General features: G+C 33.5%; 4 protein-coding genes across 5 annotated transcripts in view; 3 read left to right on the plus strand and 1 right to left on the minus strand.

Moving 5' to 3' along the window:
• Window positions 1-24,615: 24,615 nt before the first annotated feature.
• Window positions 24,616-32,850, plus strand: LOC104898382 (pentatricopeptide repeat-containing protein At1g77360, mitochondrial). Of its 2 annotated transcripts, XM_048647730.2 has the most exons (4): window positions 24,616-24,993; window positions 27,961-29,534; window positions 32,162-32,441; window positions 32,570-32,850. In XM_048647730.2, the coding sequence occupies exons 1-2, from the start codon at window positions 24,783-24,785 to the stop codon at window positions 29,442-29,444; spliced, it is 1,695 nt and encodes a 564-aa protein (XP_048503687.1). In that variant the 5' UTR covers window positions 24,616-24,782; the 3' UTR covers window positions 29,445-29,534; window positions 32,162-32,441; window positions 32,570-32,850. The 2 variants fall into 2 exon arrangements, with proteins under 2 accessions (XP_048503687.1, XP_048503686.1); XM_048647729.2 differs by having other exon boundaries at window positions 32,162-32,850.
• A 177-nt stretch (window positions 32,851-33,027) lies between these two features.
• Window positions 33,028-39,760, minus strand: LOC104898383 (probable purple acid phosphatase 20). The gene is made up of 5 exons (XM_010685460.4): window positions 39,494-39,760; window positions 35,620-35,911; window positions 34,536-35,113; window positions 34,164-34,252; window positions 33,028-33,424 (listed from the first exon to the last, which is right to left on the minus strand). The coding sequence occupies exons 1-5, from the start codon at window positions 39,674-39,676 to the stop codon at window positions 33,238-33,240; spliced, it is 1,329 nt and encodes a 442-aa protein (XP_010683762.2). The 5' UTR covers window positions 39,677-39,760; the 3' UTR covers window positions 33,028-33,237.
• A 9,053-nt stretch (window positions 39,761-48,813) lies between these two features.
• On the plus strand, window positions 48,814-58,199 carry LOC104898384 (purple acid phosphatase 22). Its single transcript, XM_010685461.4, has 5 exons — window positions 48,814-49,140; window positions 49,351-49,639; window positions 55,512-56,077; window positions 56,704-56,792; window positions 57,811-58,199. Exons 1-5 carry the CDS (start codon window positions 48,964-48,966, stop codon window positions 58,025-58,027), a joined length of 1,338 nt encoding a protein of 445 aa, XP_010683763.2. The 5' UTR covers window positions 48,814-48,963; the 3' UTR covers window positions 58,028-58,199.
• An 11,708-nt stretch (window positions 58,200-69,907) lies between these two features.
• Window positions 69,908-72,089, plus strand: part of LOC104898385 (purple acid phosphatase 22) — a 9,853-nt gene continuing 7,671 nt past the window's right edge. Inside the window, exon 1 of the mRNA XM_010685463.4 lies at window positions 69,908-70,086. Coding sequence (XP_010683765.2) covers window positions 69,949-70,086 — 138 coding nt within the window. The 5' untranslated portion in view covers window positions 69,908-69,948. The remainder of the gene's footprint in view (window positions 70,087-72,089) is intronic.

A 72,089-nucleotide genomic window follows, 5' to 3' on the forward strand; every position in this document is an offset into this window, starting at 1 on the left:
CATGACTTTGCCTTATTGATCCTGTGATGACCCATTCTTGGTGAGCAAATTGTTTTGTTCATTGACATCTACAGGTGTGCAGATGTTGCATCATGGGTTTTGGGAATGGAGAGATTTTGTACACTAGTGGAAAAATGAAGAAGGGCTGCGCTGAAAAAGGCCTATAGGGCTGCGCTTTTTGACAGCAGCCCTTTCAATAGCAGCCCTTCACATTTTAAGTAGGGCTGCGCTAGAAAAGCGCAGCCCTTCACAATGAAGGGCTGCGCTTTTTAGGTAAAAGCGCAACCCTTCCTACCAAAAAAAATAATAAAAATAAATTTTTTTTTTTGACATTTTTTACTCATAATCTCACATTTTCTGAAATTATACAGAAGAGAAACGAAACGAAAATAAACCCAAAACAAAAAAAAGAACGAAACGAAAATGAAAAAAAGGAACAGAAACTAATATACAGAAGTTATAGATCTGAAAATACAAATTAATCAAAACGAATATGAAAATACAAGAACATTAATCAAAACAAAGAGAAGTATACAAGAACATTAAATCAAAACAAAGAGAAGTATACAAGAACATTAAATCAAAACAAAGAGAAGTATACAAGAACATTAATCAAAACAAAGAGAAGTATACAAGACCTATAGATCTGAAAATACAAGAACTACCTCCAAACATTAACCTAATAATGTTTAAATACATAAAACAAAACCCTAATACATAATTAAGGAAAAAAAAATTTCGGAAAAACTTAAAATGGCTATTTGGAGGCTTAAACGAACTCGGATGGCTTAAAAAGCCTAAACGTCACAGCGCTGAGAGTTTGACTCGTTGGCTCGTTCCGCTTCCGAAAAGGTATCACAATAGGCAATCGGACTCCGTCGGCATGATTCGTGCAAATCATTTCAGCGTTTTTGTCGCAACGTTTCTGGGAGTTTTTGAGAGGATGAGAGAGAAGGAGGAGAGGGAGGAGGGACGTGAGAGAAGGAGGAAAAGGAATAATGAGGGACGTGAGAGAGGAGAGAGAAGAATGAGGGATATATTTGACGAATCCCGCTTAATATTTGAAGCCCGCGAACTTTTTTATTTCAAATTTTTTTAGGAAGGGCTGCGCTTTTTTTAAAAAGCGCAGCCCTACATAGCAGAAAGGCTGCGCTATTAGGAAAAGTGCAGCCCTTCTTACCTACAGAAGGGCTGCGCTTTTCCTAAAAGCGCAGCCCTACTAAGTGAAGGGCTGCGCTTTTTAAAAAAGCGCATCCCTTATGCTATGTAGGGCTGCGCTTTTTAAAAAAAGCGCAACCCTTCACTAGTAGGGCTGCGCTTTTAGGAAAAGCGCAGCCCTTCCTGCGCATCCCTTTCTGTTTTTTCCCCTAGTGGTAGAAGATTGATCTATTTATTTTTTTAGTAGATACATTTATATTTAAGTTTGGTTTGAAGTTAAAGTTAACAATGTTGTTTGGTATTAAAGTTACTTCATTATTTATTATATTTCAATTCTAAAGTTCAGTTATATATTTTCCGCTGTAAAATTATGAATAAGCTGATACGTTAACACACGGGCGATAATGTTTTGATGATTCTCTAAGTTTTATATTGAAAAGGTATTTTGGAAAAGAGAGAATTATCAGGGTGTTACAATCTGCTTAGCACATAAGTAATGTCGAGACATGTGCAGTTCATCAAAAACATCACACTCCCTATTACCTTAGCATATTGCTCTAAAGACACACTAGGACCCTTGTTCTTCATGAGCTTTACACTTGCATCATTTGGAGTCTTACATGGCTCCACATTATAGCAATTGAATTTATTCAAGATTTTCTCCACATAGTGAGATTGATTCATTGAGAAACCACCCTTGAGTTTGGTCAACAAATACCAAGGATCACATCGACTTCACCTAAGTCCTTTATTTCAAACTTGGTATAAAGAAATCTTTAGTGTAATTTACAACCTCAAGGTTAGTACCAATAATAAGTTTGTCATCAACGTAGAGACAAATAATAACACAAGAGGAATCCAACACTTTAGAATACACACAAGAGTCCGAAGAATCAGTTACAAAGCCATCGTTCCTAAGGGTATTATCAAACTTTTCATACCGTTGCTTGGGAACTTGTTTCAAACCATACAATGACTTTCTAAGCCTACACACCTTATGTTATTGATCCTTAACTACAAAACCTTTTGGTTGAGTCATGTAGATCTCTTCATCAAGATCACCATTAAGAAAAGTTGTTTTAACATGCATTTGATGGACTACTAAATCATGAATTGCCGCCAAAGCAACCAAAGTCCTAATGGTGGCAATATTAGTCACGGGTGAGTAGGTATCAAAAAATTATATTCCCTCTTTTTGGGTGAAACCTCTAATAACAAGTCCAGCATTAAACTTATCAATAGAGCCATCGAATTTCTTCTTCTTAGTAAAGATACATATACAACTTATGGGTTTAGACCTTTTAGGCAAATCACATAAGTCCCAAGTATGATTAGACATGATTGAATCTAATTCACTTAATGGCCTCTTTTTAAAAACTAACATCTATATATTTCATAGCTTCACTTTAAGTCTTTATTAGGTATTCTTCTAAACATTTTCACTCAAACAATTCACATCAAAGTTCTCAGCAAGAAAAGTGGTCAATAAATCCGGTCCAAAGGTATTCCCCACCTAACCCTCTTATTCTTCCTAGGTTGGACTTCTTCCACTATCAAAGGAAGAGGAGGAGGAACACTAGAATTCGGCAAAGAAGCATCCAAGGACACATCAACACTTGACTCATTCATATGCATAGATGATGATTATTTCAAAGAGAAACTATGCTCAAAGAAAACTGCATCTCTAGATTCACAAATAAAATAATCACTCAAAAGCATGTTACTATATGCGGAAATATTATGAGCATAACCAATAAACAGACAATCAAAAGTTTTGACCCAATAGTGGTTTTCTTAAAATTTGGAAAAGCAATCTTAGCTAAGCAACCCCACACTTTCAAAATACTCTTGTTAGGTTTATATCCTTTCCAAAGTTCATAGGGCGTTTTATCCAATTTCTTATGGGGCACTCTATTGAGCACATAACAAGCGGATAGAACCGTCTCTCCCCAAACGTTATCGGATAACCCGGAACTTAGAAGCATTACATTCATAGTTTCTTTTAAAGATCTATTTTTCCTTTCGACAATACCATTTTGTTGTGGGGTGTAAGAGAACTTAGCTCATGAATGATCCCATTAGCTTCACATAATTCTTTTAAAGATCATTTTCTTTATTCACCGCCTCTATCGGTTCTAAACCTTTTAATCTTAAGATCAAATTGATTTTGAATCTCGGGTTTATACTTTTTAAAAATGCTTTCGCCATCATCCTTAGTTTTCAAAAGATAAACTTTAGTGAATCTTGAAAAATCATCAACAAAAGTTATGAAGTAATTTTTTTCTCCTTTACTAGTAGTGCAATCTTTAAAGTCCGCTAAGTCCGAGTGAATCAAACTTATCTTTGAGGCGATTAGCCTTTTCGATTCTCATATGACCAATAAGCTCTTGAGGGTTCATGTCCTTCTTCTTGTGCTTCAAGGAATTTCGGCAGTCATTCCATGCATGAAGATCTTCAAAAGCACATTGGCTTGAAGAGTTTCACACATCTTCATCCCTTCACTAACATCATCGGCTCCGTACTTCTTTTGCAAAGTGTCTCAAATGGACTTGCTTGATCGATTAGTGATAAGGAGATCAAACAAGATTCCACTCACATGATGGAGAATATGAGCTCGAACAAGCTTGTTGTCTTTCTCCTTCTTGGTCAATGCATCGGCCGCTTTCGTGAGGTCCTCCGCCTAAAGGGAGGGATCCGGGGCTACCATCTTGCTAGCCTCAATGGCTTCAATCACATCCTCATAGAGGACATAATCTGTTTCAAGTTGCTCAAAAAATATCAACAATTTTTGTGACTATCTCTTGTTGTTCTTGCCATCAAGAGGCTCCAACTTAGAGATGTCAGGAAGAGTCTTGTTCAACATTGGGTTAGCCAAAAGCCAAAACAATCGACATAATCTTGTTTTCAAATTGTATTATTTAAAGGTTTTCAAGGCTAGAATGAAGAACAAAATATGAACTAATATTAAGAACTTGTTGTGCCGTGGTAAATAAACCACTACCTTGAAAACGAGATTCGGTGCAACCGGGGTGCACTATTGTAATCATCGGTTTGTTCCCTAAGGTTTACCCAACTCTCAAAACACAAGGACACTCTTGGGTGTGAGACGCAGATACTAGAACTTATGCCCAAAAGAGATAAAGAAAGGAAGAAGATGGAGAATAAAAGGATAATCTCAAAATCAGAAAAATGAAGTAGATCTATACTAATAGAGGAGGAGGAGTAACATCCCAAATAAATCAAAGGACTTCAAAGAACCCAATGATAAATTAAACTTATGAAGGTGAAGAATTGAAACTCCCATCATCAAGAGAAATAATGGAATAGAATAAATTACCATCATAAGGAGGTAAACAATTCATAACCACGTAATTAAAAGGGGGTTACAAAGGGCATCCAAGGAAATTAATAAAAATTCGGGAAATAATGACTTTTGGCATCCGCTTGATCAGGTCGGGCGAGCCCCGTCCAATCGAGCCCGAGACATTAAGGCCAAAACTCACAGATGTCTCCCGATCGGGTGAACCCCGCCTAAACGGGCACAAACAGCGACTACGAGACGCCCGCTCAATTGGACGCCCCTTTTTTCCCCGCTTTTTCCATCTTTAATTCCAACAATTATAGCAAATTTGGCCCAACGGCTCCAACCCATGAGCGATCTAGATAGCTCACTTCACTTGTACCACGGTTGGGTGCCTATAACCCAGAAGGCCAGAACTAACCTAATTAATTGGCCACCTCTACTTGTCCACAACCTCTGTTTATGCTGGCTTATCTGTTTGACTATTTCATATTCATTATTTTCTGTACTTTTATAACATGGTTTTCATCTTCTAACAACAAGCACTATTGGGCGTCATGAATCAACAGTAACACTTTTCTCCCTAGATCCCTAGTAAAAACTTAACCATGACTTAATTCTAGCTTCTTGCAGCAACTAATTTACTACATACATAACATACTAACCCTCTACTTAATAAATAGAATTAAGATGGAAGGTATATCATGAATCATGATGATCTTAACAGTTGGGGAAAGCGCACTTTTTCATAAATGTTACGGGCAAGATTTTTTTTTAAAAAAAAAATGGGTTTTGGGTTATGTAGAGGGGTAACATTGAGTCAACACAATTGAGTACCCCCCTCATCATCGATCATCATTCATCATCATCTTACATTATGATCTCAATTGATGATCATTATGCCTCGAACTGGTTAATGTAATGAAGATGATTCGTTCATTTATTCCTTCCTTGCAATTTTAAGAGGCACGATAAATGAGATGGAAAAGGGGTATGATTCCAATCACCCAATAGATCCAACTTGCAGACTTGCATACGAACTACTCCATCATTTTCATTAATTTGGACATACAATATCTCTAGCAAATATTAGGCTATGTTTAGTTTACCTTAAATTTTATAATCTGAACTTATCTGATTTGATCTGAACTTATTTTTTCTGATCTGATCTGATCTGATCTGAACTGATCTGATTTACAAGATCTTATCTTTTAGATTTTTCTCAATATATAAGAAAAAATATAGTCATGTGGGGTCTTGTTTGATTTATTTATTAATATTCAATTATTATAATTTTTACTAATATGTAATGAAAGATACTTAATAGTAATAATGATTTTTAAATATAAGCATGATCTGAACTGATCTGATCTGAACTTAATTTTTCTGATCTGATCTGATCTGATTAGATCTGAAATAAGCAAAAATAAGGTGAACTGAACATAGCCTTAGTGGATTACTAGTGAGTCCTATGGATAGGGTTAATATCCGTTTTTATTTTTGCATATTTAAATTTAGCTTATATCTAAATTTATCTGAACTTATAAGATTTTATTTATAAGTGTGCCAAATTCTATTTTTGATGAAATGAACTTATTAGTCATTATTAAGCCTTATATGACATTATCAGAATTTATTTTTGCTTACAAGAACTACGGTAGTGAAAAGAACAAATCTTATAGTTCTACTAATTTTGGATTTCAATTGTCCTATATTCCACGCCAATTAGTTTTTACTTGGGCAATTCCATGAATTATTTGTTGTAGGATGGGAATTACACTTTATTCATATTCTATCTCTTATATACATTGTCGTTTGGTTGAATACAAGAAGTTATTTTTCTCAAGTGATAGTATATTCTAGCAAGCTAGTGTCTCATTTTGTTAGCTTGATCAACGAAATTTCACTTAATTACTGAGGGGGACCTACTCCCTGTACTATTGGACTTAATTTCAGCAAATTTTAGTTTAGTTAATAACTTGCTAGATAGCATATTAGAAAGATCTAAAGAATTTATTGATTTTTGCCAACTTACACCCTATATGGTGCTAAAATGTTGGATTTTTCTATATTTTTAAGTTAAATATGTAAAGTCATGTCAATTTCAGGTTGAAAATCTCAACACCAATCCAATCCATTTATTAAACGGAAAAACATGTGTTAACCCGAACCCGTTTGTGTAAACGTGTCACAAAAGCTTGAAACTTACCCATTTTTTTGTATCCGGCTAGTGTTGTCGTGTCGTGTCGTACGTGTCGTGTCGTGTCAACGTTTGACAGCTCTACATATACGTCTTCTACGAACTCTTTTTCGTTAATGTGGCCAATTTGTGAATTTTCCTCCATTAAATGACTTTCACATTCATGTAAAAATTATAAAAATTAGATATTGTGAAAATATACATTGACTCGAATTTAATAAGATCACACATAGCTATATTGTGCCTTATATATAAATCTCAAGGATAGTCAAATGCAAGCATGTGAATAGTGCAAAATCTCAAAAGTTGCAAGTAAAAGAAAACGGATGAAATATATCTTTATATTTTTTGTTTCATTTTTACGATCATCATTTATACGACAATTTGTCTCATTTATGTGAGTATCATTTATACGACTATAATTTGTCTCATTTTTGTGAGTCTCATTATATAATAGTTGGTCTCATTTTTAGAATAGTCATTCTTATGAGGATTTGTCTCATTCATAGAGCGGCACGCCATAAATAAAGGGATGCACTGTAAGGAGGGGTCTCACATGAAACTACATCTATATATATTATAAATATATTTTTTTTTAAAAAAATCAAAATTCACCTTTCATAAGCAACTTTATGTGATAAACCACATGTTATAAAGTTTTGGGAACAAAACCACATTTTTTTAACTTCTTCATGTAAGCCATCACTTGCTGGATTTCAGACATTGCTCTAAAATTTTGCGTGTTTACCATCACGCACAACGCGTGTTAGGTCATTAAACGCCATTTTCTCAACCCTTCTTACCTTTTTATGTTCCCATTTCTTCCTCACTTCTTCCTCAATAGTCATTGAAATAGGAAGCGTTTCATTACCTCACATACCTTGCGCGTGATGGTTTTGTGCTCAAAAAATTTCTTACAAAACGTCGCTTATAAACAATGGTTTATGACATAAATTTCCTATAGTAAAAACTAAAATATGAATATCTACATTTAAAATAACTACGTAATGAAACATTCTCTTTCGAAAAAAAACTTAAAAACTAATCAACTAATCTACAATCTTATAATAGTCTTTTTGTGGAAAAAAAGTATTTAAAGAGAAGATAACTTACACCCTATAATTATTGAATTCAGTATCTGATAAACAAATAGAAAACTGACAATTATATTCAATTATTCCAAACTTACAATTTCATATCTTAAACACAAACCATTTGAATAAAATAAATTTATGATGAATCTTTTTCTTTTAAGTATGACGACTGCTTTAATCTCTTGCATGACAATTGTTCTTTTAATTAAACGACCATCAATAGTATATTTACTTTTCATCATCATGTTTAATAAGAATTTTGACTGTATTTGCTAGAGTAGCAACAAAAGGAATAGATATAATTTAAGCTACATGTGCTTTTTAACTACAGACAAATCTACAAATGTGTATCACACTGACTTATCGTCATTTCTTTGTTGCTGAAAGGTTTTAGTTTGGTTTAAAACAAAAATATACATATATATATATATACAACGATTTTAGCTTATGATTGTCCTATAAGATTAGGATTCAATTTTTTTTAGTAATAAAAGATAATTAATTGGTTCAAGTTACTACTTTATTACACTACTACAACTATCACAAAATGTGATGTTTTAAAATTCTTTCAATAGTACGAAATATAATGTCACATATTAGTAAATAAAATGATTCTTGTTTCTGGGTCATTGTATGATCAATAACAAATTATTATCTAAAACCTATAGCGCACACCCATGTATCGTATTTGTATATATATCCCAACTATATATTTTTCTATTCCTTGCTCAAATTTTTCTCATTTGAAGCTCTATGGTATATATAAATTGCAATTATTACTTGTATGTTTGCGGCTATATCTACTCTTATTTTGGTAGATGGCCTCACCTTTATGAAACATACAAAATGGCATGTCTCTTAAACTATGATTGGATATAGAGCAACCCATAACAAATTTTGCAATAATCTCTTTCTTTTACTTCCAAAAGCAAAAACAAAAGAAACAAAACGTGAGAAAGAGCGCGAAAATACTCTATTCTTTTTTACACACACACGAGTAAGTGGGGGAATCAATCACCTTTACTTTAGGCTTTGGTTCTTTAGTCTTTAGTATGATATCTCCTTTACAATAGAAGAATTTAAAGGAAATACTACTTACGTTATTTGAGGGTTTTTGTTTTATATCCTGAGGTCATTTTAATGATTTCCCATAATTATTTCCAATGTCTGCATGGCTAATGATGGGAAGGATTTCACATAATTGTGGTGTAGACGTAGTAGTAGTAGTGCAATTGAGACCTATACACGTGAACGTAGGCTTCCAATTCATAATAGCAATCTATTATGTTCATTTTTTAGGGCTCAACTTTACGGAGCACCGTGTTAGTGTTAGTGTTACATTACACTTGAACAAGCCATACGTCAAGCACAAGTGCCCCATTTTGTGATCTCTTGTTCCCATTTGGTTAAAATCTTGTAACCCCCTTTTAAGTACCAATTAACTAGAGAAAAATTATTTTGCTAAGTATATATGTTGAAACTTTGTTCAAATATAGATTTCCTATACAAATGATTGTTTTTCATATGTTCACTAAGTATATTTTTAATAAGTTTGTTTTGTATTTCCTCCTCTTCTGTTCTTTTTGGGTGAATTTTGTTTTTATTACTTGAATCATCTTTTTGTATTGAACACGCAATTTAAAAAAGAGATTAGAAAAATATAAGTGAAAAAAGACTTAACATAAATACTAGTTAAAGGGAATGCTTGATACTTTCAATCACTATACACTAGTGGAAAAAAGAAGGGCTGCGCTGAAAATGGCATGTAGGGCTGCGCTTTTTGACAGCAGCCCTTACCATAGCAGCCCTTCACTATTCAAGTAGGGCTGCGCTAGTAAAGCGCAACCCTTCACAAGGAAGGGCTGCGCTTTTTACAAAAAAGCGCAGCCCTTCCAGCTTAGAAGGGCTGCGCTTTTAAGTCAAAAGTGCAGCCCTTCTAAGCTTAGAAGGGTTGCGCTTGTTGAAAAGCGCAGCCCTTCTAAGTTTAGAAGGGCTGCCCTTCTAAGAAGAACATGCGCTTAAATCCACAACACCTTCTAAGAAGAACATGCGCTTAAATCCACAACACCTTCTAAGAAGAACATGCGCTTAAATCTCCTTTAATTGAGAACATGCGCTTAAATCTAGGTATTATGGGTAGATACCACAACACCTTGGCTGGTGGTCCTTCACTACCTCCAGCTCCTTCACGCTTGTACCTCGACAATCCACAACGTGGACACTCATGTAAATGCTCATACTCATTACGATAAAGCACACAATCGTTAGGACAAGCATGTATCCGCTCGTACTCTAAACCCAAAGGACACATCAGCTTCTTCGCATAATAGTACGACTTTGGCAGTTCATTTCCATCAGGGAGCATCTCAGCTAAAACTTCCAACAACGATGTGAAACTAGAGTCCGTCCAACCAGCGTTCGACTTAATGTTGAACAGTGTTACCACCGCGGAAAGTTTGGTGTACTTTGTACAACCTGGATACAACGGCTTTTCAACAGCCTGAGACATAGACTCAAAAATACGAGGTCGTCTACACGACTGATCTTCAACCTCGTGTATCATCTCGTCTACCCGATCCCTATCATCATCTCCAAATTCATCATCCAAATTCTCATCCCCTAACTCATCATCATCCTTCTTTTTTCTTCACATACATCATTCTTTACTCCAGAGCTTCCCATATACCTCCCCTGCTCACCATGCCAAATCCATACGTGGTATTGAGGCCTAAACCCACGGCGAAAGACATGCTCCCTAACCACATGTATACTACTAACCTTGCTCACATTTCTACAATCCAAACAAGGACAATAAAAGTCGACTGCTCCAGATGATGTTTGATATTCTAATGCACTTCTACAGAATTCCGAGACCCCATTCACAAACTCAATCGATTCACGACTACTATACATCCAAGTACGATCCATCTCATTCAAGAAGACCACCTCTAATAATTAAACACAACATTCATTATAATGCATCAATCATTATTACACAACAAGAATCCGCGTCTTTAGCGTCTGACCTTCGCGTCCGTCTAACAAAACAGACGATATCTGCGAAAATAGCGTCCGTATTACAGTCAGACGGTAAATAGCGTCCGCTCTAGCGTCCGATTGTTCTGCAGACGGCAAGTAGCGTCTGCCTCTGCCTATCAGCGTCTGATTTTCTGGCCAACGCAAAGTAGCGTCCGTCAAGCGGACGGTAAATTCAATTGACGGACGCTATTTGGGCGGATATACCAAGGACTCATCGACCCCTCCCCAGAAATTTTCGACCCCTCCCCAAATCTACGAAAACTGCCGCTGCTTTCTCTCTCAGTCCTCACTCTCTCATTTTCGCCGGCCACTCCTACCGCCGGACACTCCTACCCCTGCCGCTGCTTTCTCTCTCTCTTCGCGTGGCTCTCTCTTCACGTGGGTTACCATCCGTCGGAACATTCTTACGGGTTTAACCCGTTTCTCTCTTCGTCGTAACAACCACCGCACTCCACTACCATCCGTCGTTGGAAATCCTCGTCGCTTCGTCACTTACACCGGACTTCCTAACCGCTACTCTCTTCCCTGGTTCGTCCAAGGTGATTTTGGTAATTTCAAATCCTTTTTTATGCTCATTTTTGTTTACATCAACTAGTTTATGGGTTGCTGAGAAAATGGTTTGATGTTTTTCTGCATTTTTATTTGCTGTTTCTTTTACTTCTTTGAACTCTGTGTTTTCATTCTTATTTTTGTTTTTGTTTTTATTTGTTTTGGATAGTGTCAAGTGTGTTTTGTTTTCTGTAAGAATTATGTGTTGGTTTTTGCCACGATTGATTTCTTGGTCGCGGGATAGATAGATGGAAGTTTCTATGTTAATTAAGTTTACTGAAATATGTTTTTAGCTTATGTTGTTTTTGGTTAGTAAAAATTTCAAGTGGATTTTTGCGACTTGTGAGAGTTTGATCAACAGGATAGATGTGGCCTGAAGGTTTTTGTGCGTTTGATTTGTTTTCCTGAAATGCATTCTTAAAGTTTGTTGTATTAGTGATGTCTGCTTGTTAAGGTGATTTATGTAGCACGGAAACGTTTGTGGTTCTTTCCAATATGACTATATGAGGAAATAATTAGCATGGAAACGGTTGGGGTTGTTGTTGTTTAGTAAATTTGTTGTTGTTTTTAATTGTATTGTTGTTGTTGTTTAGTGAATTTGTTGTTGATAATTGAACATGTTAAGTGTTGTTGTTGTTGATAATTAAATATGTTAAGTGTTGTTGTTGATAATTGAATATGTTAAGTGTTGTTGATAAAAGAACATGTTTAGTATTGGTTGTTCATCAACTTGTTTAATTTATTCATAATAATTAGTGAAGTAATGTTATTAATGTTACATGCTTTAGATAAATTGAGTGATTAATTTATTACACTTATATTTAGTTGTATCGAATTGAATTGATTGTTTAGTATAATAAACTTAGTGTATATTTAGTATATGTGCACTATATACTTGTGAATTATTCATAAATTGTCTACTATTTGTCCACTACATATCTTACGTACTTCCATTAACAAGTAGTGAATATAGTGAATTGATACTTGCTAGTTGTATGTAGAGTTTTAAATTATGAAAAGGAAGGAACGTAGCTGGATGTATGAAAGACTTGATGGGCGTGCCCTTAGAGCTGAGTATGTGAAAGGAGTTGATAAGTTCATTGAGTTTTGTTTACAACATCCTCATTTATCGCTAGTGCAGACCTCTATGTGTAAGACATATTATTTATTTTTATTATATGTGTTTTAGTCATTTAATATGTTTTTAATTTGAAGCTTTTTCCAAATTGATTAATTATGTGATTTTCAATATTTTGTACTACGGTTTTATAATTTGTTTATGATTAATTTCATAGTTTATTGATTATAATATGTGATTACTTTCAAGCTTTTGCAGATGTCATCAGGTACCGGATCCGGAGGTGGTCCTCGTGATGGGGGTAGTGAGCCTCAGCCTGAGCGTGATGGCGAGTTGGAGAGGGACGAGGATAATCATGAGGCTGGGGTAGGTGACAAGAAAAAGGAGTTGGATCCCAATGGACTTTGGTAAGTTATATTATGAGCGTAATACTTTATCACTTTTAATAGATTTTATTGGTGTTATTCACTTGGTTTTAATTGCTTTTTATCAGGTTTGAAGACAATGGAGTCATTCGCAACATGACTAAATGCTTCAAGCAACATTTCCATCATCCATGGAGGAACTATTCGCAGGTTGATGACGATACAAAAAACCTTTGGTTCTCTATTTTCAAGGTGAAATCATATTTGTTAAGTTTATAATATGTAAAAATATTAACTTGTTGTGCTTAGTTTTTTTATATATGTAAACTAACCTTTTGTGATTGGTTTCTTATATGCATGTAGGGCTCATATAAATGGAGGAAGGAGCTTCAATCCCAAGTGAGGTCTACATACGACAGGAAAATGGCCAAAAGATTGAAAGATAATCACCACTCGATAGTAAAGAAGAAGGGTGGTGTTTGTCCGACATGGTTGTCTCTGAGCATTCACGAGCAGATGATGAAGAATGCTCAAGACAAGGATTTCAAAGCACGATCTCAGAAGGCTAGCAAGAACCGGCGAGGAGGTGACTTGACCAGCAGCGTACCTCCTTCTCATGTCCAGGGTTCTATTTCCTCAGCAGAGTGCGCCAAGAGATTGGTAAGTGTAACTTGTTTGAATACATTTAATACAAAAACTTGATTTAATTAATGTCTTTGAACGTGTAGGCCGCACAGCGTGGAGGGATGCTGCCTTCCGCTGTGGACTTGTTCATGGACACACACATGAGGGATGAGTCTGGAAAGAAGGTGCCGATCAGCGACAAAGTCCAAAAAATCAAGGTAAGTGTCTTAAACTTGCTTAGAATCATACAACTAAGTAGTAGAAAGTTTAAAGGAACATGAAACCCAAAAAAGGGCTCGAAATGGCTTAGTTTCTCTCATTTTCATTGGCTACGTGTATTAAACTTGCTTAGAATCATACAACCAAGTAGCAGAAAGTTTAAATAAGTATTCTAGGATTTGCATGAGCCATTAGAACTTGGAATAGGCATAATGTAGGATTATAGGAACATGAAACCCAAAAAAGGGCTCGAAATGGCTTAGTTTCTCTCATTTTTTGGCTAGTGTATTAAACTTGCTTAGAATCATACAACCAAGTAGTAGAAAGTTTAAATGAGTATTCTAGGACTTGCATGAGCCATTAGAACTTGAATAGGCATAGAAGTAGATTATAGGAACATGAAACCAAAAAAGGGCTCGAAATGGCTTAGTTTCTATCATTTTCATTGGCTAACGTGTATTAAACTTGCTTAGAATCATACAACCAAGTAGTAGAAAGTTTAAATGAGTATTTAGGACTTGCATGAGCCATTAGAACTTGAAATAGGCATAGAAGTAGGATTATAGGAACATGAAACCCAAAAAAAGGCTCGAAATGGCTTAGTTTTCTCATATTGATTGGCTAAGTGTCTTAAACTTGCTTAGAATCATACAACCAAGTAGTAGAAAGTTTAAATGAGTATTCTAGGACTTGCATGAGCCATTAGAACTTGAAATAGGCATAGAAGTAGGATTATAGGAACATGAAACCCAAAAAGGACTCGAAATGGCTTAGTTTTTCTCATTTTCATTGGCTAAGTGTCTTAAACTTGCTTAGAATCATACAACCAAGTAGTAGAAAGTTTAAATGAGTATTTGGACTTGCATGAGCCATTAGAACTTAGAATAGGCATAGAGGTAGGATTATAGGAACATGAAACCCAAAAAAGGCTCGAAATGGCTTAGTTTTTCTCATTTTGATTGGCTAAGTGTCTTAAACTTGCTTAGAATCATACAACCAAGTAGTAGAAAGTTTAAATGAGTATTCTAGGACTTGCATGAGCCATTAGAACTTGGAATAGCCATAGAAGTAGATTATAGGAACATGAAACCCAAAAAAGGGCTCGAAATGGCTTAGTTTCTATCATTTTCATTGGCTACGTGTATTAAACTTGCTTAGAATCATACAACCAAGTAGTAGAAAGTTTAAATGAGTATTTTAGGACTTGCATGAGCCATTAGAACTTGAAATAGGCATAGAAGTAGGATTATAGGAACATGAAACCCAAAAAAGGCTCGAAATGGCTTAGTTTTTCTCATATTGATTGGCTAAGTGTCTTAAACTTGCTTAATCCATTCTTGCAGGAAAGTTATGACAAAACTCTTGCTCAATGTGAAGAAAGAGGTGAAACCAAGGCCCCGAAGCAGATTTTCTTTGAAACTGTTGGTGGCAGAAAGAAAGGGTGGGTTCCTGGTTTGGGGACGAGTGCAGACCTCTATTTTGAGAGGTCTTCGAGGGAGGAGGTAGTTCGTCCTCCAGTTGCACTCCTTCCATGTATTCTCAATTGTCTGCGAAGTTTGAGGAAGAGAGAGCCGAGATGCAAAGAGAACGTGAGCGGATGCAGAAGGTGATAGAGGAGGAACGCATCGCCAGGCAAAAGGAGAGAGAGGAGGATCGCAGGGTGTATGATGAGTACCTGACGCAGATGAGGGCCACTATGGAGACATACAGCCAGATGATGAGCCAGTGTGGTGGTTCATTCCCCCCTCCCGGGCCTCGAGACCCCCCCACCGGCGGTGGTGATGCGTGTGCGACTTAGGATCCTACATTAGCTTGCACTATCTATCTTGTTTATATTTCGGAACGTGAAAATATAATTTAGTTAAAACCGTTAACTTATTTTTTGTATGTATGAATTTATATTAGTGTATTTATGAATTTATATTTAATGCAAACAGGTCATTAGTGCAGAATTTGGCGCATTAGCGGACAGCTTGAGTATATATTTGATTGGAAAATGAAACAGGTTAAAAACTATTCAATTACAATTATTAAAAAAAAAAAAAGAAATTAGCGTCCGCCATTGGAGATTAACGTCCGCTAAAAGTCATTGGACCCATAGAAAAGGTCGAGGCAATAGCGACCGTCTGGTACAGTTAGCGTCCGATAAGCAGACGCCAATTAGCGTCCGCCAGAACCGACGCTAACTAGCGTCCGCCACAATAAACGGACGCTAATTAGCGTCCGCCACTACAAACCGACGCTAGTTGGCGTCAGACACGATATCGGACGTTAAAAGTTTAAACGCGGTCGCTAAATTTTAGCGTCCGTCTCGCGGACGCTAAGCTAGCCATTAGCGACCAGGTGTTTTGCATCAGCTGTTTAGCGTCCGTTGTCGGACGCTAATTAGTTTAGCGTCCGACTCCGCATTTTTACCGTCCGATTTGTTCGGACGCTAAACCCTTACATTCTTGTTGTGTTAAAGTACACACACTCACATATTCAAATCACACACGTATACAACAAGCTAAGATAGTCACATGTTCAATTGTATGTATGCAGTCAAAGGTCCTTATCACTCCAACCTAACCCATCCTTGGACGTCTAATCTCACTAGTGAATATATGCCAACTTTTCAATTCTAAGGAAAATCCGGCAGCATTTCCCTACAGTTCTCCAAGTACACAATGTAGATAATTGCTTATCTACATATGTACCCAGAGAACAATGTAGCGAAACGATAAGCCAAGATTTTCCTCAGAATTGAAAAGAAGACACACATTCACCACCTAAGTGAGATCAAACGTCCAAGAACAGTCCCAAACCGGGGACTATTCAAGACTTACTCCTAATGAGTAAGTCTTGAACGGGTATCTAGGCATATATGATGATGATTCAAACAACTAGTTTATTTTCATATATATAGCTAAATCACATTGCGTTTTCATACAATCTCATATCAACAAATAATATATATACATTATAAAAAATACATATACATTCAATAAATTATCAACTTTGTCTACATGTTAAACTATCTATTAGTTACCTCTTAACACCAACGACGAGCAATGAAGAGAAAAGAGCTACTTGGGACTTTATTTGCCTTCCTTAGCCTCTTCTTCCTACAATTGACAAAACCCACATTGCACATTAATCATTTAATTCAATTAAGAAAAAAAAAGTAACTTAAAAACAAAAAATTCATACCTAATTAACCACTCAAATGGTGGAGAAGAAATGAGAAGAGAATAGAAGAGAAGGGTAGTGGTGATGGTGGAGAAGAGAAGAGAAGAGAAGGGTTGCGTTGCGCAATGTGGGTGGCGCGCAAGGTGGTGGCGGAACCACAATGTGGTGGAGAAGAAATGAGAAGAGAAGAAATGTTGTGGTGGAGAAGAAATGAGAAGAGAAGAAATGTTGTGGGAGGCAGTGGTGGAGAAGAAATGTTGTGGTGGTGGTGGTAGTGGTGGTCGCGCAAAGTGGTGGAGCAATGTGGTGGTGGTGGTGTGTCGAATTAGGGCTCGCAAGGTGGTGGTGGTGCACTCGGTTTTTCGCACGAAATTGTTGAAGGGTGAAAGAAAGAGGGAAAGTGGGAAGGACTATAGGGCGCGCATAGAAGATATCGAAAAAAAAAATCAGCTAGTTGGGCTGCGCTAGTAGTAAAAAGCGCAGCCCTACCTTGAGAAGGGCTGCGCTTTTTAAAAAGCGCAGCCCTTCACCTTGAGAAGGGCTGCGCTTTTTTAAAAAGCGCAGCCTTTCCAATTGAAGGGCTGCGCTTTTTAAAAAAGCGCAGCCTTTCCAATTGAAGGGCTGCGCTTTTTCCTTCCAATTGAAGGGCTGCGCTTTTTTGAAAAAGCGCAGCCCTTCTGTTTTGTAGGGCTGCGCCTTTTTACAAAAGCGCAACCCTTCAACAATAGGGCTGCGCTTTTATCAAAAGCGCAGCCCTTCTTGCGCAGCCCTTCTGCTTTTTTCCCCTAGTGATAATTTCTTATATGTGACCGGCCACACTTATATTTATAGGTGTGGTCGGACCATCTATATATGCCCATCCTCTTCTTCATATTTGTTTCTCGTGATTTTCTTATCTCTCTCTTCTCTCTCATAATTTTCCATTTTCTTCATCGCTCAAAGACATGACAGTGTTGTCCAAGATCCAAGGGAACCTAGATTCGTACAGAATTAAGGTAAAATTTAAAATCTTTTTTCTCCTAGCATCCTTTTATTTTTTGGAGTTTCTTGAGCCTAATTTGTACTAGTCCATGTTTAGTTTGATGAGTTAAAATTTCACACAGTTTCGAGTTGATTTGATATGGTTTTGAAGCAGAAGTTTGAAGTTGGTATGAAATCCTTATATAGTAGCCAATTGAAGTAAAACGATAACTGTGATTTACTGAAAATTAAATTTTTGCGTGAAATTTCAATTGAGTGCTTCTAACATCTGGACCTAGATTGTGTCAAAATTTCAATGGATTTTGAGTTGTTTTTGTCGAGATTTGCACAGAATTAAGGTGAAGATTGAAACCTTTACTCACCTACCATACCTTGACCTTTTCGTAGTTTCTGTAGTCTAAATTGTACTACTCCCTGCTTAATTTAACATGTTAAAATTTTGTAAAATTTCGAGTTGATTTGATAAGGTATTGAAGTAAAAGTTTGAAATTGGTATGAAATCGCTGGAAACTGTACCAGTGTGTGTAAAACAATAATTGAGATCTAGTGGGATTGAATTTTTGCGTGGAATTCTAATTGACTTCTTAAAACATCTTGATCTAGTTCTTGCCAACATTTCAGAGGATTTAGAGTTGTTGTTGTTGAGTAATAATATGGATCCTAACCTTAAAAATATTATATGAGTAAACTCGTTTAAATCATCACAACAAGAATGTCACTCTTTTCCGTTCGCCAAAATCGAACGCTTAAAACACGGGTTCGGACACTAAAAGGCTGATGCAAAACACCTGGTCGCTAATTGTCCAATTAGCGTCAGCTAAGTGGACGCTAAATTTTTAGCGTCCGAAATTTCAGATTTAGCGTCCGACTGTAAGGTCGAATGCTAATTAGCGTCCGATTAATATCGGACTCTAATTAGCGTTCGATTAAAGTCGGACGCTAATTAGCGTCCGATTAACGTCGGACGTAGCGTCCGATTAAAATCGGACGCTAAAGCCGTGAAACCAGATGCTAAAACAGACCCCATCATTATCAGCTTTCACTTGCCCAAGGTTTTACTTTATTATTTTTTTTAATTCATTTTATTAACTTTCAATTATTATTTCAAAATGAACAATGTTAGAATAACAAAAATTGAGAATTAAACAAATGAGAATTTTATTTAAATTAAATATATATAATTACAATCTGATACCAAAATTTAGTACTATAATAGTATAATTACATTGTAACTAAAATCTAATACAACAACTTCAATCTAATACTATTCGGAGTCACTGCCCATGCCATAGGTACTGCACCACCGGGCCAGCCACCGCACCACCAGAAACCTCACCAGCGCATCAGCCACATCTCCGCCGCATCAGCCACCGCTCCGTCGCGCCAGCCACCTATAAATACCAAAAAAAAAAAATCAACCAAAAAAAGAAATAAAACTAATTAATTTTAAAATTGATTAATGTTACACGGTACATCTATATCAAGCCTTCATACTGCCACATAGACTAGATTTGATATTTTTCCAAAAATAACCCAGCCCTAAATTGATTAAAAAAAAAAATTATACAGATTGATTCCTAAAAAACGAAAAACGAAAAACTGATTTCCAAAAAAAACGAAAATTCATGCCCAAATTTAACTCTTAATTCCAAAAACTCCTCAGATTTCGAACCCTAGATACCAAGAATCTCTAAATTTCGAACCCCAAAATCCAAAAAATCCCCATATTATGAAGCCCCAAAAAAAAAATAAAAAATTAAACTTATCTTGATGGCAGTCGTTGCTTTAAGCGAACCACAAAAACCCCGAATTTAAGAGGGCGAAATTGAATGAAAATTGATAGAAAAACCAGATCTGGAAACAACATTCATAAAACCAGAAACAACTCAAAATCTCAGAAAAATCAAAAGATGAAAACCGAAAAACCAAAGACAAAAAACCCAAAATCACGAAATTGAAAAATTAAATAACCAAATCGAAAATAAAAACACACAAAATCAAAATCTCATAAAATCGAAAACTCAAAAAAATAAAGAAAAATCGAAAAACAAAAAAAAATTAAAAAATCTTAGGTTATTCAGATCTAGGAAAAATCGAAAAATCAAGAACAAGAAAACGCAAAACGAAATTAAAAAAAATAAAGAAAATCGAGAAAAGAAACTCCATAATCAACAATCAAAACTAAAAAAAAAAAAAAATTTAATAGTTAAATCTGAGTAGAAAAACCTGATTTCGTGAGATCTGAAAGAAAGAGAGAGCGCCAAAATGTGAGATGAGGCGGTAGAGAGAGAAACGTGAGATGAGAGTGAGGAAGAGAGAGAGGCGTGGAAAGAGTGAGGAAGAGAGAGAGGCGTGGGTTAGGGTTAATGGTTTGGTCGACTGGAGGTGCTTTTTTTTTTATTTATACCTCTTATTTACCGTCCGTCCTTCGGATGGTATTTTAACTGGAGGCGGACGGTAAATTGCAATATTTTATTTTTTAAAAATCGGCTAAAATTTCCCTTTTTTAGCGTTTGCGAAATGGACGTTAATTTACTTAACGGACGCTAATTAGCGTTAGTTTAAAAGAACGGACGCTAAATCTCATAAAGCGGACGCTAATTTGCGTTTGTCATATATCGGACGCTAATTTTGAATTTACCGTCCGCTTATATCTTCGGACGCTAAATTCAGACGCTAAAAAGGCGGATTCTTGTTGTGTCATATGAGTAACCTCATTTAGTCATCCTGAAGTAATGTCATTTAATCTATGAGTAATTACCTCATTTAATATTATGAGTAACCTCATTTAATCTTATAAGTGTAATCCAATTTATTCATACTAGTGACCTCGTTTATTTATACGAGTAACCTCATTTATTTATATGAGTATTCCCAATTGTTCCACAATTATTCAAAAGAGTAACCTCATTCATTTATAATAGTAAATTGATTAGTTTCTCATTTAATCATACAAGTAATGTCGTTTAATCTATGAGTAACCTCATTTAATTTTATGAGTGACCTCTTTTAATCTTATGAGTAACCCTCATTTATTCATACCATTACCTTCGTTTATTATACGAGTAACCTCATTTCATCATACGAGTAACCCTAATTGGTCACAAAAGTAATATCATTTATTCAAACGAGTAAACCCATAAATTCGTAATATATAAAGAGTAAATTGATTAGTTTCTCATGTTCTCGTTTAGTCATAAAAGTTTGTCATTTAATCTATGAGTAACCTCGTTTAATCTTGTGAGTAACCTCGTTTAATCTTATGACTAACCTCATTTATTCATACTAGTAACCTCATTTATTTATACAAGTAACCTCCTTTATTTATACGAGTAACCCCTAATTACTCATAAGATAAAATAAGCTACTCATAAAATTAAACGAGGTTACTCATAGATTAAACAACATTACTTGTATGACTAAACGAGAAAATGAGAAACTAATCAATTCACTCTTAAAAAATGAAAGGGGTTGCTCGTTTGAATACATGTCATTTATTTATATGAGTGACCTCATTTAATCATATGAGTAACCCCCAAATTGTTTATAACAATAAGCCTCAATTGTTCACAAAAGTAAACATGTGCATTTATTAAAACGAGTAAACCTCTTTCATTCGTAAGTGTAAATTTATTAGTTTTCCATTTTCTCGTTTAGTCATACAAGTGATGTCATTTAATCCATGAGTAAGGTCGTTTAATCTTATGAGTAATCTCGTTTAATATTATGGGTAACCCCATTTATTCATACTAGTAACCTTATTTAATCATACAAGTATCCCTAATTGTTCACAAAAGTAACCACATTTATTCAAACAAGTAACCCCGTTCATTCGTAAGAGTAAACTGATTAGTTTCTCATTCATAAGAGTAAACTGATCATTAACCTCGTTTATTCAAACGAATTACCCCATTCATTCGCAAAAGTAACCCCGTCTATATAACCTCAATCGTTCATAAGAGTAATCTTATTTAGGGTGCATTCTTTTCACCTAAAAAACTCGAAACTAAACTGAAATTATATGAACTGAATTGAACTTATTAGACCTGGTTGGACCTAATTCAACTTATTGGACCTGATTGAACCTAATTGGATCTTACTGGACATGTTTAGAACTTATTATACCTGATTGGACTTCATTGAAACTTATTAGACCTTATTGGACCTGATTGAAACTTATTTAATTTGACCTTATTTAATTAAAAAAATTGATGAGTAATAACATAAATACTACCCCTCAAAAATTGTTATGTTTAGAACTTATTATACCTGATTGGACTTCATTGAAACTTATTAGACCTTATTGGACCTGATTGAAACTTATTTAATTTGACCTTATTTGATTAAAAAAATTGATTAGTAATAACATAAATACTACCCCTCAAAATTTGTTATGACATGATAATTATTAAACTTTACCCTTCAAAATAAAATAGTAATTATTAATCTCTTATGAATCACATTTTTTTAAAAAAGTATAATAATTATTAATTTGTACTTATTTAAAGATGAATTGCAAAAATATTATAATTATGATGATTACTATTGTTAACCTTATTTGACCATGCTTATAATATTTTTTAATAATAATATATTCAGCTAACAATAATATGAATAATAATAAAGTAATAGACATAATACGAATATAATACTATATAATCATAGCGGTACCTTAATTGAATTTATTATTTATTGACTATTCAGACCTTATTTGGACGTGATTGGAACTTACTTGAACCGACCTGTTGTGAACTGAACTCATTATACCTGAAACTTAATTTTTTAAGGTGAAAAAAACGCACCCTCAATCATACGACTACCATGTTAATTGTTAATTGTATATGGAAGATGTTAACCACATTATATAAATCGCGATAAGTACGTTTATATGGGCAAAGTTTAGGGGACTTAATTACCACTTTCGCGATAAGTTAAATTAAACAAGAGTGAGTAAAAATAAGTGAATTCATCCATTCATACTTTATCCAACATAAGTTAAGTTCAACAAAGATAAGTTTGGTGGGTATAATAATGTGTGAAAGAGGAGAGGAAGAAGGAGGGGTTGGTGAAAAACGCGTTCATTCAAGTGAAATTCAATCTACTTACGTGTGGGACACATATATGGATCATATTTCAAAACTAGATTCATTATTTCAAATTGAATTGGGCCGACTACCTGTGAAATTTTTAAATATGACGTAAAAAGATAAAAGTTGAAATTTTTAAATTAATTAATATTATTTAAATTATAATTAACTATAATAAAAGGTAAAAATGGAAATAAAAAGTTGAATCAAACGTTTATTACCTCAAATGATGTGTAATTTTGTCTTGAATTTTTAAACTGTTTCTATTTTAAGAAATATATTTAATGCTTATCCATAGCCCTAAGAGCATCTACAACGGGGTGGGTTTAGCTTGGTCTAGCAAATAGTAAAACTAGTTTTACTTGGTTTTGTTGTGGGAACTTGACTCTTTGGCTTGTTGGCTGAAATCCAGACCATATGAGCATGGATGGTGTGCACAAAAAGCATCTATTTCATATAAATCATCTATTTTATATAAAAAATGAACATTGTATATGGCGGGGTTTGGTAAAAGTAGGAGAAAGAGTATAGGGTGGGGTTTGGTAAAAATAGGAGAGAGAAATAGAAAAACCAAGTAAGACCAACCACACCATTGTGACAAAAAAAAGATGAGTTGGTGAGAGTTTTAGGCTATGTTCAGTTCACCTTATTTTTGCTTATTTCAGATCTAATCAGATCAGATCAGATCAGATCAGATTAGAAAAAATAAGTTCAGATCAGATCAGTTCAGATTTTGCTTATATTTAAAAATCATTATATCTTTCATAACATATTAGTAAAAATTATAATAATTGAATATTAATAAAGTACTCATTGAGACGAATCAAACAAGACCCCACATAACTATATTTTTTCTTATATATTGAGAAAAATCTAAAAGATAAGATCTTGTAATCAGATCAGTTCAGATCAGATCAGATCAAAAAAAATAAGTTCAGATCAGATCAGATAAGTTCAGATCAGAAAATTTCAGGTGAACTAAACATAGCCTTAGTGGGATGTGAGGTGTAAGAAGGAGGAAAGGAGAGACAAAAAAAAAAAAAAACTCCAAGACCAAGTAAGATCAACCCACTCCATTATAGATGCTCTAAGGGCTACATATAACTAGAGATGTAAATGGATCGGGTTCGGGGCGGGTGGAGCGTCACCCGCATCCATCACCCGCATCCACCCACTTCACCCGATCCATCCATCACCCGCATCCATCTCCACCCGAATCCATCCATCCATTTGTAACCGGGTTAACGGATGGATCGGGTGATTAACGGGTGAAATCAAATATTAGGAGAAGAAAGAAAAATTACTAACAAGAACCACTAATCCATTTATATAATTCTACTTATTATGTAAAATTGTCTCCAAATTAACTCTAATCCACATTATTAACATAAAAATATTTTTAAAAGCCAAAAATTAAAAAAATTATATACTTTTTACTTTAAACGGGTGACGGGTCGGGTGGTAAACGGATGATGGATCGGGTGATGGATGAAAAAATATCACCCGAACCCGACCCGCATCCATCACCCGATTATTCGTCACCCGGCTATCATCCATTTAAACCGGGTTTTTCACCCACTTAATAAACCGGGTGGAGCGGGTGGTCGGGTGATCCACTGGATATTGCCATCTCTACATATAACATTACCCTATAATAAATATGTAAAACATAACTTAAGTTGAGCAAAAATAAGTCAGGTTAACGGTTAACCTTAAACAATAAACATGTTTTGGCAAAAAAAATAAAAAAGAGGAGAGAGATGAAGTATTTCTCCCAGTAGCCGTTTCACTCCCCATCTCCTTGTCTCTCCTCTCTCTCTCTCTTACTCAAGTCTGAAACCGTGGCTTAAGAGGCGAAGTGTGGACGCTTGGTGCGGTGCAGTCGTGCAGCGGTGGTGCTGCCAGCGACCAGCCAGTCCATGCGAGTCGCATGTTCGAACCTTCTCCCCTTTGTTTTTTTGGAACTCCTCTCGCACTCCGAGTCTCCGACGCCGGTAAGCGTTGCTCGCACTCCGCCATTCCTACAGTTCGATTTCTCACTCAACTTCACAGTCGCAAACTCGCAACTCCGATTCTCACACGAAGCATTGCTCATTTCTCCTCTTCTGTCTTCTACTAGAAATTGCTTAGGTAATTGATTAATTTGTAATTTCTTTGCTTAAACTTTCATTTACCAATTTATTTAGTAATTAATAATCAAGTAATGCTTGGATAGATGGTTATTTATAAATTAAATTAATGGAATGCTTGAATGAATTGAAATTATTGTCTTATTGATTGCCTCATTGCCATGAGATTAATTGAGACTCTCAAGTTTCAACTTTGTTAGGTCAATTTGTTATTGTTATGAAGCTTAATTTGGATTTTGGGTGTTGTTATTAGTCAGTGAAGAGAACTTTGTTGAATTGAATTATTCATCATTAGAAATTAGATATTTAGAGTATAATTTAGTGATGTCAAATTCAATTTAGTGATGTTGAATTGAATTTGTGAATGAAGGATGAAAAAGTGTTTTCCTCAATGACTTATGTGAAGAACAAATTGCGTAATAGCATGGGTGATCAACTATTGAATGATAGTAGCTAGTCATCTCTCTTGAGAGAATCTTTTTGCTCGAGTTAGTGATGATAATGTATTAGAATGCTTTCAAAATATGAAAACTTCAGAATGATTTTTTAGTTTTTTGTCTTGTAATTTAAGAAATTATTCTCGTATTTATCGGTTGTAATTCCGAACTTGAATTGATGTATTTTTTTTAAGCAATTTAAATTGGTCTTTTTTTTTGTTTAATGTCTCGTTTATTCCGAACCCACGTAGGTGAAATCCTGGATATGCCACTGCTTCACCCATCTACTTTTGACTGTTAATTTATAGAATGGTGCCCTTTGCAAGATTTAGAAGATTATATTTACGCTTATAATCTATGTGTAATATTCTTTCTTCTTTTATCCACTTTTTTTTTTTTTTTTTTTTTGTGTGTAAATTGCTTCTGGGAATTTATAGATTTGTAGACTTGTGGTATTTGGTTAGTGAATTTTGGATTAACAGTTGTGACTTGTAAATGGAGTGAATTACAATATGTGAAATATTGAATAATATACAGTAATACAAATTATGATCTTGTGGATTTATGATGAGTAAGGAGATTGTTTTTGGTGTTCCAATGTTGAATGGCAATGGGAGTATGAAAGATTTGTTTTCCAGTGGTGAAACTTGATGCTAGTGTGAATCGGTTTCAATATTTAAGAACTTGTTGTGAACAATTGTAATTTTTTTTATTATTGAGGTTGTATTTGGATTTCGTAACATCTTGATTTTTGAATTTAGTTATTTTATTTGGTATTCGATTGGACCACAAAATTGCACTACCTCTGTCCTCTGACTCGAAATCCTTGTTCCGCCACTACAGAGGGAGTTAGAGCGTAACAGACCCTAATTAAGGAATGTGAAACTTATTGTGAAACATCAATAAGAGGCATGGGTGCAAATCCAGCATGAATTCAGTTGAACCCGTATATTTGGGATCAAAAATGTAGAAAGCAAGGTGTGCCTTGTAGTATCAGATAGAAGCATTGTGTTTACTGGTGGCATAGCATATCTAGAGATCCTCATATATATAGGTCGCAGGGTCATAATATCTTCCTGAGTTCCCTTTGACATTTTCAATGCCAACTTATTATAGTCTTGCACAATCCCTCTCTCTCTCACTCGCCAGTCACGACGACTCCTAACCCTAGGGTTCTTTATTCCTTTCTATGAAGTCCTAAACTTCTAAAAATCAAGCCTGTACCACAGACCGCTCCGGCTGACCTGTGCACCAGTCACCACTTGAACTTCAGGCTGAGTCTTTTAGTTAACAACGAATCCATGAATGTAAGTATATTACATATATTCAACAATGGCGTAAAATGATAGCAAAGAACATAGTCTTTTTGAGCCTTTCAAAACTAAGACAAGACATAAGCATGCAGGTTGTAATAGTGAGATTGCAGAGTACCACCAGTAATTAAAACTAGCGAAAAGCCCTTCTAAAATGATAAATCGTTGGCATGTGCATTAAACATGTGATATGATGGAAACATGCTATATAATTAGCACAATGTAGCTTCATATTATGTGTGAGGATAACAGTTTATTGCTAGTTGTAGAATAATTATTAACATAGTCTTGTACTAATTGACCAAAATTCAAAAATGCTTTCATGGTTTCAACACGTTAGTGATAAAGTGAATGAATGATTTTGTGTTAATTATAGATTTTTTTGGATGGGTATTTAGCTGTTTTTTAACTAATAGAAAAAATTTTGAATGATGAAAATTTGAATTGGAGTGTCTTATTAATATCATAGTTTAGTAATTGTTAGGCTGCAAAAGATGAAAGCTTTGGAGCATTTATGGAACTCATGCTTGTAATGTATTTGGTTATTTAATCAATTTTTTGGGAACTACTACGAAACGATGTGGGTTAATTCTTGGATCCGCCACTGATGAGAAGCAAGTTTAAAGACCTTTGAGAAATAGTGGGAGTAATAGTGTTTTTTTTTTTCCTATTCTGTCTAAGCGTTTTCCAGGTCAAAGAAGGGTTGCAGTTTGCTGATTTGGTCATATAGTCTTGTAAATTTGATAAAGTTTAGCATTAGTAGCAGCAAGAATATGAAGAGAATGTGTGATGCTATTGTAGAAAGCTTAGTGAAGCGAGTAACACTCTCTCATGGAAAATTTTATGGTTGTAAGTGGTAATTTCGAGCTTGTATGTTGTCAAAGCACTTTCAGGTCAAAGAAGGGTCACAGTTTGCTGATTTGCTCATATGGTCTTGTAATTTTGATGAAGTTTTTAGAATATTTGTGCTTTGTTTTGAATTATTTCTGTGATATTATGACTAATACTAATCATTTGTGTTTTCTGAAACTTTTCAGTTTATATGCTCTCTATAACTTCCTTTTCACGTGCTCCCCATTTTGAGCACCATGTGCCCTTGATTATGATTTGGTCCTAGTTGGCATCTGATAAATGGAATAGTATTCTGCAAAATATCAGAAACGTATTTTTTTATTTTCAATTAGCTTGTTCTTATATATATTTTTTTGAATGTTTCAGGTGAACATATTATTGTATTGTTTGGAGTGATCCGTAGTATGGTTAGGGCACACTTCTATTGCCTGAAATTGGCTTCGAAATGGGGCGTCGTTACGAGAATGTACACATCAGATGCTGCAGCTAATGAATTATCCGATGTTGCATTCAAAAGAATATGTAGAATTATGATGTCATGTCCTAAAGTAGGATTGGACGTCAGGCTTGATCATAGTGGGGTTTTGGCTTCACCTGAGATAGTTGAGGATGTTCTGAAGAGATTTGAAAATGCAGGTATGGTATCGTATTGTTTCTTCGAATGGGCAGGCAAGCAACAATATTATACTCATAGTGTTGAAGCTTATCACACAATGGTTGGGTCTTTGGCCAAAATCAGGCAGTTTGAGATTATGTGGGATCTTGTGAGCACTATGAGGAATAAGGGGATGCTAAATGTTGAGACATTCTGTATCATCATGAGAAAGTATGCTAGGATGCACAAGGTGGATGAGGCGCTCTATACATTCAATATTATGGGAAAATATGGTATTACTCCAAATCTAGCTGCATTTAATGGGCTATTAAGTGCTTTATGCAAGTCCAAAAATGTGAGAAAGGCCCAAGAGATCTTTGACAAAATGAAAGAAGATTTTGTTCCTGACTCTAAAACTTATAGTATATTGCTTGAGGGTTGGGGAAGGGAACCGAATCTCCCAAAGGCTAGGGAGATTTTCAGACAAATGGTTAATGTTGGTTGCGATCCTGATATTGTGACCTATGGTATTATGGTTGATGTTCTTTGTAAAGCAGGGAGAGTTGATGAAGCTGTTGGGATTCTTAGTAACATGAATGCTAATGGTTGTAGGCCAACAGCTTATATTTACAGTATATTAGTTCATAATTATGGTATAGAAAATCGAATTGAAGATGCCATAAATACATTTATGGACATGACTAAAAATGGTGTAGAGGTTGATGTGGTAGTATATAATGCTCTAATCAGTGCATTCTGTAAAGTAAACAAATTTAAAAATGTATTTCGGGTTCTAAAAGAGATGGATGGTAAAGGGGTTATACCTAATGCAAGGACTTGCAATATAATTTTGAATGGTTTGATTGGTCAGGAGCAAACTGATATGGCTTTTAAGGTCTTTAGAAAGATGATTACAGTTTGTGAGCCTGATGCGGACACATATACAATGATGATAAAGATGTTCTTTGAGAGAGATCAGTTAGAGATGGCTCTGAAGGTGTGGAAGTACATGATGTCCAAAAGGTTTGTTCCAAGCATGCATACCTATTCGGTTCTTATCAATGGGTTGTGTAAGAAGGGCCAGGTCAGTGAAGCATGTGAATTTATGGAAGAAATGATTGAAAAAGGTATTCAACCTTCAGTGATGACCTTTCGTAAGCTGAGACAGTTGCTTATAAAAGAACAGAGACAGGATGTCCTTGAATTTCTTCAGGAAAAGATGAATCTTCTAGTTAAGGAGCCTTTGTGTGATTGAAAGACTTTTCATGCATATTCTCAAAGAGTTATGTACACCAAGTGAAAAGCAACGAATGAATCCTTCTTCTGATGTTATTTGGAATTTCAGGTTAGTTGATTACCAGTTCTAGTTTTTGCCTAATTTCCTATGATTGGAATAGCTCAACAAGTACAAATCCTTGTGTTATTCAAACTAACTAGCTAAAGTAGTAGCTGTAAAAACTGAAGTTTCTGAATTTACTGCATTTTAATCTTAATGCACTTTGCTATGATTTGCTTTATTTGGCATTATTCTGTGGCATGGGATGACTGGAGAGCTAAGAGTGCTGGCATTCTCCTGTTCTAGTATCACCACCTACTGACTGATTTGGCAAGTTGCATAGTTTGGATATAAAATCATGTCTTTTATTGATAGAGCTGCATTATTCAAGTTGTAAACTAGTGCTTTTTCCTTAATATGATTTGCTGATTGCTCAAGCTAATTGTTTGATTTGTAATGGCTGCATAGACCATATAGCTCTAGCTCTACCTTTGTGGTTTACCAAGTGCATTAATACTTTGCAATAGACCTATCAAACATTGACCTGATTAGAATTCTACTGAGGAATGCGTAAAATGTTGTTTAAAAATGCAGATGCACTTTAAAGTTTAAACATAAAAACTGAACTTGAGCAATCCTCACTTGCGTTAAAATTAGCATTTAAATGTACATGCTGTGAAGAAACAATCGACAAGCAAAGAAAACAAAGAAGAACAACGCATAGATTTAATGTGGTTGACTAACAATGTGTTAGCTATATAAAAAAGCAAGGGAGAAACTGATTTTATAATCTTTTGAGGAGAGAGAGAGAGAGTATTCTAATAACCTAAATGGAATAGGCCCAAAATCAGGGGTCAAAACAGGGGGCGAAAACAGAAAACAGATTCAAGGCATTCCAACAACCGACAAAACCTGAATGAACATTTGAAAGCCCACTAAATAAGATGCAATAGTGCACTTCAACAACCTGTTGATACATCTACTCTGTAATGTTAGTGTTTTGGTCTAGATAATGCAGTTTTCTAAAACTGTAATCCAAGTTTAGCTGCTGATGTGTTTTGTGGGTATATTGTTTATAATTTGTGGATAAGTAGTGATTTTTTGTAGGTGGGTGTTGTTGATTTTAGCGCAATTCTAGGTTTAGGAGAATCGGGAATTTTCAAGAGGTTGGCTTCGTGAATGTTGAAGCAATTATAGCAATGTATGGTTTGTGGGATAGAGCAAACTCAATGGTAGATGTGCATGAACCCTCTGTGGGACTTTTAGCTAACATTTGATGTTGGTAAATCCATGGTGGGGCATGCTTGTGATTAGCAAGTTCTGTCAATAGAAGCCTTGAAGAGTAAAGACATAAAAGATGACTTACTGCTGAATCAAATGGAATTCCTGATAGAAAACAAATGGGATAACTTATTTTCTCCACTTCAATAGTTAGGACGGTCCAGAAACAATCTTTAGTTGGGACTGAAAATGGTGGAACGCCTATAGTTAGGATTGTTCCTGTCAGTTGTTCGTAAATTCTAATATACGTGAAAGGTGCAGTGGGTCGAGAGTGGGTCGCTAGTCGAGACAGATGTTTACATGAATAAAGCTTTCATCTTGTAAGGGAACTATTAGTAAGCACAAGGAGAAACTGGCTTTTGCTTGTTTCTGTCAGAGAAATGTGGAATCACTAGCGGTTTCATGTAGGATAGAGGTAGAACGGCTAGCCTCTTCTATCTTTGGTGCCGTTCACTCATACATTGCATTCTTGGCTTGTCCTTGGTGATATACATCACAAAATATTGGCATGCTCTTTTCCTCCAGTTTTAATTAGCGGACTTGTCTGATTGTTCTTTGGCTGTAAAATTGTCTTGCAGTTGATGAAAATTTCTGTGTATCTTGGAAGAAGAAAACATATTAATGTGATTTTTTCTGCATGTTGCATGTCTAAAAATTGCTCTCGTGGCTAGTGATCTTAGGACTTGGGCTAACTCCAAAGTATGTAAAATTGCTCCATATATAGACCATGACAAATTGATGGGACTTAAACTAACCTGACCCAAAAAGTAATGACGAATATCGTTGATGCTCTTTTTCAAAAAAATTGAATTATCAATATACGTGAATATAACATGACCGAGATTGAAACTAGATTGAGAGACTCCTTGCCCACATGTGACTGGAACTCGACTTTTGCAAACTGAACTTGATTCGACTGACTCGTTTGCCACCTCTATTATATCTTACCTTCCCCTCTTACTATATAAAACTCAATCTTTGGTTAATCCTGTTGTGCCACATTTTCCTACCTCTATATATACTAGGCCTAGTCTATATCAACCACCTTATCCCACATATCCCATCTCCCTTCTTTCACTTTCTTTCAGTTGTATTGGATAGGTAGGTAGATTTGCCTTTTAGCATGTAGGGTAGGAGAAAAGTTGAGAATGATAGTAGGGAGTACATATTTGGTCATTTGCTCGACCTTATATATTAACTAGATTGCAATTCTCTGCATCAGAAATTGTGACAAGAAAGTTGATACTCATGGTTGTATCAAAATGACCTGATCTTTTGAGCAATGCTTATGCAATGTTTACGTTCCCTACAATCCTTAAGTTCCTTTATTTTGTGCTATCTTTAGCATCAAGGTTGATGATAGCAAAAGACAATGTACAAATATGAATTCTTATTAACTTAAACTCTCAATTCAGGAATGCCAGGTTCTCTCTCCCAAGCTCCTCTTGTTGGTGCAAACAATGCTCATGATCCTGAATCGATCTTTACCTGGGCTCACAAATCCCAAGTTTGTCTATGAAGAGCGGATCGAATTGTATTTCTGTTTATGATGGATTTCTTTTGTGTAATACTAATCGATAGGGCCTCATTGATAAGTGCTACAAAATCTCGTACATTGGAACCTATCAAGCAGCTCAAGAATTATCAATAATTGCACCAGCACCCTCAGCAGCGCATGAAACTTCCTTTGATGAGGTATAGCTTCGGTGGTAAAATACTCTAGTGGTATAAGAGGGCGAACTGTCTGTGACACTATCAGATCTACATGCAGAATTGTTCGCTCGTTTTTATGGTTTAATCTGTTCACTTGTAACTTTTTACAGGTAAAACCTCTCACAGACTCCTGCATTAGTGAACTGTTGGCAAATTCCAAAATCTATTAAGTGTCTTGCGTTGTTTAGACTACTCTTGTATACACGCTATGCGTGCGAAGTCAACACATTTTGTCAGTTTGGAGTAACTGGATGTATGAGAGGTGCTCTTTTAATTGCAAATGCTGTCCTGGTTCATGTATTAACGAACAAAGGTTGCGTATTTTCCAACAACGAAAGCACGAACTATGCCACTCTTTCATATACTAGGGGATTTTCACTTGGAAAGAAAATGTTCGCAAGACCAATTTGATTGTAGATTAGCAATTACAGCAATGCACTTACCAACTTAGTATGCTTATTGTTTGAATGGATAGCCATTACCTTACCGAGCTTACAACTAAGTTGTGATCAAATTTATTCTAGCCTACTATGATCCATGCATGATATTATTCAAAAGTTTAATCAACTGAAAAAAATTCGAACATGATCCATTATTTTGAGACGACCTAAAACAGAACGCTAACTTATTGTTCGGGAACAATGGGATTATTTGTACTTTACGCGATCACTTCGCTTCAAGTTTGTAGGTATCTTTTAATCAACAAATAGTCTATAACATATTTACAGATATTAAATTATGTGTAACAATGTAATCTAAAATCTTTGGCTGAACTTAGTTATTGAGGTTTACAGTCTGGATTAGAAATAAGGCTGGTTAACCAAATTGAATCAGCTGTTACAGATACATCATCTTGATTCCTATGCCATGTCCACTGAGCATGAGTTGAGTTCACAACTTGTAATTGTCCATGCCCAAAACTTGCTTCTCTGAAGATGGAGATGTTGGGCCTTGGATCCACAAAACTGCGACAACAATTAATTTGAAATTAAATTGATTTACCCGTAAAGTAAATAAGACATCATAAACTTATTAGATGTACATATATATGCAACGCTTGGTTATAATTACAAAATTGTTTCCAAATCAAGTGTAAAACTTGTAATAGTGAGCCTAAGTTAAAATCGTACTGTCTGTGTTTTATGTGAGTTATTTTGCTAGTAAGGCTTTAGAAGAGGTACAGAAATTTTCTGGTTTTGAAAGTCAATTAGATTCATTATTTCAAAATACCTTTCATTGTGTATCCGTAAATTTTTTAATAAAAATATACCTAAAAAAGATATCTAACACAATTGCACATAATAGTACTTTGATATTTACATTAGTTTAATTTAAGGTAGGTTTCAAAACTTTATCTTCAGAAAAGTAATAAGTAAATTAAAAAAAATTGAAGTATTACTAGTACATACAAAAATTATCGATTTTTCTAACCTATGCACCTAGTGCATATATTTAGCTATTTTTTTAGCTTTATTCAAGAAATTGATAAATATAACATAGTTAATTAAAGATATTATTCTCATAATTAATAACTAATTGATATATTATTCCTATTATGTGAATAATATCTTTGATTAACTCTGTCATATCTATCAATTTTGTTGAATAAAGCTAAAAGTAAATAGCTAAACCTATGCATTAGGTTAGAAAAATCCAAGAATTATATAGGTAAAAAAATTGAAGAAAAACATTGAGAAGCATTACCTTGTAGCAAGACCTTCACGATTGCCCCCATCCCCAATAGTGATGTGCACGGGGCCACACTTGTCGGCGTTTCCATCATAAACTGGAGCCTATTGCGCAAGTGAAAATAGAAATTTAAACATCACTAAAGGTTGTAATAATATATCGAAATGTGGCCTATTTATTCCCTCCCGTTGAAATGAATATTTCACATATCCTTAGAATTGTTTCATTGTGTTTTTTATGGATATCAGCATTGAACTATTTTTCACTACAAGCTATAGTAGAAGTATTAATCGTAAAAATTGCGAACTGAAGATCGTAAAAAAGGTTGCAATTATTTGAAAACTAGGGAGTATATTAAATTGCAAACAAGAAAAGAACTTCACTTACAAATCGCTCATAAGCGTGCACATGCCCAGCAAACACCACATCAACCCTTGCATTGTATAGTAATTGCTCCATAGCCTTCTTCATACCCACCGATTCAAACTCCCCTGAGTGAGCCTTGTTAGAATTGTACCATGGTGCATGGAAAAGCACCACAACCCATGGTGTCGTCTTTCTATTGATCATCTTCAAGTCACCCTCGAGCCATTTGTATTGGCTCGAGTCAGGGCCAAAGTCAGTATATGATCCTAACATGATGACATGAACCTCGCTTGCCACATCGAAGGAATAATATAGGTTAGAAGGTGATCCACTCTCCTCAAAAGGCATGTGCCATCGAGCATTATAGGAGGTAAAAGGAGTGCGATGGACTATTGGGATCTTTTCAACTTCGTGGTTGCCTTGGGTGACCATCCAGGGTCTTTGGCTAGCCAAAGGTTCTACTAGGCGGCCGAATGAGTCCCATTTCGGCTGCCAATAGTCTGCATAGGATAAGTCTCCTGGTAGTAAGAGCATGTCGTAGTTCACTTGTGATATGTGTTGGAGTGTTGATGATGTCCATCCCGTTTGGCCCAAATCACCTGATCAACAAAAAAAAAATCATATTAAGATTGGACATCTTCCTAACTTTCGAAACAAAGTAATCCGGTTAGGTTTTATGTAGTGTAGAGACCTCATAAACCAAATTTGTACCACACTACCAACTCCCAATCTACATAACTTAACATTGACATGAATATAAATCGACTCCATTGAAACTAAATTTACACTACTTATATGGAACCAAGTAACTCATTAGTCGACTACGAGCGAATTTAAACCTAATTTGAACAACCCAATGCCCGTACTTAGTTGTCTAGCACCTAACATTGCGAATTCTTTTCAATTAGCCACACCTGATGTAACCACGTCTCGAGTGCACAACATTCGGAATCTACATTCACTTAAAAGTTTGTTCATCTTACGTGCAAAAAACTATACATTCAAATCATGAACATGCAAACATTGAGTTATATCATTCTGTTCATTATAACTTCAACTCTTCGATCATTGTCAGCATAACTAGTGCCAGTGCAAAAAAATTCACCTATAACAACAAATTTGACGGGTAATTGAGCAGGTGCAGTCTTAAAATTGAATTCGCGAGAAGCATCACCACTACAGCGGTAGTAGTAAACCATATTAGGCTTCAGAGGACCAACAACTGCCTCGTGAATTTGGCCAGATTTGTAAAGAAGATACTTATAAGTTGAAGAAGTCCCAGTTATAGAAGTATCATATACTCCAGACGACGTGCCATATTCTAGAGTAGAAAGAGTTGGTTCTTTTGTGATCCATGATATTCTCATACGGTCTTTTCCTACCATCGAGATATGCACCTATTAAATTTAAGCATTTACCAATAGTTAAGTACTGTTTCTGCTTGAAATTGATTGATTTTATAATTTATACGTAGAATATTGTAGCCAAAGATTCACAACTTTGAGTATATAAAAGAGCAAATATTAGGAAAAATCATAGTAAACCTTTGTTAGACTTGTATCGATAATGTTTATATTGAATTGTTTTGAACTTCTTAATGTTTACAATATGTATGTATAACGAATTCAGGGAGGGGGCGTACTATTTTGTCAAATGCAAGAAAGAACTGATGCGAGATGCATGATTAACATACGCTTAGCGATAAACATTAATGAAATAAACCCCGTTCAATCAAATGAAGGATAAAAAAGTACACTGGTGCTAAATATTCACTTAAAAAGGAGGGGTGGATAAAATTTGAACCCATAACCTTTATGTCACGCTGGCTTTGAAACCATGTCAAAGAACCAACTCAACTAAAAGCTCAACATGATAATTGAAGTTCAAACAATAATTTTATATTATATCATAAACCAATGAACAATCGAATCCTATAGATACTATTATAAATTCTTATACGCAACATGCCACCACATTGTTAGTCAAGGTTGCGACGTAGGTCACTACTTTGTCATGAACGGGACTATCAACAATCACATATGAGGATATATTATCAACGAGACAACGACTCCATAAATATTGTACATATTCCGCATTATCATCTATACAAATATATTAAAAGACATTACTATTAAAGGAACGGTGTCACGTGTCACTCTTTTGAAACCTTTTAATACACATATTTACAATCTCAATAAAAAATATTAACAATGTAGAGTTATTAGAATTCAATTCGAACACATGATATTTGAAATGAAATGTGAGATGTTAACCATTAATGCATTACAATTTTAATGCTGAATGTTTCAGAGTATAACATAATAAAATCTTATAATTATATACACCCATAAAAACATGTAGACATGTTTTTTGATCGTTAACCTTTTCATTGAAATTGGTACTTTTATCTAGGGCAGTGAAAAACTGACACAACCCGTTTACCGAACCCGAACCTAAAGTGAAATAAGCGAGTTTGAGTTGAGATTTTTGACCCATTTAATTAAATGGGTTAGGTTAAGGTTGGCAATTTCAACCCGAAAGTAACCTGCTTTGACCTGTTTAACTCATGTAAATATAAATTTCCTAAAAAGTTGTGTTAAAGTTGGTGAAAATTTAAAAATACCAATTATAGAACACAAATACCGAAAAGAAAATCAAATCATGCATACTTTCATGTGAATTTATTGTTGAAAACTAATAAATTTTAATAGTAATAAATATGTAAATGAGTTAAACGGGATATATGGGCAACTCGTTTAATAAACAGGTCGGGTAAAGGTTGAGTTTTTTCAACCAGTTTAATAAACGGGTTCGATTTGGGTTAGGACATTTTCAACCCGTTTATTATTAACCTGAATACGACACGACATGATATGTTAATCAACCCTACTTTTATCCCCAATTCCTTATAACCCTATTATTACAGATATCGTATATCGTTTTATTGATGATAATAATAATTTTCCTTATTCCCATTAAAAAGAATATGTTATCACTTGTAAGTTTTAACTGTACGCTTGTAGCTTTCATACCTTAAAATAATAGACAATATTACAAATATAACACTAAATTATAATCATAGTGGTACTTTAATTAAAATTTTAATTCAAACTTATTGATCATTGACTATTTGGACCTTGTCAGAACTTATTGGACCTAATTAGACCTAATTATACATGATTGGAACTTCTTATTCTAATTGGACCTGATTGAAACTTATTTAAACTAAATTAAACTTATCTGAATTGATTTGATTGAACCTGAAATTTAATTTATTAAGGTAAATAGAACGCACCTTAAATGTACATCGTCCAATAAAGAATCTAGGACAATGCTCCAAAGAAGTTTAAGAATACGAGGAGCACGTCTTCAGCTCTTAGCTATCCAATTGTAAACAACAGAGAAGTACATGTGACGTACTTGGCGAAAATTATGCATTTGCAGTTGACTTCTACTAGTATGAATTAAGAGTTCAGATTTATTTTTTGATAATTGAAATAGGAGTATGGATGAACAACCTTCGAAGAAATTCAGGAATAAAAACGCTCACGTGAGCTACAAGCTAGTTTATATAGCTACTCTCCTTCGTCCTAGGATAGATGCAATAATATAGGGGTGAACAATATTTATGGAATCAGTATAATAAGAGAAATAGAAATAGATTAAAAAAAAGTCTTGTTTTACTTGTTCAATACGTAGAGAAATAGAAAGAATCTTTTAATTAGAAACAGAAGTGTTGCATATAGTTTATAACTGTTGGACTAGAATAAATTTACACTTAATTTTAAACAAAGAAAGTAATATAAAATTAAGAATTTGATTTTTAAGATTTAAGATAGGTTTTATTCAACTTATTTTGTCTTGTTGTATTCTATCTTATCTAGTCTTATTTTATCTTATTTTATTTTTTTCTGAGATAAATAAAGATAAGTTAACCGAACATCTTCCTCAACCACATTCGATAAAAAAATTTGGTGCACAAAACAATATTCCAGCGGATGAAACAACATATAAATATATAATAACATGTCTTTGGAGTTATTATATAACTTGGTAATCCAACTAATGAACTAAGTAAAGTTACCACTTGCAATTTGGTTTGGCATAAGATGTTAAATATACTTGTCAGGCTGTCATTTACGTAATTGCAGTTCTTTAAAGAGTTGTACTTTCTCAAAATTGTTGAAGTAGAGCTTTTGTTTCGTCAAAAAATAAAATGGGGTAAACATTTTATCAAATTGCAGTTGCTAAATTTTTATTAGAACAAATTTTCATATGCTAATATAAGGGTTCCAGCTTTTGAAAACTTCGTATACAAAATCAACGAATATGATAAGCTTATAAAGTATCCATAATAATTGATTTAGAGTGGTTAACTATTCTTTTATAAGAAATAATCATTTGTAGAAGTTCCTAAAATCCTAAATTAAAAACTCATTTTACAATTTTCCGAATTTATATCCCAATATTACTGATAAGAAAAAGATTGAATTTTTTTTAAAACAAAATTTATACTAGAAAAAGCTATTTTTACAAGAATTTAATTAGGTGTGTATGATATTACTCTTAAATTATAAGGAAATACTTTTTATATATCCTGCTGAGAAAATTTCTCTATTTCAACGTTGGATTAAATATTTCGACCACCTTTTTTCATCAACAAAATTATTAAAATAGATTGTCTACTTCTTAAAATATTAGATTTATATAAATTTCAATATAAACCAAAGCATTATTACTAATTCATTTTTCTAAATTTTTGAATGTTGCTCATAAATATATCGTAAAACAACTATACTAATTACCATTTGATAATTTTTAAGCGATTGTACATTTTCGCCAATTTAGGCATCATTAAGAAGAAAACAAAAACTTATATAATTGCATCAACATATTAATCATCTAACAAACACGCACCATAGGTAAAATTTATCAAAGTGCGTGAACCAATAAAATTGTCAATAATATTTAGACTTTACCTGCTGAGGAGTAGTAGGACCATAAGAATCCGCCGGAGTTGTAAGTGTTTCACTGCGTGGTGGGCGATTTTGCGACGCTACTTCACCGGAAAATGCAGCCCAAATGATGGCTAAAATAACCAACAAAAGACTTGCTTTTGACATTAATATTGAGGTTATCATCTTATTATTGTTATGTTGCATAAAGAATATACTATGATTCTATCATATGATATGTGATTTTCTTGATTTATGAAAACATAATAGTATATGTATATATATATATAGAGAGAAATGTGAAAGAAGAAAATTTGTTTAGTGTGGCTAAGGCTAACTGGCAATAAATATTTGTTATGCCCGCAACCGTTTACTACTTACTTTGCCATGCTTTGGCAACTTCTCTACGTAGTGTCGTAGTGTGTAGCCAAAATCCGTTAATTTATGTGTGGGCCTTCACTGCTGTTTATCGTGTAGGAAAGTGTATCATACGTAGGGATGCAAAATATGTGATTTTATACATTTTAGGGAGATTATCAATTAATAAACCTTCTATAATCATATTATTGTAGAGATGATTAGATGGTACTATTACAAATATTTGTAGATAACTGATTATTAGGAATTGAATCACATCTATATTATACCTTTTAAATCCGTTTGATTCAACTTATTTTATATTATCTTATTTTGTTTTATCTTATGTTATCTTATATTTTCCTGAAATGAGTGAAGATAAGTTGAACATAATATCTTATTTATCTTATCTGATTTTATCTTATCTTATCTTATCTTATCTCATAAGATATTAAATAAGTTAAAATAAGTTGAATAGAGCATATACCTATAGCTTTGTACAATATAACTTATATATTGTCGATAATTTTAAAATAGGGTTTAAAATAGGGGTTAACTACGATTCAAAATAGAAAATTAAGATTAATGACTAACGGCAGTTAACGCCATTAGTCACTAAGGGTATTTGGTTGTATTATGTTGAAACTAAGGGGTACCAGGTGTATTTTCAAAAGTGCAAGGGTACCCGGTGAATTTCGTGAAAACTTGGGGGCATTTGGTGAAAAACTATAGAATATAAGTTCAGATAGATTAGATAAGATAAAGTAAGATAAGATTAGATAAGACAAAATAAGTTGAATCAACCAGACCCTTAATCTACACAGTATGACTTTTACGCTTATCAACACATAACTTTGATCATTAATTAATACTTCATTTGTTTTTAATTGTACCATCTCATGTTTGTCGAGACGCTTCATTAAACATCAATATTTTTATATGCGTATAAGTATAAATTGTAGAAACTTGATATTTGAAATTCTTGCATTGAAAGGAATCTAACGAGACACCACTTGGCTATAATTTTTTTTATATAATGATGCGAAATAGCTTAACAAAACTGTTTAATGAATAGTGTCAAAAAGAAAATGGTACAATTTAAAACATTGCTAAATATCGTCCCAAAATTTCTTAAAATCGCCCCGGTTCAACATTACTTTCCTATTTTACCCTTATTTTTTAGCCAAGCCAACCTTTCACCACCTCCCACCACCTACCTTCCCGCCACACGCCACCACCTACCTGCCCCGCCAACCCTTATCACCCTCTAGGCGTGAGCACAACCGGGTACTTGGTCAAAATTTCTGGAATTGCATACCCCCAGTCAGAATCGGTTCCTAAAATTTGGAACCGGAATTGAAATTGGTTGGACTAGGTCCTCATTTTTCGGAATTGGTCTTGGAATCAGTTGGGACCAATTCCAACACCGCGTACCCGGTTATCAGGAAGTGTGATGTAATGTCAATTTTGACTACACATGACTTACTAGAATTCATTTTGGAAAAGGTAGGAACCTATTTTATTAGTATTGGGTATCCGGTACCCAATGACATTAATCAAAAGCTAAATTATGTTATTGTTATGTTTAATAAAGACAAAAATAAGAACCATACCATGCCATGAAGTATGTATTAGTATCCCTTGATATAATTTCGGTCAAACTATTATTGACGGGCAAATAAGTTTTAAGACTAAATTATTCATCATTCATAAAAAATTCCCTAGATACTAGTCTGAGACCTGGTTTCGTCAAGTATCTAGATTTATCGGGTACCCACTGGATAACGAGTCCAAATATTCACTACCCACAATTGAAACCACTTGCAACCGGGTCCTCACATTTGGACCCAGACTCGACCCCAGCAGGACCAGTTTCGAACCCACCGGGTCCAACCGATTATGGGTTTGGAATCGAGTACCTAGTATATCTGCTCACCCCTACGGCACACGCCACCACCCACCTTGTCTTTTCTTTTAAAAAAAGAACAAAGGCTGGAACGTCTGGCTTGGACGTTCAAGCTATGGCCCAAACGTCCGTTTGAGCCATGGCTGGAAAGTCCAAGCAGAAGTTTCAACCTTCAGTTTTTTCTTAAAAAATTTAGTCGAAGCCAAACGAGAAGCAGCAAGCGTGCAGGTGGTTGTTCAGTGCCAATCAGAAGCCGAAATCGTGCAGGTGGTTGTGCAAATGGGGTGGTATTGGCAGGGGGTGGGTGGAGCTGGTGCGTAGACATGAGGAAGGTGAAGAAGCGTGGTGCTGGGTGGGTGTGCAGAGGTGGTGAAGTGGCAAAGTGGCGGCGGGGCTAGGGATTGTGGTAATGGGGGTGGTGGTGGCAGGAGGTGGCTGGTGGTGGTTTAGGAAAAGAAAAATGTCATAAATATAATTTCAATTTTTTTGGAGACGAATTTAAGAAGTTTTGGGACGGTGTTTAACATTTCAATTAAAAAAACAGTGAAAGTATCTTCAATTACCAGTAAATAAAAATTCTAAAAAGTTAATTTTGAAAATATATGCAAACACGGTTTAACCGGATTCAAATTGGCTATATTTTTTCTTAAATATAAGTCACAAACGAGAGTCAATGTGAAGTTTGTAAATAGTTCCAACACACAAAGTGTGCATATTAAAAAGAAATGGGGGAAGCACATCTTAGCATAATTTACAATATGGGAATTACTATTTACCGTCCGTATTTACTAAAAATCGCCCGTATTTTTTTCAAGATTTTCCTAAATTACTCCCTATGTATACTCACCCACTCTCTCTCCTCCTCTCACTCTCATTCTCACTTTCTCTCACCTCACCCCACCCACCATAGTAAACACCACGACCACCACAACGACGACCACCACGACCACCGTCTCAACCACCACGACAGAGGCAATATCAACACCACTGTGAGACCACCGAATTTTTTTCGTTTCCTCCGTGGAGAAAACGAAACATATCTTCGTTTCCTCCATGGAGGAAACGAAACAGATTTTCGTTTCCTCCATGGAGGAAACGAAGAAATGAAAAAAAAATTGGTACCTTTCCTTGCTGGTGGAATTTTTTTTAAAAGACTACCCACATCCCGTTGGTGGTTGTCCGCGACGGTGAGGTGGTTCTCCGGTGGTCGTGGTTTGCAGTGGTGGTGGTCCGCGAGTGTGAGTCCGGCGATGGTGATTGTCCGCCGATGGAGGTGGTCCGCCAATGGTGGCCGATGGTCTGCCGGTGGTGGTACACTGGTGGTAAAGGTCCGGGGATGCTGTGAGGTGGAGGTGAAGTTGGATAAGAGATGAGAGAGGAAGAGGGGTGAAAAGGGAGGGGTACGAGGGGAATTTCAAAGAAAAAATACGGGTGATTTTAGTAAATACGAGCGGTAAATAGCGAAAGGGTTCATTATACATCCAACTCCTCTTGTAGTCTTGTGGCTGAAGCTCTTGCGCTCTGCGAAAGTCTTCTCAATGCCTAAAGTTTCAATATTCCTGACCTTTTAGTTGAAGGCAATAACCAAGTCCGTATCATCATCCTTCAAGGAAAATTCAACTGCCCTGGAAGATTGACTATCTCATAAAGGATACTCTCCAAATCGGTAAAGGATTTCGGACGATCAAGTTTATACACATATTCCGAGAAGCAAATCAAGTTCCTGATCATCTATCAAAATTAGAGCACACTCTGCCCAATTCAACAACGATCATCAACTCGACAACAGACAAGAGTCTAATTTCTCATCTTCAAATATTTTGATAAATTACGAAATTACCTTGAGAGAAGGAGTTCCTAATTTTCTCATAGTTTATTTTTTTTAAAAAAAGAAGCCTCCCATGTAATATCATCAAATATTATTTTTGGCTAATTACTCTTTTCACATAATATGTCAAATGATCAAGTTAGCAAATACTAGTTTTGGCTAATAATTCTTTTAACATAATTTCATGATGTAGGAAGGTTGGCGGATAAGTTCGATAAGGAAGCGCGACAAAAAGCCTGAAATGATTTGCACTAATCGGGCCGACGGAGTCCGATTGCTTATTGTGATACCTTTTTGGAAGCGGAACGGCCCAACGAGTCCGTGAACAATAGGCTTTTTAAGCCATTCGAGTTCGTTTAAGGCCTGAAATCAGCCTTTTAATTATTTCCGAATTTTATTATTTCCTTAATTAGGGTTTTGTTTTACGTATTTAGACATTAGTAGGTCAATATTTGGAGGCAGTTTTTGGACTTTTAATATTATCAAAGAGTTCGTACTCTTTTATGGTGGATTCCGGAGTTTTACAAATTTATCGCTTGCAAATCTGTCTGTTCTTGATCTAGATTAGCGTTTTCTTTTCTCCATATACTTTCCGACTGCGTCATTTCAAATTGAGCAAGTGATCAAAGATAACTTCAAACATAAGTATATCTGGACATGTAATGTACGCGTGGACATTAAACAATAACAAATTCACATCCCTCTGAAACAAAAAAGAGAGAAAAATTGTCAAGCAAATTTTCATAATCAACTTCATCTACAGTATTGCTAGTTTATATTAGAGGCACGCAATTAATTATCTGATCGAGAATAAAGCATCAGGAAAGAATCTCGCCAGGGAAATAACATCAACTTATTATATAAATAACTAATGATCAACAGTCAATTCTTTGGATTGAAGATATGATAAAGATATTAAATTTAAAAATAAGGGGAGCTTTGCACGTCAAACTTTCCAAATAATGCTGGAAATCTTAGGATGCAGATGAGGACGGTGGGCTGAATTCAATGATCGAAGCTGTGAAACTTTTTTTTTTTTTTTTTGTTAAACAAAGCATTATAAGTTAGAATAGTTCATTACAATTCTCAATATATTGATTTCTACAATAACTAAGGAGTGTAGGGAAAACCCTCGCTATATTACAAATCATATCCTTAGTTGATACTCTAATACTCTTTGCTATATAAATACTCATTTATTAATGATGCTTTTTTCTGAGACTATGCTAGCCTACATAGTTTGGGGATTACTCATTTACCAAAGTGGTTGATACATATAAAATTATGTATTAATCGATTGGGATTACTAATTTACTAGGAGAAAGTTTTCTACAAACTTAAGATTATACTTAAACATAACAAAATTGTGATTTATATAAGGAGGCTCTTTAAATTTGGAATTTATGATGTTATACTTCACTTTTATTTTAAATATTTATGCTTGTTTAATTTTTGATCCCGATTATATAGAATGAGATACAAGATCTAACCTCATAAGTGAATGTTCACTGCAAAATAGGTTTATATGTCTACCATATCATATAGGGTAAAATAAAAAAACTATGGAACAACGAATGATAAACAATACTATTTCATTTCATAAACTCACTGAAAAATTAAGGAGATTGTTAAGCACCGCATCAAATTTCTGAAAATAGTCATGGACTCACTTTAATGTACAATTTTGCCCCTTCTCTTTTTTCTACCACCTGCCACCCCAAGTACCACCCACCACATCCTACCTACCACCAACCTCTTGAAAAACATTTGATTTGGGCCAGGGTGAAACATCCTAGCCAAACGTTCCACCCCTTAAAAAAATTCAACAATTTAGGGGCGATGAGCAAAATGTCTGGCCAGATTGTTCTACTCATGGCCTAAATTTCCATACCAAACGTTTGGGCCATGGGTGGAACGTCGTGGCCAGACATTCCGCCCAATAATTAAAAAAATTCAGGTGGGTGGTGGCAAGTGGTGACGGCGGGGCTGGAGGAGGTGGTTGTGGGGATTGAGGTGGTGGCAATCGAGGTGGTGGTGGTGGAAGGAGGTGGTGGTTTGGGATAAGAAACGAAAAAAGGGAAGGGTAAAGTTGGAAATATTTTATGAGCCCAGAGCGATTTTAAGAATTTTTGACGATGTTTAGCATTTCATAAAATTAAGTCTATTTGTCAAAGCCTGCATTTTTACCCAAATATAAAATTCATTTTTTTTATACCAAAATGACAAAGGGGTGCATTTCTTATACTAACACTAGTGGAGAAAAGCTCATCCGATCTGGTCAAAATCGGGCACACAAATCCAATTTTGTACCAAATTGAGTGGGCCGGAAGCGGCTAGCAAATTAACATTGATCTAATTTTCACAAACACCAGTGGAAAAAACGTCAAGGGTTGCGTTTTTGGCACGTAGCCTTTGGGCAAGAGGAAATGCTGGAGTTTTTGAACGCATCCCTTGGGCAAAAAGGAAGGGCTGCAGTTTTTGAACGCAATCCTTCATTTCTAAGGGTCGCGGTTTATGCTCATATTAGTTTTAGTTTATTTTATTTGGTTATATTAAGCTATTAACTAGTTTTAGTTTGTATTCCGTTATCTAATTAATGCAAATTTATAAAGAAAATCTTACATACCTTAATCAACACTTCCGGTGTTGTGTACAGACTGCAAATTTATAAAGAAAATCTTACATACCATAATCAACACTTCCGGTGTTGTGTACATGCGTACACCTAAGACGAAAGCATGATTGGATTGTTCAGAGTCAATTAGCTCCGAAAGTTGTGGCAAATTCCTAGGAATACTAGCATTAGTATATGTCTTCAAATTGAAAGACATGAAGAATATGCTTCATCGCATCAGCATCCTCGTTACCAGCATGCTAGGTGGCCTCATCTTAGTCGTTGCTTGTTCACATTAATTTGCCGACATGTTTCTTTAGACATTTTAGAGATGAGTTCTTGAAAACTACTCCTTGAAATGAATTCAATGATTGAACATTGACACGTTTGGAAATTTTGTGGAAGATATTTCAGATCATCGGATCAAAGGTTACTGGACAAGGCTAAAGATGCTAAGTATATTATTGAGATATTCTTTCCCTTTTGCATCTCATTTATATTTTAACAATTGAATTGTGTTCTTAACATTACGGATTGAGGAACAATAAATATGGTCAAAAGGTAATAAAATATGAAAAATTCACTAAAAAAACTCGTATTAACCCGATACACATAATGTTATGTAGGTTGTAAATTATAATGATTACTAGGGGTGTTTATCGAACGAGCCGAGCTCGAATAGCACTGGGCTCGGCTCGAACTCGTTTAACTTTTCATGGGCTCGACTCGTGAGCTCGACGAGTTTGGGGGAGTCGAGCTCATGATTAGTTTTTGCTGCTTGAGCTCGTATTCATGCCCGACTCGAACTCGTTTGGGAAATTTATTTTGCGAAATTTTTTTATATACCTTAGTTGAGTTAATATTTTAAATGACATACTTAATATAATTTTTAAAATATAAATAATTTTTTAATATATAATAATTTATAATATAAATTTTTTTCATATAATTTTTTTTGCATAAAATAATAATCGAGGTGTTCACGAGCTTTTCGAGCCGAGCTAAGCCCGAAATTGAGCCGAGCTGAGCCTGAACTTGAGCCGAGCTAAGCCCAAACTATTCGGGAGCTTGTCAGGCTCATTATCACCCTAATGATTACAACTTCTACTATTTTGTCTCTCTCCCTCCTTAGATTTTCCTACCTTGTTTCTCTCTCATAACTGCTTCATTTTCTCTCTCTTCAACTTCTTACCCTATTTTTTAGTTTTTGTGATATAGGTGATTGTACAATTGAAACTGTTATAAACAATTAGGATTATATTGTTAGTTTTAATATAGTATGTTTATTTAATTTGTGATAGTGTTCCTTTGTGCTATAGTGTGTTTGTTTGTGTAAGATAGTGTATTTGTTTGTGATTAGTTTGTTTCTATGTAATATAGTTGATTGTACAATTGAACATGCTATAGAAAATAAGGATAATATTATAAGTTTCGATATAGTGTATGTGTTTGTATGTGGTATAGTGTGTTTCCCTTACGCTTTATCTTTACTTGCTATGTAAATCTCCTTTTACATTTTTTTCAAGAATCATCATTTAACAATTAATATTTCTATTTGCTTATTATAAGAATTTGATATTATGTAAATACTTCCCCCGTCTCATAATATAAGTCCTGTTTTCTTATAAAGTGTCTCAAAATATAATTACTATTTCTATTTTCAATCAATAATTATGCAATATTCTCATGAAAATAATTTAATTCCGAAAATGTCTACGTAGTTTCAACTCCCAATGCACTATTATTATTAATGATAAAATGAATTTTTTTACCCCAATTAACTTCTCTACACGTTCAACCGTGCAACATTTTTGTTTTAAAAAAACAATGTAAAATGTTTTCTAATAAAAATGAATCTATTTATTCAAATAAAACAAGATTCCACTTACCTTAATTCCCGTGTAAAAACAAAATCAAGACTTATATTATAAGGTGGATGAATTAAGTACAAATTAAGACAAATGTAAGCGAACCTCCCTTTATAGAATTTCTTTAATGCTAATAAAATAACGGGAACTAAAGTTTATTAATTGGCTTATGCTATATGCAACCTTAGGGCTGCATATAAGACATAAATACATTGCTTAAAAATGGAATTTAGTTGTAAATTTATGTCAAAAGTTTGCATTAATGGATGTAATAGATGATCAGTTAATACTTGTTTTATCCATTTTTAGCTTCTTATATGCAGCCCTTAGAGTTGCATTTAGCTTTTTCCTTATTAATTTTGAGCCCAAGAAAAGAAATATAGTAAATAAAAAGACGGAAGAAATAAGTATTAAATAATATACCAAAGGACGTAACTAAGATTTCAAGTATTTGTGGTTCATATCTGATAGGACAATAAGTTTATGGCATGACAATGATGAAGACAAAAAGAAAATCCAGCTGGAAAATTTAGTTACATATTGGGGAAGTGCTTCGTCCATTTCTTGAGGTTCGAGACTTCGAGTACCAAGCTTTAAAAGCATATCAAAATCATATACAAATTGAAAACTTGCTTAAGAAAATATCCAAAAAATTCTGATTGAAAAGGATGGTTGAAGTAACTTGTAGTTGGGAATTGTATACTTTTTCTGTTAATTTTGTTGAATTGAAGAGCATATATATATCGTTTTCTTATCTACATTAGACTTGCTTCACGTCATTAAAATCCCGCCACAAATATATATTTTATATAAACCTCACATGTGCATTTAAATAAAATTCATACATACCCTTAAATACATCAACTAACACATAAACCATAGTTTCTGACGTTACTTCAACTTAATTACCAGAAAAACAAAATGGCAAAACCCAAAAGTTGGTGCACGATTTTACTCCTTTCTTTCCTGCTCAACTTCTTGTTTTTCTTCCCATTTACCACTCAATTACTTGCCGCATCTTCTATCGATTTCGTGCGGCCGCCTGCTCGGAGTGTTGTACTAACTCCCCACAAGCGTTCACCTTCTGATCCTCAACAGGTTCACCACCTCTATCTCTTTAAAATTCATTAGAGTTGATGATCATGACCCGCCTAACCCAATAAAGGCCTAATGCTTGAGGGATGACATAATTCGACTCTTTTAGTCGCAGTCAGGTCCAACCCATGATCAACTCTAAACTCGAATCTCACTTTATATCAAAAAATATTGTTAAATTCTTTATTGTGACGACTATTTATAATTTGCTAGGTTCATGTATCGTTGGTGGGAAATGATCGAATGAGGGTGACATGGATAACAGAAGGAATGGAAGCATCAATAGTAGAATATGGAACAAATTCAGGAAAATATGAATCATCGGCAAAAGGGGATCATAAGACGTACCATTATTTTTTGTATAGTTCGGGAAGAATACATAATGTCGTGATAGGACCATTGAAGCCTAGTACAACGTACTATTATCGTTGTAGCAAGAAAGGGCCAGAGTTGTCGTTTAGAACACCTCCTTCCTCTTTTCCCATTGAGTTTGCCATTGTCGGTAAGTAAGTTAATTCATGCTTGCAATCCTTACTTTCATGTCCTACTCAAATAATTAAATGCTTTAGTATGTGAACAGAAATTTCTTGTATTTATTTATATATACTTGTGACTTGTTATTAGGATTCTAACACATGACCTTTCAAACAGAATTTAACCACTAATCTACTGTAGTATCAATGTTTTTAATGTTTCAAAGTAAAAAATAATAAAGTCTTATAATTATATGTTGTTATAAAAATATGTAGACAAACTTATTGATCTTTAACACTTTTATTAGATAATAATATTCTTTTACCCAAATTTCATTGAAATTATTATCCCCAATTCCTTAGAAGTTTTTTTTGAACAACTTATCATGCCATAATGTCCATTTTCGAATCTCGCATTCGACAAAACACTTATGAAAAGTTAATAGTATCAATTATGAAATTTATAAATAACAATACATCTAATAATTAAAACTGACCCGGAACATCGCCTGGGCTGAAATACTAGTATATTTTTAATATGTGTTGCTTTTACAAGAATTTGCCACGTCTTATGCCATTTAGGGTGAAAGTTCGGGGAACAGTTTGTATTAGGGCCTAATTCAATCCGATTCGAACAAAATTTAGATTTTAATTTTCCAATCCAAATCCAAATTAATTAGTATTTGAATCCGATCCAATCCAATTCGAATTTTCATACTCTAGATTGGATTCGATCGTTCTGAAAATCCGGTTTTTTAAAACTCTAATTTTTCGATAAAATAAATTAAGCACAACAACATCCTAGTAGATATAGAAAATGAGGAATTAAGTGGTGTTAGAGTTTTAGGGGAATGGTTGAAGTGTTACGCCAAACGGGCTATGGATCGACTAGACTTCTTTTCAAAAAAAAGTTCAGTTAAGCACTTAAGCCAAATCCAGATACATAATATAAGGCATATTACGATTCGATTATATTGGATTTTTGGATACAATTACCCTCCAATCTGATTCGAAAATACAATTTTTTTAAAGATTGCAATCTGAATCAATCCGAACACTATTCAAATCCGATCCGAATTACTAATTTGGATTGATCTGAATTGGATTTTGGATTTTATCCAAATAACTTTACCCCTAATGTCATCTACTAATGAGGTGAAGTCACATTATCATCGTCGCTGACATGGTATCTAAGCTATTACATTGTTTATTTGTTTTGATCTCGCCAAAAAAATACTACCTTCCTTTTTTTATTATTTTGTTATAATTTGACACTTTACACTATTTACGAATTTCACGTTGACCAAAATTTATGATTTATACATAAATAAAAGCATAGTAATATTAGGATCTTGTTAAATTATTCTTAACATGTTTTTTTTATTAATATATACTTTTTATAATTTTTACAAATATAAAACTAGAGATATATATGCTTAAAGTTTTGCATTGACATGCGTGAAAAATGTATATATAATAATTAAAGGAAAAGGGAGGAAAGTACAAGCTATAGAAAGCATCCAAACTAATGACGAAACAAACACTGACATGAGATTGACTAGCTCTTACAATCCTGTTAAAATAAAATTAACTCAAAGGTACAAATCACCACGCTACCTTAACCGTCTGACATTGTCTGCAAAGGGTATGAAGGGTAACTACATAAGGAGCTTCCCATGGGCTCTTGTTGTTGGAAATGACATTGGTGTCTTGCATAAAACAACTGGTGATATGTGAAGGATACTATCAATAGATTAAACCGAAATAATCTTCAAAGATGGATTGTCAAAGCTGGTCTTGTAGAACCACAAGTTCATAAGACAATTAATCTCAAGGCCATTGAAGTAATAAGTATTCCTAGAATTTTAGAGATGGAGCTATAAAGAAGTCACTTTCTTTCATGACTTTGTACCCTACATTGAGGGTAACATGAGTTTTCCATGAAGAGGTAAAAATTTGGCATTTGGGGAGGTCAAAACTTGCATGAATCAAATTAGAGAGCGTCCTATGAGATGCAATTTTGAGTTGTTATAACATACAACGCCATCACAAGAACATAGGGTGAAGTGAATTTCTTTGACTCTTCACCCAACTACGTGATCCGAAGATCGAAAATGTAACCTTCAATCCTAATTAAACAAGAAGATCGAATGACGACGGATTTAAGTTCTAACTGAACTCGAGAACAAGGATCTTGATAAAGATAAATACATGTGTTCTTTGCCAATACACAAAAACCTTAAGTTATAATTATCCGAGTATGGTAAACTCTAGGATGCACTTTGTTATTAATCCGATATCCTAGATCATTCATCGTCATAGAAAAACCAGATCTACTCATCAAGACAATCACATACACTAAACAAGGCCGTCGCTGGTAATTAACACTTCTAGCACGTCGCGCGACCCACCTTTCCTTTGTTGCCGAACCACCGTCACACCTAACCAAGGAGGCTGCGGAGGCTGCTCGGCATCTAGAGATCGAAGGTTCTAGCCAGACCATAAATGGTGGTGTACGATTAAAAAGCGAAAAGCATTACCCTAAAAAAAAAGCAAAAAGCACAAACCAGAAAGGCACGGGGAGCTCGACGCCACTAACAGAGCGTCGAGGCTACTCCGACGGCAACGAGCCCCCCCTAGGGCTTTTCGCAGGAACAACTTTTGTTGGAGAAGGGGGTGTTGTTTTTCATTGCGATCGTTTTGCAGCTAGGGTTTAGTTTGACTTGTCTGGGGCATTTACCATCATTATTACCTTGTCACCAAATGAAAGAAATATACATGCATGAAACAAAATACAATAACTAAAAACAAGAAAATGGTCTCAAAATAATCACAATGCAAGAAAGTGTAGGTTGTTGTTCTGGTGTTAATTTTTATAATAAAATTTGTCGTAGAAATCACAGGATATGAAATTTTTGCATCGTAGAAGAGGGAGAAAAGGGAGAGTCAGAGAAATCTTGACAATAAAGGAGATAAAGAAGAGAGCTGGTGAGGTTGTGGAAAGGCGAAACAAGGTGAGTTGGAAGGTTAGCGGATAAGTTTGATAACGAAGTTCGACAATAAAACCTGAAATGATTTCTACTGATCGGGCTAACGGAGTCCGATTGCTTATTATGATACCTTTCTGGAAGCGGAAGTGACCTATAGGCTAAAATGATTTCTGCCTAAAATGATTTCTACCTATAGACAAAAAAGCCTAAAATGATTTCTGCTACGCCGTGACCTATAGGCTTTTTAAGCCATCCGAGTTTGTTTAAGGTCCGAAATCAGCATTTTAATTATTTTCGGATTTTATTATTTCCTTAATTTCGTATTAGGGTTTTGTGTTAAGTATTTAAACATTATTAGGTCATTATTGGGAGGCAGTTTTTGGCTTTTAATAATATCACAGATTCCTATCTTTCTGGTGGATTCCGTAAATTCTACAGATTTATCGCTTGTAAATCTATTCGTTCTTGATCGACATTAGCGCTTGCTTTTCTCCATATTTTCCGACTGCATCACAAAGGGTTAGGGTTTGGGAGATAATCATTAGATATAGGATTAGATATATTTTATTTTAGGTACGATTATTAATAGAATGAGGACAAAAGTAAATATAAAAGTGTAATTATAGTGTAGGCACTATAGTCCCAAATTAGAAATGTAGCAACTAAATAGAAACATCCAAAGAAAAAACATATAGCAATTTTTAAAAAGGGAGGAAAATTACCATATCTCTATTATATAAGCCAAGCGGGGAGCTATGGTGTCCCCCTTTAAAAAGTCATTTTTGTCCTTAGCTAAATATATAATTGGATATTCAAATCTTCTACAATATATCCTTCTTAATTTAAAGATAGGGTCAAAATTCTAATGATAAATTAGATTGAATAAGCATTAATAGAGTTACTTGACACAATTACAAAAATGATTATTTAATTTTAAATAATTATAAATTTAAATTGACTATAAGACCTTATATCTAAATGTTCATTACAATTTCTAATCACTTTACATTAATTTGTATAACAATAATTATAAATCACACTTCTAAATTTATATCTAAATGAAACTTATTAAGAACATACTCAAACAATCGACGTACGCATCGTATGAGTAGAGACTAGTTATTTATTTATTTGAGGAAGTTTGTGCATTTCTCTTAAAGCTAACGTAATCCTAATAGAGAATGAAAAGGAAAGTGACTAGCTAAAGCCTAGAAGACGTAGTCTATTTAAGGTTTCACTTTACGGCATAAATTACGTATGACAAGTTGCGTATATCCTCTCATCTTTAGTAGTACTCCTAGTTCTAGCTATATTTGCTTCAAGTGGATTTCTGTTTTCCTTTTCTTGTGGTTGCCAGATCGAATACCACTAGAATCACCAATTTCCATATTTAGCTTTAAGCATAAACTTTGATGTCGTCAACTCTCTCTAAATTCTAAAATTTCTCCTGCTAGATTCACTACTTAGCTTACGGCCTTACGCACATAGAAGATAGTCTTTTATGAGTTTATGTCAAATTTTGGTAAAGTTGATACGTCTAATATTTATTTTATTCAGTTAAAGTAATGTTGTCATATCTTCTTTAATTAAGTTTAGCAATATTCTGAAATCAGGTCTTAATAAAGCTATCTAAATCTATCGCCCAAATAATTAGCGTCAGCTGAAGATTGATAACTTAATGTTATAAAGTATTTTAATCTTCTTATAAAAAAAGTATTTTAATCTTCTTATAAAAAAGAAGTATTTTAATCTATCTTCTTATAAAAAAAGTATTTTAATCTTGTGTAAAGGGTCTAAAACATAAACATTAAAAAAGTGCCTAAAATTTTGGAAGTCAAAATGGGGGTAAATAAAAAAGCAGAGGTAATACTATTTGTCTATTTGAGCATCTTCTTATACGATTTCCTCCGTTCCAAAATATAATTTTCATTTTCTTTTACGGTAATTTATGCAAGTAGAATCTAAGGGAGATAATAAAGATTTTTTGTTTATTTAAATAAATGTTGTATGAGAAAAGATGATTTTAGGAGAGAGAATGGAGAATAATTGGTGAAAGAACATTAATTGTAACATCTTAGTTGAATAAACAAAGCAAAAAAACAAATTTTAATAAGCAAATAAATGACGGGACACGGTTTTTTCTAGATAAATTACGGAAAAATGTGGAACTAAATATGAAAATGGGAACTATATTTTGGGACGGAGGGAGTATTTGTTTTTGTTTCAAAATGTAAAGTATTTTATATTACCAATATAAAACTAAATGCAACTTTATACTATAAAGATAAGATTATAGGTTATTTTCTATCATCAACACAATATTTAATGTCAATTCTTATTACCTATGCAAATCTAGCTAAAACTAACTAAATTCTTAATATGCGTAAAAGTTTTTACACTTATAATTTGAAAAGAAGGGAGTAGTATTTAAATAAGAGTTATGCTATATGCAACCCTTAGGGTTGCATATAATATATAAATACACTACTTAAAATGGAAATAAGTTGTGAATTTATGGAAAATTTTTGCATCAACCGATGTAATAAATGATCAATTAATGCAACTTATTTTCATTTTTAACTTCTTATATACAACTCTTAAGACTGCATATAACTTTTCCTTTAATATAAATGTGAAAAGGGATAACATACACTAACAATTTAATGGGGGCTAAAAGTGTACAATAGATTAAAAATTGAAAGCCCAAGCCCAAAAGAGCTGCCCGTTTTCTTGAAATTGTAAACGAGTTAGGGGACTTTGAGTGCGTTGGTTATGCTAGCCGGCCTAGCCTCACTAGTAAATTGATATAGTTTGTGATTTTAGATTTGCTTGTAATTTGTAAATTAGAGCCAATTAAGAATTCTGAATCTAATCTTTGAAATATACGACTTTGATGTGTTAATTGTTATAGGGGACCTCGGTCAGACTGAATGGACAAAATCGACATTGGAACATGTCGGCGAAAAAGACTATGATGTGTTTTTATTACCAGGAGATCTCTCATATGCCGATACCCAACAGCCTCTATGGGACACCTTTGGGCGTCTAGTTGAACCATATGCGAGCCAAAGGCCTTGGATGGTAACACAGGGAAACCACGATGTCGAGTTCATCCCCTTCATAGCTGATCCCTTTAGGGCATATAACGCAAGATGGCGTATGCCCTATGAGGAGAGTGGATCCACCACAAATTTGTACTACTCGTTTGATGTGACTGGAGCCCACATCATAATGCTTGGGTCTTACACTGACTATGATACTAACTCGGATCAATATGCATGGCTCAAATCTGACTTGTCAAAAATTGATAGGGTAAAGACACCATGGATCATAGTGTTGCTACATGCACCATGGTACAATTCAAATATGGCACATAAGGGTGAAGGGGAGAGCATGAGGCAAGCAATGGAACAATTGTTGTATAATGCTAGAGTTGATGCGGTTTTCACTGGTCATGTACATGCATATGAGCGCTTTGTAAGTTAGCTTTTTCATACTTTTTAAACTTTGAAATTTTAATTTTGAAAAAGGAAAAATTATTCTTCAATTGAGGAGGACCAAATCGATCTATAGAAACCTGCAAGTTATTGACATATTGTCCAAGTCTAGAATTTAAATTTAGGGTTAGTAACTAATTAATACTCTTTCCGTCCCAAAATATAGTTCTCATTTCTATTTTTTCACGGAAATTAAGGTAAGTAGAATCCAAGAGGGGTAGTAATGATTTTTTATTTATTTAAATTAATGTGTATGGAAAAAGATGATTTTAGGAGAGAGAATGAAGAATAATTGATGAAAGAAAATTAATTGTAACACTTGGGCTGAATAAACAAAGCAAAAAACAAGATTCAAGAAGCAAAGAAATGATGGGGACACGATTTTTATAGAAAGATACGAAACTAAATATAAATACGAAAACTATATTTTGAGAAACCTAAAATGAAAATGGGAACTATATTTTGAGACAGAGGGAGTATTAGTTAACTTAATTTTTGTATACCGGCCTCTTTTCATATCTAAATACATTTCACTTCTTGTAGCTAAATGTACTATGAAGGTCTAAGTAATTATGTTAGATTTGATTACATTTGGATTGATTGCAGACTAGAGTTTACAATAACCAAGTTGATCCATGTGCACCTCTTCATATTACTATCGGTGACGGAGGGAATAGAGAAGGTCTTGCTTTGATGTAAGTATATTTTAAACTTTAAAGTATTACATCGTCTATTTTGCCGAGTTATTTACTATTTCCTCATAATATAAGGCATTTACGTTTTAAAAAAATTTACTTTGATCACAAATACCTCTCATAATATGATAAATAAAAATTATAAAAATTACAAAAATTATACCATTAGATTCGTCTTGAAAAATACTATAATAATATTATTTTTTTAAATTTTCTATCAACATATATTAAGAGCAATTAACGGTTAAAGTTCAACCTCGAATATCGTACGTGCCTTATATTTTCAAACGGAGGGAGTATTTTACAACATTTACAAACTTTATGATGTCTGATTTTCGAAATATGGTTGGATATCATATACTATTTGACTTGGTATTTGACATTATGGAGTGTTTTTACATTATTTCAAAAGGTCTAAAAACTTTTTTCAAATATGATGCCTTATAAGGCTATGTTTAGTTCACCTGAAATTTTCTGATCTGAACTTATCTGATCTGATCTGATCTGAACTTATTTTTTCTGATCTGATCTGATCTGAACTGATCTGATTACAAGATCTTATCTTTTAGATTTTTCTCAATATATAAGAAAAAATATAGTCATGTGGGTTCTTGTTTGATTCGTCTCAATGAGTACTTTATTAATATTCAATATAATTATTATAATTTTTACTAATATGTAATGAAAGATATAATGATTTTTAAATATAAGCATGATCTGAACTGATCTGATCTGAACTTATTTTTTTCTGATCTAAACTTATTTTTTCTGATATGATCTGATCTTATTAGATCTAAAATAAGCAAAAATAAGATAAACTGAACATAGCTTAAATCAGATAAAAATTTTCCAAGTATCAAATATCCCAAGTTTTCGAATAGGATAAGAATATAGTTTTACACCAAATGGTAGTCTCCATAGACCGTATAGTAGTGCTCACGGAAGCTATTATAACTTTATATCATTCAGTTTTTCTTGGTGCAAATTAATAAATATAGTTTATATTATCTATTTTAAGGTTTGAAAATCCTGCACCGTCTATCTCGATGTACAGAGAGCCAAGTTTTGGACATGGACGGCTGAGAATATTAGATGCTAGAAAAGCTCATTGGTCATGGCATCGGAATAAGGAATCAAATGCATCAACAATTGCAGACGAGCTATGGCTTGAAAGCTTAAGCTCGTCCACCACTTGCTCGCTGAATATGTCGACCATTATCCACGAAGAATTTTAAGAGACCATACTGTTTGATTGTAAGAGTAGCAATTTGAGGCACTAGCGCTCATCCATATATATGACGAATCTAGCTTTCGATCATAGTCATTTTGAAATATTACGTAAATACTCAATGTTATGAAACTTACTTTGAGATTCAAACTAATGAATGGACTATTTGGTTATTGATATTAGCAAGTGTTGTTTTGGATTCAAGTATACCTTCTCAACCATATCGTTATAATATACTTGACGTGAATTGTTAAGTTTTGTGCCTTGAAAATTTGTCAGATGCTATTTCTGTAGGCGCGCCCGATCGAGCGTCCGTCATGAACTACGACCGGGCGGAAGTCGCCCGATTGGTCCCGAGACGTTAACAGTTTGGGAAAGATCGACCGGCCTCCCGATCGGGCGGCTTGGCGGCTACCATCGATTTTTTGTTTTTTTATTTATCTGTTAGGGTTTTGTACTGAGTTCCTTATGTTATAAATGGGCTTCATGGTGTTCATTATTAAATGCACAACTTTAGAAACACTTTTAGCATCTGGTAAATTTAATTAGGATTCCTTGTATTATTCTCTCTGGTTTTTCCTTCATCTGTGGACGTAGGTTTGGTTTTGAGTACTGTAGTCTAGTTTTGACTGAATCACGTAAATCCTTGTGTTCTTTATTTGTTCATCTTTATTGTTTTCTCACCTTTATTAATTCATTGATTTTGTTCCGTATTGAATCAAACTACAACACCCTATTTCCTAACAAACGAATTTGAATGACCAACATGATCAAAGTTAAAACACAATTATTGAAGACAAAACTAAATGGTCAATACAACATTTTGTCACTTACTATTCAAAAATTTAGTAAGTGATGCATCACATAATGTTATAGATAAATTTTACATAAATATATATATATATATATATCGGGTTGGGATCCGGTGAGAATAGGTCCTTATGTGAGAACACTTATTTATGTGAGAATGAATCTCATCCATTGATTTAGGTTTAATCAAGTGGCCCACGATTTTTCAAATAATAGAACTAAACTAATTTCGCCTCTCTTATCCAAAACAGTCGCCAACTAATTTCACCTCTCTCATCCAAAACAGTCGTCTAAACAACTTTTTTTCCTCTCTCTCTCACGCTTTCATCTCTCTCTCAATAACGTTCTTCTCTCTCCTCCTAGAAACCTCCATTGCTGAACTTTCTTGCTAAATTATTATTTATTATTTCCATATCATGGTGACCCTCTGCTATATCATAGTGACCCCTCTGATGTATCATAATAACCAACACAACCCTCTGCTATATATCATAGTGACCTTCTGCTATATCATAGTAACCAACACAACCCTCTGCTATATATCATAGTGACCCTCTGCTGTATCATAGTAACCAACACAACCCTTTGCTATATATCATAGTGACCCTCTGCTCTATCATAGTAACCAACACAACCCTCTGCTATATATCATAGTGACCCTCTGTTGTATCATACTCCCTCCGTCCCATAATATAAGTCCTGATTCTGTTTTTACGCGGGAATTAAGGTTAAATGGAATCTTGTTTTATTTGAATAAAAAAAATTATTTTTATTGAGAAACACTTACATTGCTTTTTTCTTTTTAACAAAAAATAAAAATTGTCATTTAATGTTGCATGGTTTAATGTGTAGAGGAGTTTAATGAGGTAAAAGATTCCATTTTGTCATTAATAAGGTGCATTGGAAGCTGAAATTATGATGACATTTTGGGAATTAAACTATTTTCATGAGGGTATTTTGGGTATAATTATTGATTGAAAATAGAAATAAGACTTATATTTTGGGACACCTTATAAGGAAACAGGACTTATATTATGGGACGGAGGGAGTAGTAACCAACACAATTTCTAGAAAAAATAATGTGGAATCGCAAATAATCGAACTAAAACTTTGAAGAACTAAAACTCCATAAACGACGATACAGAGGAGAAAGAAAGAGAAGATAGAGAGAGAAAAAAAGTAGCGTGAAAGGGGTGGGGAAGAAGGGGGGTAAGGGTTAAGCTAAATTACGAAAATCCCATTACTCATAAATGTATTTAGGATGGTTAGATTAGATTAGATCCAAATGTCCAGATTTGTTCTCACATAAAAAAGTGTTCTCACATAGAGGAGGTGTTCTCACAAGAGCCCTCCTCTCTCTCTCTCTCTCTCTCTCTATATATATATATTATATATATATATATATATATATATATATATATATATATATATATATATATTGTTCTCACCATAAGAGGGTTCTCATTAGAACCCAACCCTATATATATATATATATATATAATAGGAAGGTGCATGAAAGTCTTTTATATATATATATATATATATATAATAGGAAGGTGCATGAAAGTCTTTTTTATACAAATTATTATCATGTATCTAGTAATTAATAAATCTCGTTAGAGGAGTATAATGGAATAGAAGTTTTCAAAACTGATTTCACAACTTCCTTACCCTGTTAATTGTAGGTTATTCTCATATGACTTACAAAGTATGTCAACCTTAGAAGTTCATGAGCTGCAAATTATCTCAGCTAACTGCACAACATATTGCTTTCATTCATTTTCCTTCATTCATTCATTCTTGCTTACAGATTACAATGGCTACTACTGCTTATATATGGCAGTGTAACCTTACAACCCTAGTAGAGGAATATTCTTTCATTACACCCTCACATGACCATACTAAACGGTAGATGATCCTAGGTTGATTTACTAGAAAAGGCCTAACAAATCGCAGCTATTCACAGGACATTCATTACTTTACTAGGGCCCAATTTAAATGATAATTAAATTTTTTTTAATGATAATTAAAAATTTAAGGGCCCAATGTGAATTTTAGAATGTATGTCCTAAAATCTTCAAAACAACCCTACTCGTAAATTAAACGGATTTTAAAACTAACAAGAAAGTAAAGTAGAAATCTTGCACTTCACATTCAAGCACTCTAGATACAGTTGACTTGAAAGACAATTTTATCATAAGAAAATATTGATGCAATATTTTTGTGTTCTTTGTTTCTAGAGGTGTTTATTTCTTTTCTTTTGTTGCGGTGTAAATTGTTTTCTTTGTTATAGTATTACTAGAAAGATATCGACTATTTTTAATTGGCAAAATTGATCTGAACACCACAAGCTATATTGAGGTGCATCCAATGTCGCCAAGTTTGAGTAGTACACAAAACATCACAAACTATTGGTGTAGGTGCGACGAGTGTCATGAATGACGGCGAAGCCAAGTTTTCTCGACACATGTTGATTAACGTGACTTAGGCTTCTAAGTAATGAAAAGATAGGATAAATGTAAGAAAAAAAAAAGAGAAAGGGGAAAATGGAAAAAAGAAATAGTAAGGATTTCCAACCGGCGGCATAAAAAAAATAGTTTTGATGTCATTTATAATACTCGTTACACCTATACGTTGTGTTTTGGTTATTAGGCGAAGTTGATGGTGATGGGTGTATATGTGCCATAGTTTGTGTATGAGTAAATTTTACATTTTAATTTCATATGCCTGGGCAGGGCCGTCTTGAAGATTTTGGGGCCCCGGTTCTAACATGAAAATTAGGCCCCTAAATTTATAAAAAATAAAGATGGAAGGTTAGAATTCTAAAGATAGAAAGTTGAAAATCTAAAGATAAATCATTGACAAATTTATTAAGGGTGGGAAACAAGGGTGATTTCTTCAAATATGAAGTAAAATTTTCAAAATAGTATATTTTGGGGCCTTTATAATTTTGGGGGCCCTGTGCTGTTGGGCTCCTTGCACACCCTCATCTACCCCTCTGTGCCTGGGATCCCACATGAACTTCAGTACATGTTACTGCATACTTTCTAGTTTGTAATGCATAATGTTAAGATATTGAATATAAAATTGGGGGACATAAGAGAAAAATATTGTCCGATTTGATCTATATGTTTATTAGTTTATATCATATGATAAAGCCAAGATTCAAGTGTACAGACAATTAATATTCTCGCATAACTTGTGCATCAGAGGGGCCGTTTAATTTTTTTCAGGAGTGAGAAAAATGTATTCTTTGAACATATCAATCTTCAATTCTTTATGAAGACATGACATAGTTGGATTAGGATGGAATCGTGATCTTCTCTACATATTATCCATCACTTGATGAGTTGATGTGTTATCCTGTTGGATTTTTCTTTCAGGTGTCCAGATGTGCAAATATTATCTCTATTATATAAGGGAAGGAGGAGCAATGATGTCCTCTTTTGAAATGCCTATTTTGCCCCCCTTCTTTTTCTAAATTACAAAAGGAATGTCAAAATCATACTTCCTCTGTCCCAATTTAGTCTGCTACATTTGCTTTATTACAGTTTACGAGATGCAACTTCAAACACTGATATCTTGAGTTACATATATGAAAAAATTATAAAAATTATATATTTGAAAATTACAAATTGGGACGAATCAAACAAGATCCAACATGACTATATATGTTTTTTCTTATGTATATGGAGTAAAAGATAGTCAAAGTTATGACGTGAATAGTGTTTACGGTCAAAACGTAGCAATTAAATTGGGACGGAGGGAGTAATCGACAGTAAAAAAAAACTACCGAAAATTAATTTACAACACTCCCTCACATATCACTTAAAAGAAGAAACTTTACAAATCACTCATACAATTGAGAAAATCACGTTATAAAAAAAAACGCAAATCACTCAAATAATCAGGAAACTTTATTAAAACTTAAAATTAGCATACAAACTAAAACTAATAACCTAGAACGTTAATATATACAAAAACATTTACAAAAATTTACTTACAAACCACTATTCTCAAGAACCATTCACAATTAATGGTGGGTCATGATAAAATAATAAAGGTATATTTGTAGTGAAATTGAAATTTAGAAGTTAGACAAGGAAAAAAATTATTTACTTTTTTTATAGTGTTCCCTATATATAATGAAACTTTTACATATATTTGGACCTATCTTTTTCTATTATATAATAGCGATTAATTATCAAGGTAAAAATGTTTATGTAAAATTATTCAAGAATTAAAGTACAACATATCTCTATTATATAAGGGAAAGGGGGAGCTATGGTGTCCCCGAATGAAGAGACTATGTTACCCCCTTCCCATTCTAAATTACAAATTCACTTACAAATCAAAAAGGGCTTCAAAAAAAATATATAATTATAACAATCACTCACAAGTCAACTAAAAAAATTGCATAATTTACGGTATGCAAATCACTAAAATGAGAAAACTTTACAAAAACTTAAAAATTCACTTACAAACTACCACCTATGAAAAAATTGACTTGAAATCAAAATGTCCACTTTCTTTACAATTTATGAAGTACTGTACTTAATTTAAAAATCAACTAAAAAATTATAATATTAGAAATAATAAATAAATTCAATAAAATTTCTATTTTGTTCATAGAATTTAACTTTGAAAAGCAAAAAAAAAAACACAAAAAGATTGGTGAGAGACTTAAGTAACAAAACTAAACCAACCAAAAATTCAAGCACGCATCGCGTGCAAAAAAATTCTAGTTTTTTATTAAGAAAATTGCTATCTACTTCTTCCGGTCTTTATTAGTTTACTCGTATTTCTTTTTGGATGTCCCTTATTTGTTTACCCTTTTCTTTTATTTCTATTTTTGGAATGGGACCACTAACTTTTCATCACACATACATTCAACTTTAATATAAAATAATAGTTTTAATTTCTTTCTATGACCCACAACATTATTTCTCCTAAAACTCTGTACAAAAGAAATGGATAAACTAATAAAGACCGGAGGGAGTATTTCATTAGACTTATTACAAGAGGAATGGAAAGGGTCTCCCTTTAATTAAAAATGTTGTTTGGTTGGGAACATTAAAGCCAATAGATATTATTATTATTTAATAGTAATAATAATAACAAATAATATTAATAAAATAATTAAAATAATAATTAATATAATAAAATAATTAAAATAATAATTAAAATATAAAATAATAAAATAATTAAAATAATATAATAATAAAATATTTAAAATAATAAAATAATTAAAATAATAATAATAAATAATAATAATAAATAATAATAATAAATAACAAATAGTAATATTATTAATAATATTAAATAATAATGATAATAATAATAATTATTATTATTATTAAATAATAATAATTATTATTATTAAATAATAAGAAAATAAAAAAAAATTATTATTATTAAATAATAATAATAATAATAATAATAATAATAATAATAATAATAATAATAATAATAATAATAATAATAATGGGGTAATCCCAAACCTTGGGGGGTGGTGGAGAATCAATCTAAGGGAAAGAAGGGTAATCCTAATAGGCTAATAAGAAAAAGGGGTAAAGGGTTTGGAAAAAAACACTAACCAAACACTCACAAAGGGAAACAAGGAACTCAATTCCCTTTCCCTTTCTTGAAACCCTCAAACCAAACGCCCCTTAATGAGTGACCGATGTCTGACGTTGTTTGAGTGCCCTATGCCCCTATATCTCATAATCAGTTTTTAGGTGATATTATTTTGTGTGGAAGCATATCAGTTTAAGAATGAACTAGGTTTTGGACCCGTGCATAATGCACGGGAACTTTAATACAATAAAAATGTTTATATATCCGCTACATTGAAAACATATAAACGATTGTTTACGTCTACTTAATCAAAAACTTTGTGTTTAAGAGAAATACACATTTATATTAATTATAAAGTTGTTTAACAGATACATGATATTCATATGTTTTGGAAGACTTCTTTTTAGAGCAAAACAAAATGTTTTAAAAAGCTACTTCATCCGTTCGTAGTCTAATATAACAATGAGATTTTTACACTATTCATTCACTATATATTGTTATTTTTACGTAAAGACAAATATAGTCATGTGGGGTATTGTTAGATTCGTCTTGATATATACTTTCAAAATATCAAATGTGTATAATTTTACTAAATAGTAAATAAAGATATTAATAGTAAAAATTGAGCATTGGCAAGCGTGAAAACCCAATTGCTGCAGTAGAAAAAGAACGGAGGAAGTATAATATAGTCAGAAGCAATTATATCATCATAAGTAAAGCCAACAACACCTTAGGGGAAGATTGGAATTCCAGATTTTCTTCCACACTTCCGATACAATAGAATCGCCAACAACTGTATGGGAATTCTTAAAAAAATTAATAAAGTGATGGTCTTATTTAGTAGAACATACCAATTTTGGTGTAGCCCCATAGAAAGCCATCATCATCTAAGGGCTGAGATGGTAAAGGTTAAGGATCTCAACCGCCTCAACAGGGAGAAAATTTGCACGAACTTGGTTTTCATCCACTAACCAGTGGGGGGGTCAATCGTCTCAGAAACTCTCATTACATTACATCTTCATTTTTTCCTCGAAATGGCCTTAAAGTATTAGACTTCCCATTATCTTTCTGATATAGGAGTACTATTAGGCAAGTTTTACCAATGACTGAGAAATGGCTACTAAAATTGGCCATGACTGAGAACTGGTCTCGGGAGATACAAACCCACCATGCGATAGGGTTGTCCTTGACTTTTGACACACGACCAACTAAAATTGCCTTATTTGAAACCTCAGAGGAAATTTGTTCCATCTGACGGAATGAGTACCATACGGGGTATAAATACCTTATTCCACGTTGCTACCTAAAATGACCACAATTTCATGATATATTGTATCATACTTTATTCCCCATTTCATCTGGTGGAATGAGTATCATACAGGGTTTCCCACTCTACTTTTTTCCTAAATACCTTATTCCCCGTTGCTACTTGAAATGATCACAATTTCGATGATATATTGTATCATACCTTATTTCCCATTCCATCTGACGGAATGAGTATAATACAGGGTTTCTCAATTTACTTTTCACCTCCCAAAGACTACCTCAAGTGACTTCAATGGTCCACAATTAACCCTTATTCATTAATTTCTTCCTAAAACCAATTTTCGAATATATTAAGCGAACTAAAGTTTTAATATTCATTAAGACTAATTTAGAAAATGTAAACAAATATAAATACGCACTACTTGTATAATATTGTGTTTTATAGGTTCTTTATAAGATGTACATTTCAATATTATCTTCTACATCAAAGAAAAAAAAAACCAAAACAAAGTTAAATAAATTAACAACTTTTCCAATTCAATAACTTTATTTGATCTTTTAAAATAGTTTCACTCTATTATAAACCAATTAAACTTGAATACTTATAAATCCCCCTTTTTTTTTACATATAAGCTTGACAATTAACTCATCTTGTTGATTACCTTCTAAATTAGTGTCGCAATGCTCATTAGATATCTCTCTTTCCAGTCTAATATCGTCCACACGATTTATGGTTTAAAAATTGTAACATTACTTTTATATAAAATTATAAGATAATTATTTTACTTGTAGTTCCCTAAAATGACCACAATTTTGATGATATATTTTATCTTACATCATTCCCCATTTCATCTAACTGAATGAGTATTATACAATATTATTATATAAGAAAATCATGGCCCTGCTTAACTTTAATGATGAATAAGTGAGAAATATCTATTTTAGCAAGGAAACTATATTTAATCATGCATATAAGAAATAATTATTGATATCCTATAATGTCAACTACTTCATGATTCACTCATACTTTCATATATAATTTGAGTTTAGGATGTTAAATTTATGAACAGTTATATTAGTTTTTTTTTTGCAAGAATAATTAGTTAAAGAATATTGGATTATATTGAAGAAAAATAATTACTATTCTTAGTTTCTTAATACACGCAACATATTTCTTTTTGGATATTTCATAAAACTTGCAAAATAATTCGCAAACTATTATAAAAATTAAAGAAAGCTTTATTTTATAATTTAAGCACATGTGTCATGTTTTCACTCTCTCTCCTACTCTTTTATTTATGATAAACTAAGCATTCTAATGTGTTTCTTCGCACTTTTCTATAATAATATATTTTTCATAATCCCTTTATTTCTTGACGGGTTCATCATCCATTTTTATATCGTAGGAAAGATAAATTTCGAAGAGACATTTTTTTTAGCTTCGTAGCTAGGGATTTTAGATTATTCTTATAAGCGTACAAAAAGACACATAGATTGGCCAAGAGACAAACTCTTCACACCGGCCAAATTTGCCCAAATCTCTTCTTATCTTACTATCTTTGAATTAGTAGTTTAGTACGAGTATTATATATTTCTTCGAAATTTTATTAGTTTACTCGTTTCTTTTGCACAAAGTTTTAAGAGAGAATAATGTTGTGAGACGAAAGAAAGAGAAACAATATTGTGGGACATAGACAGAAAGAGAAACTATTATTTTATGTTAAAGTTGAATGTAGGTGTGATGGAAAGTTAGTGATCTCATTCTAAAATAGAAACAAAAGAAATGAGTAAACTAATAATGGACATCCCAAAAGGAAATACATATAAACTAACAAAGACCGGAAGTAGTATAAAAAAACTAACATTGAGAAGAGTTTGAATACACCATTCAGTGAGACAGGTATGTGTTTATGTTTAAATGGAGATACGACCAAAAACATGCAAAACAGACTTCTAGTTCAGAGCCCTTAACGCAAAAGATTTAGAAAAAAAAAAGTTAAACACAAAGATGGGAAAGTCCTGGCAGAAAATGACAACTTAAAGCTGGTAAGCATATCTAAATCTGACTTGTATGTGTAGACCCGGTTCACTTTAACATTGGTGTGCACCAGGCTAAAAGTACGTATCATTTGTGAACAATTTATTATATCATTCATAAACCCACTATATTATGCAAAAACCCATTATATCATGCAAAAACTCACTATATCATTTAAAAACATATTATATTATGCGGAAACTATGTCATTTCTAAACAATCCACTATATTATGAAGAAACTCATCATTCACAATATTATATCATGCAAAGATTACATCATATCTGAACAATCCACTATATCATTCCGACATTCACTATATTGTACATAAACTCAATATATCATTCACACACTCACTATATCATGTAGAAAGTATGTATTTGTATATGTTAAAGCATGTGTCACAATACTTACTATACAACCTATATATTACTGCATGTTAGAAACATCAAAATTAAATCCTCCTCTATATTGCATATAATTTCACCATATGTTTTCCGTTAATCAAATCTACTATATTGTATATAAGTTTACTATATCACTATAAAACTCACTATCTCAAGTTAATATTAATTACCGACCCGGTACATACTTATGCACCGGGTTCATTTGAGTTTTTAAAATATTTATTCCATTATAAATGTATAGTAAGTACTATATTTAGATAGACATTTACCTGATATATTGATTTTCCAAGAATATGTAATCCACTATGGACCAAAATAATAGGTGCACACTAATGATAAAAAAAAATATATATCACAAGATGATTAAAGTCCAAACACACACATGGGAACTAGTACTTCTAGCATTCATGAATTTTCATCAATACTTTAAACAAACAACTTGGACAAAAGCATCTATAAGTTCTAATATGTTTATTACAAGATCAGGAGCTTTTTTTTTTAGCTTATCATCTCATGTTGTATGTAGGGTACATGTAATATACCTAAATATTTTAATGATGCCATCAAACCAAATCCTTGGATTATTTAGATAGTGGAAAATATTTTTTCTAAAAATAATGCGCCAAACTCTAATCTTTTTTTTTTTTTGATAATTTGCTCATTTCGTTTCATTTCATTAATCAAAATAAATAATGGTCGGGAACTCTAAACTCTAAGTAAGGTATTCCCCCACTAGGTGGGCGACGTTTTTATAGTGCTCTTACACACCCTACATAGAGGAGCCCCCTTCCATTTTGTCGTTACATCAACTTCACATACAAGCTCGTTGTTATCATGATATGAAATGAAACCTACTGATTAGCATACATGACAGACACAAAAATTACTCAAGGATTAGCGTACATGACAGACACAAAAAAATTACAAACACGCTGCCATTGGTTAGAGCCATGCTATAAATTCCGAATGGCTACTTCACATTAGAAACACATACTAGATTACTAGATCTATAAAAATGAGTTTAAGAAAGAGTATTTGTTCTTTGAATTTATAACTACTTAGGAAAAGCCACTAAATGCAAGGAGATATGACTATGCATTATTGAATTCTTTTCCTTTAGATTATAAGAATTATTGTCTAACAACTAATATAAGAACCCACTTCTTTTTTAAAAATAAGATGAAATTCCTTGCAAGGAAGGGAAGGGAGAATTGAGGATCTCTCCTTACAAGAGGTGAGACTCGATTTCAGGATATATAAGCTCGATCTTGACATTGAATATAATGCCAATATCACTACACTATCACCTGATGGTTGATGCTCATATAAGAACCCACTTGTGTCACGAGATTAGGAGTAGTACTCTACTCCCTCTGTTTTTTTTTATCTTTCTCACTTAGAATCTTGACACTATTCATGCATAGAGAGAATCTTCTCAAATGTTCTCAATTTATAAGAAAAAACATAGTCATGTGGGTCTTGTTTGATTCGTCTCAATTAGTACATTATTAATATTCAATCGTTATAATTTTTACTAATATATAATGAAAGATATTTAAGTTTTAAAACATGCATTGGCAAACGTGCAAAGTCAAAGTAGGAATGATAAAAAAAAACAGAGGGAGTATGTCTGTATCACAATTAGAAGCTAATTAATTCAAATACCTTTTTTTATTTATACTACAACTATTCTCTTTTAAACTCAAGAAAGAAAAATAAATCTATATATTATACTATATATGTCACAAAAGACCCGGTAACCTTTTAGTTCCTACCTATATAAATATATATAAGTTGGAACACTTTGCTAAACATAAACACCAAAATAAAAATGAGAAAAGGAACATTTTTTGTGTTAATCTTCCTCCCTCAACTGTTCTTACAACAAGTAGCTCTTGCATCATCTGATGGAAGTGTAGCTCATCCTTCTCTTCCTAAACATGGCAACTGTGATTCTGAACCTCAACAGGTTTCTCTCTCCTCTCTTTTTTACATACATTGATATATAGTACTTGATATTCACATAATTAATTAACTGATGTATTGATCTTATAAATATAATGTTGTGATCTCAGTTTATGTGGATGAATATATATATATATATATATATATATATATATATATATTATATATATATATATATATATATATATATATATATGTAATATTTTGGGAAATGCATGATTATGTAATAATGTAATATGGATGTGATCATCATAGTTTCCTTGAATATTATCACTTCTGTTTTTTGTTGCAACGATTAGACATAAAATGTGAGTAGAAAATATCTAATCGTTGCAACTAAAAAAAAATTAGTATTACATTATTGATGTTCTTAGGTAGTTGGTGTGATACTTTGATGGCGAATTGGCGATCAAAAGATTTGTGGAGGCTTGTTTGATCAGTATCTATAAGTTCTAATAGATGCAATCAAATTTTTACATACACTCATATTTTGAAGACATTTTAGTTTTTCTTTCTTTTGGGAAAAGACTTTTGAACATTAAATAAATTATTTTCTACATATTATATCCTTTTTCAATGCTACAGTTGTTGTCTTGTTGATATAGATGGTCTTGATCAAATAATCAACCTATTGATTTAGTTAAATACATAAAAAAAAATTAGATAAATAATAAGTCTCCCTTGATGCAAAATTATAGCTAAATTAAGGTTTACACTGATACAAAGTCTAACAAATTGATTAAAAGATAAATAATAAAAATTAAAAATTATAGTTAACAATTAAATTAAATGAGTAAATATCTATTCACTAATATTTTAAAACATGTTCGATCAAGTATAGAAGAATGTTATACATAATTTTTGGTGTATAGGGACACAGAAGTTTAGTCACTAAAGAATCTCTTAGTATGAATTAGATTTATATTGCTCTACTCCTGTGATAACTAAAGGATTGATTTCAACTCAATCTTACATCTGAATTAAGCTCACATACCATCTGCTAAAACTCAATAGCAAGCCAAATTGCCAACAGACATAATGAAAATTTTAACCATCCTTGTAATTAATAACAATTTGTCTATCATGGAACTCGAGCCGAGCCCGGAATCTTGTTAACTCAGCTCATGTTCGTTTAAGTTTATTTGAACTCGAGCCGAGCTCGAAACTTGATAAATGGAGCTATGATCGAGTCGAGCTTTGACCAAGTGTTAACCGAGCCGTTATTGAGCATTTCACGAACAAGCTGACCTATTATTTTATTCAGTTTACTCGTTTTCTTTATATTATTTTTTATGAGCGACATATAAAAGTTCAGTATTCGAATAGTACTAGCTAGTAAGTGATCATTGCGCAAATATCTCTAAAGAAGAAGTTGTTGCCAGTTGCCACTATAGCAGTCTAGTGGTGCTCAAAGTTTGCAACCTTTCTAGCCTTGTAATAATAAAAGGAGAGATCTCATTAACCTTTTGAGTAATTAATAAATTAAAAAATAAGTAGTGCAATAACCTTAATTGGATGACATATACCAATCAACTAGTCAAAAAAAGTGATCCATCTTTTGTCCACTTTGCTTGAAATTAGCCAAATCACAAATGAAAAAGGTTACATTTTGCTAAATTGGCCCGCTATAAGTGGAGTTATTAGAGATCTAATCAGAACATAAGAAAGAATATAAAGGTCAGTATTCATCAATCGGACTAATATGACAAAGGAATCTCCCGTAATTATTTAGATATTAGATACTATTTATCAGTATGTTAAAGTTGCCAGTTGTGTAACGCTGTCTAAGGGTTAAGGGCCATAGAACACTAAATCAAACCAATTTAGTTTTCTATTTTATTCCCAACCCAACTAAATGATGTCTCAATCTTTCACTATCTAATCTATTTATAAATTGAAATCATATGCATTAGCCATCATGTACACCTATTTAATAGCTGTGGGTTGAATGATCTAGTTGGGATACTTTGAATTTTTAATAGAGCTATGGTTTCTAATAACTTTATT

The sequence above is a fragment of the Beta vulgaris genome, chromosome 7 (genome assembly GCF_026745355.1).
Source record: "Beta vulgaris subsp. vulgaris cultivar EL10 chromosome 7, EL10.2, whole genome shotgun sequence".
Classification (NCBI taxonomy): Eukaryota; Viridiplantae; Streptophyta; class Magnoliopsida; order Caryophyllales; family Amaranthaceae; genus Beta; species Beta vulgaris.

Bases quoted from the DNA above. Each gene is read 5' to 3' on its own strand.
- LOC104898382 (XM_048647729.2), top strand. From the start codon at position 24,783: ATGCGAGTCGCATGTTCGAACCTTCTCCCCTTTGTTTTTTTGGAACTC. The intron at 24,994-27,960 runs GTAATTGATTAA...TGAATGTTTCAG, and splicing joins TTCTACTAGAAATTGCTTAG to GTGAACATATTATTGTATTG.
- LOC104898383 (XM_010685460.4), bottom strand. From the start codon at position 39,676: ATGCAACATAACAATAATAAGATGATAACCTCAATATTAATGTCAAAA. The intron at 35,114-35,619 runs GTGAATTTTTTT...TTTGTTGATCAG, and splicing joins CGTCAAATTTGTTGTTATAG to GTGATTTGGGCCAAACGGGA. The intron at 33,425-34,163 runs GTAATGCTTCTC...TTGTTGTCGCAG, and splicing joins CGTGAAGGTCTTGCTACAAG to TTTTGTGGATCCAAGGCCCA.
- LOC104898384 (XM_010685461.4), top strand. From the start codon at position 48,964: ATGGCAAAACCCAAAAGTTGGTGCACGATTTTACTCCTTTCTTTCCTG. The intron at 49,141-49,350 runs GTTCACCACCTC...ATAATTTGCTAG, and splicing joins CACCTTCTGATCCTCAACAG to GTTCATGTATCGTTGGTGGG. The intron at 56,793-57,810 runs GTAAGTATATTT...ATCTATTTTAAG, and splicing joins AGAGAAGGTCTTGCTTTGAT to GTTTGAAAATCCTGCACCGT.